At 39.5% G+C, this 59,781-nt stretch overlaps 2 protein-coding genes and 1 non-coding gene across 5 annotated transcripts in view; all 3 read right to left on the bottom strand.

The window, feature by feature from the left end:
• Nucleotides 1-5,451: 5,451 nt before the first annotated feature.
• Nucleotides 5,452-38,422, bottom strand: LOC101858729 (polypyrimidine tract-binding protein 3). 2 transcript variants are annotated; one of them, XM_005105885.3, is made up of 18 exons: nt 38,283-38,422; nt 30,322-30,349; nt 28,942-29,001; nt 28,367-28,510; nt 26,891-27,034; nt 24,655-24,810; nt 23,566-23,617; nt 23,147-23,205; nt 22,606-22,771; nt 21,716-21,817; nt 21,147-21,274; nt 19,897-19,930; nt 18,140-18,232; nt 15,935-16,032; nt 14,392-14,501; nt 11,787-11,861; nt 9,046-9,109; nt 5,452-6,455 (listed from the first exon to the last, which is right to left on the bottom strand). In XM_005105885.3, the coding sequence occupies exons 1-18, from the start codon at nt 38,288-38,290 to the stop codon at nt 6,387-6,389; spliced, it is 1,590 nt and encodes a 529-aa protein (XP_005105942.1). In that variant the 5' UTR covers nt 38,291-38,422; the 3' UTR covers nt 5,452-6,386. The 2 variants fall into 2 exon arrangements, with proteins under 2 accessions (XP_005105942.1, XP_005105943.1); XM_005105886.2 differs by having other exon boundaries at nt 30,322-30,334; nt 38,283-38,372.
• Nucleotides 25,718-25,791, bottom strand: LOC118478326. Its single transcript, XR_004858954.1, has one exon. It is a non-coding gene; the product is annotated as a small nucleolar RNA SNORD34 (small nucleolar RNA).
• An 8,119-nt stretch (nt 38,423-46,541) lies between the features above and the next one.
• The window catches only part of LOC101858508 (cytochrome c-type heme lyase), a 16,983-nt gene continuing 3,743 nt past the window's right edge, over nt 46,542-59,781 (bottom strand). For both annotated transcript variants that reach the window (XM_005105884.3, XM_035971760.1), the window contains exons 2-6: nt 57,489-58,072; nt 56,568-56,715; nt 55,515-55,635; nt 51,275-51,358; nt 46,542-49,086 (exon numbers count right to left, since the gene is read on the bottom strand). In XM_005105884.3, the coding sequence (XP_005105941.1) occupies nt 48,735-49,086; nt 51,275-51,358; nt 55,515-55,635; nt 56,568-56,715; nt 57,489-58,046 (1,263 nt within the window). In that variant the 5' untranslated portion in view covers nt 58,047-58,072 and the 3' untranslated portion in view covers nt 46,542-48,734. The remainder of the gene's footprint in view (nt 49,087-51,274; nt 51,359-55,514; nt 55,636-56,567; nt 56,716-57,488; nt 58,073-59,781) is intronic.

Raw genomic sequence — 59,781 nt, 5'->3', positions numbered from 1 at the left:
CACCACTATCAAATTTTAGATAAGAATAATGGTAGACCTAGATCTAATTCACTGTTTGTATTTCACAACCTTGACGAAAGGCTAGGCTACTAGAGGTTTGTTTTTTTAAACTACATTTTTAAATTTGTTTTAATGTGCCTATTGGCCTATGCATAAATTCTTCTTTTTTTTTTTAAGTACAACATTGCTTGTTGAACTTTGGCCGCTTTTTTTACGTCTTTTCTGTAGTGCCAGTAGGAACGCTCAATTTAGCTGAACAAAATACAATACACTGTACCGTAATGAAGAGGTAATAATAGCAATATAATCAGTTCTCTCTCGAGAACTGGTCCCACACTGCGTAGTTTTGCGGATGATAATTATTGATAATCTACATTTTTGCAAAACATAATCTCTGTTCGAAGAATTCAGAATGATACGAATGGTTGTGATACCGTTTACCTACGCCCCGCCCCTGTCGAAACAATAAGTACGTTCCTGTAGTCTAAAACAACCATATTATGCACTGCTCAAAGCCGAAAGCTCCGTATCCTGAACTCTAGCGTGGAGATCATCAGGAGTGAATGCGTCGCTGTTTCGGGCTCTTCCTCTCCTTAGCTTTTCTGACGCACCGAGCCCCCTTGCCGATGTGAGGTCTCCTTGCAAGTCCGACTGTATTCCTCTGCTGCCAACTCTTAAGATTCATTTCAGCCTGCGTCCTCTCGCTTCAACCAGATCCAGTGACTGCTACTGTCTCCTGAAGGAAATTTATGAGTTCGTCACTTTTCTTTGCAGTAACTCCTGCCACTCTCATCCCCTTTTGGACGCTAAAATTGCTACAAAACCTCTGTATCCAACCTCAATCAGAAAGTGAGTTGCTTTCCAAATCCAACCTGTCTCCTTGCATTTTTCGACAAGCGCCTCATATCGGTTTTCTTTCCGCTCATGTGCAGCATTGCTATTGTCTTCGTGAGGCACCGTGAGCTCCACCAGGCGCACCTGTCCTCTTTCTCTTCTTCCTCCCATAACACCAAGTCTGGCTATTTTTGTTGTTGGGATGGGGAAGAATCTCTGGAAGCCCTGTCAGCAGCTACCCCCCATGTGCCTCCGCTCTGGTCTTTCATGGCTTCGTTTGCTTTCTTTCTGTTGGGAACAGTGCTTCCTTTCGGAACAAACTCAAACTTGGTTAGTCCATGCTTCTGTAGCTTCGGGGCGTATTTTCCTTCTTCCACCTGTTTTGTCGCCATCGTGGTGAGCACTTACTAAGCACCTCGTTGTGTCTCCATGTGTACCTGTCAAGAGCCAGTTTTCAATTTGACAGAAGATGCTTCAAGATTCATAGCTTACCGCATTTACCTTCCATCTGACCAAGTTCCCCGGTGAAGGTAAAACATCATCATACATGAACATGATAGATAGACCGGAGGAGAAAGCTTAGTCTTAGATGTGTTCCACTTCCAGATGTCACTCCAACCAACTTTTTTTTCGACTGCATGCTCTTCCCATCTTGTCATTTGTCCTTGACCATGTGTAAAAACTCTGGCTGAGTGAAACTCATTATCCAGTTTCGCGTGTCGGCTCAAGAGACAGGTGAACTTTGTAATTTTAGATTTTAGATATTTTGCAGTTATTTTTCCTCATAACTGTACAAGTCCCTGAACATCTACACATACTCAGTACTGTCTTCACGTTGGGAGGGGTTTTTTTCTTTCTCTCTAGTTATGTTTCTTCTCCGTTTGTGTACATTGGCGAAGCGCCTACCATAAATGCCATAACAAATAATCACTGCTTCCCTTCCGTAATTTGGGAACATCGTCGCCGTCAATTTATACACCCATAAACAGACGAAGGCCTGATAAATTTTAAGTATATAGCTCTCGGAACTGTTCAATTGCATCAAAATACCCTGTTCATTCTTTTCGGGTCACTCTCATAAGCAGTCACAATGACAAGCACTGATTATGTAAGCTAACAATACATGTACATGTAATTGGGCTGGTAGAGTCTACCTCCAAAAATTTGAGGCGACGAGTCTGGCGCGATCGGCTTGTCCACGATAGCCGCTTTGCGCCCTCAATCTGCTAGCAAACCGCCCCGACCGGACCCCTCCCCCCCCCCCCCCCCCCCTATAATCTCGGGGCTGGTGAGAAAGCCTGGGTTTTTTGTGTTGTTGTTTTTTTTTAATAGCTTTTTTAGGGGGGGGGGTGTCTCGACTTTTTACCGCTCTATACTCTATAGTATAATCTGTTCATTACCTGATTTCCTGGCCACGACAATGACAGCTAATTTTGAAGCCAAATTGCTACATAATATTGGACTTGGGAGTATTGTCATCTCTGCTTCTTTGCCTTCTGTTTGTGCACTCACATCTATTCTTTAGTTAAATTTACTGCTGAAAAATCTTGAGACCATGAATTATTCCCACCGTCAATAATATTAATACGTTTTGCCCAAAGTGGGCAATTATTGAGATATTTTCTCGAGTATTTTGGCGGGTGAACATTCAGCAAAGTATTGTTATAAATTATGATGGTTTTTCAGGATTTGGTTTCATTAGCAACTCATTATATATTACCGCCTCGAATAAGAAGTTTTGTTATGCTCTTATTGTGGGAAGTTTTTCGTGTGTGGCCTCATTTCTACCTGATTCGTTGTCTCACTTTGACTAACCTTCCAAACAAGTCAGCCTTCGCCCATGTGTGTGTGTGTGTGTCTCGGGGTGAAGGTATTCTTTTCCAAAAATATACTCATAGTCATAATCATGATAAAATGTACACGTAGAGATCTTTTTACGACATTGTATTGTACGAAAATCAAAATATGAACAGTAGAAAATACATGTATTAAATTTGTTGTGTCCCTTGATTTTGTGATCTCTGCCGTCAAGTTGAACTTGAGATTTATAATTTATATTTAATGATATTTGATGAGTTGGTATTCTTCCACTCCCCTGACATCACTCAACTCATAATTTATAAAGAATCCGTAGTCGACTGTACCTCTCTAAACTCTCTTTTACTCAGTATGGTACACTACGTAATGTATTGTATAGTGCACGGCACCATTCCAGTCAACTCCGGATGAGTTGATGTCCGGAGAGTGGAAAACGATCACACACACACACCGTTGGGAACGATAAATGAAGAAGAGGTGCTGGGTCACAAATAGACTATGCACTACATTGTACTTGTACACACTGTATTGTGCTGTGTGTCAGGTTAGGACTAGCATGTATAGAAGTAGAAGCAAAGTGAGGAGATCTGAGTGATAGTGATATTGCCTCACGCACTTGCCCCTGTCAGCTAAATGATGAGGCACTGGCAATGAACACTGAAATCGAATGCTCGACTCGATTCTAATATCTATATCTATCTATCTATCTATATATATGTATGTACATGTATCTATCTATCTATCTATCTATATCTACATCTCTCTGCCTTCCTCTCCGCCCGTGTGAGTGTGTGTCCATCACTCGCGTTCTTTGGGTTTCTCTTGACACACTCCACTGCTGCGGTGTAGACTGTTCAAACTTCGATGGGTCATCAAGAAAATATTGACTGTCTTGTAAATGAAGCGTGCTTGAAGCCGAAGTTTCCGTGCTTAAAGGCGTGTAATTTATATAGCAAAAATTCGGTTAGAGCCGTTTAGCGTGCTCGAGTCCGAAACGTGCTTTAAGCCGGCGTGCCAGATTACTTTTTCTGCAGCTCTGGGTCTTCTTACTATCTTATAAACTAAGAAAGCCGAGCTTCAGCGACATCCACGCATTGTGTGTGATGTAAACATAAATGACGTCACGAAACACGCGGTCACTGTAGTGTTTGTGAACTAACTTTGCAGAAACAATAAATCATGACCAACAGAAGGTCGTGATTGATGTGTGTTTCTGTGATTTAAACATAGGCATGCAGTATACAGTACACTGACAATGCCTGTCTGTTTCTTAGGAAGACTCCAGTAAAACTTGATGGTGCGGTTCCTGGTTAAAAGATCTAGTCGACAAATCCCCATAAGTCATTGTGGGTTAGAAATGGCAGCATTTTGGCTCATCTCTATGGGTTTTCACTCAACTCAAAGTCAAAGACAAAATTGGAGATTTTTTTTTTTTTGGTTTCTTGCAGTTTTCAGATTGACCATTGACAATGTTCTCTTTACATGTATTTAAATTTAACTTTACGCAGACTCCACCGTAATTTTAGTCCACCCTACTTTAGATGGTTTACTTCTACTGTACATTACATGGACCCAACTGTACTTGTTCACCGATGTCTGTGCTGTAGCAGTCAGGCGCTTTGCCATTGCCCACAGGAGTTGGTCCGATTCCCAAGCGGGAATAATTCTTTGAGTGCTGGGAAATTTGATTCCCCTTTCAGTCAGCAGAGTTTGGCATGGACAGGCAGGGTCAAAGCAGCCCAACTCCTAAGCGTGCGTATGCCCGAGTCAGCATAAATGATCGCAGTTCAATGAATCAGGAATCACATACACCACACTCTCCTCTTCTTTTACTTTTTGGCCGGCCCTATACGCTCTCTTCATACATGTACAGAGCCTCTAAGCTACGGCACGCACGCCACTTTTGGTGTGGCGGCTCACATAATGCGTATCTACACACCATCTCTCTCTGCCGCCTGCCCCACCTCACTGGACTGGCTATTATGATTCACGCTGCACTGCTGACTGCCTATTTGGAGCCCGCCAACGCCTCCCCAATCCCCTTAAACCCAGCTAAACCTCAATACTTGATCTCTCCCGCTGTATGCTGTATCCGAGTTCGGGCCTTTCCTTGCCCTGCTAAACCCGAGCACAGTTAATTGAGTTTACACAGAGAAAAAGGGGGATTCCGGTAAGGTCCTGCTGTAGTCGTGTTCTACTGCATTTATTTGGTAACAGAGGAAACTCTCCTAGTCTTTTACAGAAACTGAACAAGGGGCAAAAACTTTACCCTCGATTTTCTAAAAACTGTATTTTTGGGGATAGCCCCCTCGTGCTTAAAAAAAAGGACCAAATTTGATCTAAACAGTGTTGATGAGGACGTATAACTTCTAGTTTACAATTGTAGTTTCTGAACAAGTCATTTTTGCTGCACACACAACCAAATAATTTCTCTTTAAGTTTCCCTAAGATCACTTTTAAGTTCCAACAAGTGTTACAAGACTTGCAACATAAGTCACTCAAGTGCCGAAGATTAGAGGTATCACAAAAGAGTAACATGAGGACAAGAGATAAAGATGACAGATGCTTGATAGAAAAAAATACCCACCAACCATACATTCCACCGACATCACCAAGGCCTTATGGCCCAAGTCAGACGGGTCAACATTGAAACTGATCCACCACAGGACTCCTCGGCTGTCAGGAGTCCCTGGATGATCAGTTTCATTTAGGCACATTTCTGACTTGGGCCAAAAAGGAAGAACCTTGATCATGTACTGTACAATTTGTAACTACCCCAAACAATGAATAAACCAGTACTGCAAAGTAAAAATAACTAGTTTTATTTTGATCACGACATGGATGAAACTACACAGACTATAAATTTTAATATCTATGGTTCTTTAAGAAACTCCCCCAAAAAGTCAGCAAATACCCCCTGAAACGTCTTTAGAAAAAACCGATCAACTTTTGAGCATATCTGTACTTCTGTCAGCTTGAACAACACCAACAGAAAAGTACAATGTACTTCATAAAACAGTTGTAAAACCTAGTTTGCCCCAGTCCTGAACAGATCATTACATGTACAGACAGCAAAGCAACTAAATGTTTTAGCAGCGGAGCCTGCAAACACCGACGGGTATGAACAAAGGGTAATACTCCTCATAGCAGCTCTCGAGAGCCAAGGTACCAAGTCTGCCTCCACTTTCCCCATGAATCAGCACGACCATGCAGATGGCCACAGGAGAAAAAATACAAGGAGATCATACACACAATGTCATGAAAATAAAAACAACACACAAAGAGAACCAAAACATGATAGTTCAGCTGCCGCATTAGAGGCGAGTATACAATGTATTTACAAAATTTCTATTGTTCCAAATGTGCACTAAAATCAGAACACAGTACATATGAACAGCTTATTCCTGAGAACATAAGATTCCCTGGGCTGTCCAAAAACGGAACACTACGATCTCGCTGAAAATGAAAGAGAGCATTAAGATGGTCCACTGCATCTCATGCTTTTCAATATTCTTGTAACCCACTATACAAAATAAAAAAAAAAAATAAAAACAAACCCGCCCACAAAATCAACAGTTTCAAAACATGAATGGCCTTACATCAATGTAAATCAATAGTTTTGTGCTAATAACGCACATGGGTTTAAAAAAATAATGGCAAGGTGATCAATGAGATTTGAGTAGACAATTGAACAGATCAACTTATACAATGAGACAGGACGATGAGCGATGATTTTAGATGGTCGATTTGGAGAAGGACACCCTGAGATGGAGGCTGTCGCCGACTTGGTAGTTGTGAAGACCCTGGAACAAAGGAAACATTTCATGAGCAAAATAAGGGATTGAAGGGGGACAGCGCCGCCTTTTTTTGGTTTTAGGGCACCCTAAATATGCCATTTCTGGCTGTTCAAAAGCAGATATCTAAAAAGAAAATGAGTGAGAAAAAAACAAACCTTGCATACATAATATTCTGCTTGGGTTGATCCATATAAATCCAAGCCCATGCTTTCTCACATGCACCGGTACTGTATATCCATAAATAGTAGTATAACAGCTAAAACTAGATCTATAATTGACAGTTAACTTTCTACTTTTTTCTGCTTGTGTTTGATTAGGCATATTGAAATAAACACACAATTTCTAACTAGATCTACACTTACTGAAAGTGGATGAATTTAACGCTCCTAGATCTATATGACTTAGCACCAGATAAACATTTGAACCAGGCGTCCTGCTCTGGACAGCCATTGAGAATTGAGAAGAAAAAGGATAAACAACCAAAGCCGAAGACACTGTCTACACTTTTATATAAAAGAGCACTTCCGGTGCAGGATGGCAATTGTTGACTCTTGGTAATTACGAAAAAAAATTGCATTTTGCATTTTTTTAAAATGTTTGTTGTTGGGTTGGTTTTTTAAATGAATTTCCGCGAAAAATTTTCCTTTTGGATCTCCGCAAATTTGCGAAAGACTGGAAGCACTGGTACGTCACGAAAATGCATAATTTTTAGCGCTATGTTGTACAATGTACGTCACAAAAATTGGAAAAATTTGCCGCTCCTGTTTGCCTGTATGACATTACATGTACATCACGCTAATAACCTGGCTCTAATTCTTCTATATAAGGAGTTTTAGCCACACACACAGCGTAGAATTGTATTCGTGAATAAAAAGACATGTATATCGATACCAAATTTGCTAGCATCTTTTTTATCTAGGCTTGCGGGCAGCCGTGTACTCTCATAAAACGTAAACACCGAAAAGACTTTAAAAAGGCAAATAAATTCACTTCTTTACTGAGTAGTACAGGTTAATTGAAATCCTGAGTAAGATGGGAGGAAATGGGGAATAATGAAAGTGAGAAAAGTGACACAATCGAAGACCGTGTCCGAAATATGTCACAAGTGCGCTAGATCTAGACCGCACGTCCATTAACACTGAGACATTAGGCTACTGTCCAGTGACAGCTCAGCCGAAAATCTGACAAGAGGAACGAAAGGGTTAAATATGAACCCCATCACTAATAGGGCTGGACTTGCGCTGACAACATTAAGCGACTGTAGAAACATCCAACAATTATCATGAGCAGATCAATATTTAGTTGTGCACGTATCATCTTTTTTTTTAACCCCATTGTTCATGAACTACAAGTTCATACCTTTCAACAACAAAAAAAACAACATGGTCCATGGTCAAAAAGTGACCTGATTTTAGTGAGTCTGCAAGATCGTTACAAACCTAGGCTATCTGACAGAAACCTGCTAATCTCTAATGGCAGTAGTATATTTTTTTTACTACTAATCTTGGTGAAGGTCACATACTAAAAAAATAAAAAAATTTTTAGCAAACCCAATGCACACAAAATAGTCGTTGATTCAGACTGCACACTATCATCCGATTAAAACCCCTATTATCATGTGGTGAAATCAGACGCTCGTCAAAATAATGAAATCTGCATTTTTTGGTAAATTTTTCTTCTAAATTTTCTTTTTTTGCTCAACACCTCTTCTGTCCATTTAAAACATTTTGGTGTGGATTTTCTGAAAAACATTTAACGGCAACAAAAAAAAGTACATTTTCAATTTCCAAGGACCGTCAGGCTATGGAAGTTACAGTTACCAAACTTTGGCGGCCATTTTTTCGCTAATGTTAACTCTGAAACCAGGAAACCCTGACCTCTTTCAGCCATAAGCAACCAGACTTCTATTCGGGATGGATATTTTTTTCACCAAAAGGAAGGTCTATGAACAGACTTTTAGATGAAACCAATAACCTCATATACCCAAAAACTGACGAGCGCCTGATCCCACCACACCGTGACACATAAATGGAGACGTAAGTAACGAGCAAAGGATTTTATAATCACAGGACTGCCCACCTACCTACCAGCACATGTTTTAGTAGCCAACAGAAAGAGAACTGGTAAACTGGCTTAAAAATTCGTAATATGGCTAGGGAAAATCTTCTATGGCATGTCAAGGAGAGGGGTTGTAGTCAAGTATAGTACAAATGTAAAGTAAACAAAGGTGTGACGACACAAAAAGGCAGGAATTGTTAATCTAAAATCTGCTTTACTCTTGGCTTTGGGACATCAAGTCTTATGTTTTTCTAAGGGCAAATTGACACTGAGCGACTAAAGGATCAATGCAAAAAGGGTGTTACTACTGTTAAAGTTGGACAGCTGCACGTGACGTACACTGTCTAGGTCTGATAGTTTTTCTATTTTTCTTCTTATACCACGGGAAGGTTGGCAGTGGGTTGGGGTAGCCAACATTTTTTTAAAAATCAGAATCATGGGTAATACGATCGTATTTTCGTAAAATTGGATAAAAATCGTAACCATTTCACAAAATTTGTGTTGGCAGGCAGGCCTGCAATCACACACTGATACTCACAATTAAAGCAAGAGTGGCTTCCTCAATTGTTGACATCTCAATCAAAGCCATCTTTCTGTCGTTGCTGAAAAAGAAAAAAAAAGTCAATTTTAAAGAAACCATCAGTTCTGGTATTTAGTCACAGCATCCCTACAAACTCAGCACATATGCTGTTGATGAATACAAGAGCTGACTTTTGAGTCCAATAATACAGATCACGGCGCACCAGTAGTGGAATTTTAGTTGCCGCGCCGGGCGCCTTATCACATCGGGGTCACGGGGGTCAGCTCCCTGTCGCCGCTCTGTCTGGGCCGACTTAATTTTTGGTACTTTTCAACGTACAATTTTAGGTGTATCCTTGTATTTATGGTAATTCTCATTTAGTGCACCCAAAACATGCATTTCTGCTCTTGAGACTCAAAAAAGAACGGACGTTGTAACTTGTCTAGTTATTTCGTTAGACGCGCTGGAGTTGGCAATGCTAAATTGTAATATTTTATGAAAAAAAAATCAATATTAAAAAAAGGCATACACAAAATCTGTCGACCTTTTGGAACATGAACAACATAGCATTGGTGCAGATGGTATCTGCGCATATAATAGAAAGCTGTAATTCTGCAACTTTATCCATCGGGCACACAATTCGCCTAGAAGTAATTCCTCCAAATACAACTTTATGTGTCTAATATAATCGTGCATATTCGCATATTTTCTCGAAAGTTTATAAAAGTTACCATGAAGTTTCTCTATGAAAAGTACAAATCGATTTTAATGCCAGAATACATCTTCAATGTAATACACGAACAGTATCTGTTACACTCCATAAATTCCTTATTTTTCTTAAAACGTTTAGTCTCGGTTTTGTAAGTTGACTGAATAATAGGGATGACTTCTCATAATTGGGTTACAAGAATAATTTCTAGCTTTCCAGGGACACTGAATCAGCACAAGACTTTTCCAGCTTTATTTTTCACTTCTATGACCATTTGCAATAACTGACAATGTGACTGATTTCTTTTCATTCACAAGTGTCTGCGCAATTTCCGACAAGAATGAATGTCTTCGCTGTCATTATTTTTATTCCATTCAAGAAGTTTATTTCGACCCACGTTTTAACACGGTTTTGTGGGGTTTTATGCAGGCTGCCACTGACACAGCATGATTCATGAACAAACGAAGAGTAACTTTCTCTTGTTTAATAGTAAAATAAGAGCTAACACTGATCGTTCTTTAGTTAAAAAATGCAGATGTGCATCTTTCTTCTCTTATAACTTTATTACTACTCGCCCAGATTTAAGATATTCGTAGTAAGTTTAACACAGATTTTGAAGAGATCTGTCGTGCCTTTTTAAAATTAACAATAATTTATTCATAAGTTTGAAACTAAAATAGGACAAATTGGGTACTCTACAAACACTTGTCTAGAACAATAACTACGGCACAGAAATAAACCATTTTAATGCAGAATAAATCTCAAGACATTGAGCTTTTAGTACATCCGCGAAATGGTTTGCTGTGTGGGATGGGGAAGAAGTTATCTTTTTAAACAGTAAAAAATGCAAACTTCCTAACCGACACCGGCAAAGTCACTTCAGGGCTCATTAACCTCGTGACCCCGAGCCGGAGAGCTCCGGCAGGCTGCCGAGTCGCGCTAACTAAAGGTAACAGAATCGGGCGAAAAGTGACGCCTTGAGATGAACACAGAAAATATGAAAATGGAAAACTTCAAATCAGGGATAGCTTGTACAATTTTCCATTCCCTGCCGGAACTCATTATATTTCATTATATCTGCATCATAATTACCCCCCCCCAAATTCTGAAAATCTAGATGACAATGACAATCTTTATTCATCTCGCAGGGAGAAATTTGTCTTGGTCGTTAACAATGGCAGTAGACGTTACTAAAGTTAGACCTAAAAGTGCACTCACGCAAACACACAACAAGACAGGACATTAGGCCTAGTAAATAAATGTCTCACATGCTGGGACAACCCACTCCGTAAAACATTCTCTCTCTCCGTTTCATTTGTAGCACTGTGTGTTCAGTAACCTCACTGCAGTTGCGACAAATGAATTTGTATATCTGTCTGCTCTTGCTTTTTTGGAAATGTATCATTTACTGGACTTTAAGCAAAACCCATGAAAACAAAATCACTGCAATGTGAAATGAAATTCTGCGAAACCCTTAACATCACTAGACGAGACAGGCAGAGAAATGAAGTAAGAGCAACTATCGGCACCGAGTCCTGCCTGCATTACATAGAAAGACAGGATAAAATTGTTTGGCCACCTGTTACGCATGTCACCTGACCAGCCAGCCTCGAGAGCCTACAACAAGTACTCAGGCTATAAATGAAGAGGAAGGCTACGTAAAAGGTGGCTCGAGGGTGTCAAGGAACCCCTAAGAAAACATCAAAACTGAAAGAGCTGCGGAGCTGGCGTATCATAGAAAACTGCATCTCCCCTCGCACTCAACGGCAACAGAGGATGAAAAAGTAAAAGTAACTTTTACTGTGGGTCGATAGTTGAAATTTCGATGTCAGTACAAAAGTCAGTAATGTGTAAGAAATGTATTTTTTGTCAACACTAGAGGGAAAGACAAGATTGAAGGAAAAGGAATGTAAAAAATTCTTACAAACACATGAACAATAAGAAGATAGCATTATTTAGTTTCCTTGCCATTTGAAGAGGACCCAATAATCGCTAGAAGCAAAGGCATTGGCAAAACAAAGTGAGCCAACTAAAAGTACCAATTCCTTACTTAAAGAACTTGAAAGCTTTGATTGATCCATACTGAGAGAACAAATTACGGATGTCATCTTCCTCCAGAGTGTTGCTGAAAAAGAAACAAAAAGTGAATCATAATCATTTGATGGATATAGGTGGACCTTCTCTTACTTATAATAAGCACCAAAAAAACAAAAAAAAGTAGTCGGGCTGGTGAATATGTATGCTTGGGTATCAAATAGAACTGTACTCTGAGCCAAGGAAGATCACTGTAAAAGCCTCCCAATCGATTCTACAGGAGCATATTACCACCAACCTATCTTGACTTACAGCACCAGGAACCTTCAGATTTTAAAAAAAAAAAAACCTAGCCAAAATAAAAATGAAGACCCACCCCAGACTGAATGACAATTTTAAATTCTATAAAATTCAGCTTACACAGCTTCAGAGATGCCAACCATAGAAAATCGAAATGAGTATTGGGAAATATGAAAATGTGTATTCCCCACCACCGACGGACCAACTAGTAAAATATTCAGGGTATCCAGCAATATTTCCTTTAAAAAATTTACTAGCTCACCAGCTCAAAAAAGGGAGCACACACGTGTACAATATACATGTATCAAGTAAACAACATGTCAGTGTTCAGTGCCGTACTGGGGTCTTGTTTGACTTAAATACTTCAGTCTTTTAAAATATTTTCCTCTCATTATTATATAAAAATTTAATCCTGCTTTGAGCGTTCAGAAGGGCCTAGAACAAGAATTTTGATAATCAAGAACCAGTCTGGGTATCATAATTCATATTATGAACTGACATACTAAAATTATTGCTCAAACTCAGTTTTAGTAGAGGTTTTACGGCGCTCGCAACTGCGCCAGAAGATTAGGTGTCACAAGAGAGTAACAAACATAAAAAAGAAGGGGAGATAAAGACGATAGATGTTTGATAGGAAAGAAGAAGCAAACCACACCAGAGCACCCGCCGGTCACAATGGCAAACCAGACAATCTAAAAATCGAACGACGCTTGTATTTTCTTTTCTGTTTTTCCCACAAGTGACAGCACAGAGACGAGTCCGAGTGTTGAATAAATTTTTTTGGCGCGGCAACAGTTTTTACTTTGCACAACCTGCATTGTCACAAATATTCCGTTATCAGACTACCGCTGGCAAACTTCTCGGTGGTAACGAAAGCGAAAGTTTTGAACTTGATTTTCCCTATCGAGCCTCGGTGTCACATACACTTCCGCCATAGCCGCCTCTTCGCGTGAAAGTTGAAACATATTCTTGACGGTGAAAAGCTGAACGAATATAATATCACAATCGCGACCGGCAAAAATGAACTTACTGACCTTATCGGACTTGGTTTTCAAATATTCCAGTTCCGCGATACTGAAACTATTTTGACAAAAGATGGGACTTGAGATAATTAGGTTTACTCGACCAAGCTGAATCTCCTATTTTTCGCATTCCAAGATGCGTATTTTTTCATGAAAAGTCGTATTCGCGTATTTTCGGCCAAAAATCGTACTAAAATACGTAAAATCGTACTGGTTGGCATCTCTGCAGCTTCAATAGGAAAGGCATAATACACAAAAGACCTAAATCATAAAACCATGTAGCAATGCCCACCGAGCGCGTTTTGTTCTGCCGATTTTTTTAGAGAGAGAGCGAGAGAGAGAATGGGGCGGGGTAAATATGTTACATTTATTGTATGAGTTGTAGCCTACACATGCCAAATATTCCCATGACTTGTAAACTATATTATCTGAACGCATCTTAATCTACCACACAAAAGGACACTGTCCAACTATGGATATACACAGAGACGATCTTATTTTCTATAACAAAGTAAGCATGCTTTTACTAGTACAGAACTGGATTTATTAGACTAATAAATCCAGCTCTCTACTTACATTTTTGTGACAAATTGATCCAGGGCATTGCTTGGCAAGGAGGAACCTTTTATGTTGCCAAGTTTCATTCAAATATCATGACTTTGGGAGAACATATGACTGATAATCTTTGTAAATCTGTAAAGAACGCCACTTTTTTACCTGTTAATGTCTTTACAACTCAAAAAGTATGACAGATATTAAAAATCTGACTGCATGACTAGGTTCTGCATAAAAAAATGTACTAGACTGCCAAGTTTCATTTCCATATTCCAAGAAATAGGCGAGCTATGACAAATATTGTCTCAAAACGCACCGAAAACTGCCACATTTTTACCTATAAACGTCTTCATAACTCAAAAAATAGGATAGCTATGGAAAATCTGAAAGCAGGACTAGATTCTGCACTAGAAAATGTACTGGGTTGCCAAGTTTCTTTTAAATACTCCGAGAAATGAGCGAGTTATGACGAATATTGTCTCAAAACTCACCAAAGAACGTCCCATATTTTGGGGGTTTTTCATTATATAAGTGTACCAGAAATTAATTGATTAAAAAATCTAACTTTTTTGTTTATTGATGGATTTCAAAAATTCAAAAAGTTCCATGCTCGGTGAAGATAAAGCTACAAAATGCACCTATTTGCAAACACTTTCTAGCAAAAAAAAGGATTTTCGTGGTCATTGCTAAACCATGGTCCACTCATTCATGCCCAATATGGTTTATATTGATCCTAAAACTTACACATTGTACAAATGCAGCACGCCTGTAGGAGGGAAAATGTAGTTCTTGGAGCCCATGCGCTTGAATCTGTGATGTGGGGACGTCACAAAATCTTTCGTCAGGCCGGCATCCTGAAAAAAACCAACCCAACAGCAACAATGATTTTTCACTAAAATGACATTCTAAAAAATACTCCTCTTTTTTCCCATATATAACAGAAAGGCACACAACAATCAACTGAAAGCTTAGAAATACAGTCGAACCTGTGTAAGACAGCCACTCATTGTCAAGGAGAAAAGTGGCCTTATAAGACAGGTGGCCATCTTAGGCAGGACTGATCAAGATGAAGAAAACCATTCCTTTCTGAGGCCCTAACCGAAAGGTAGCCCCATTGTTGTTGTTGTGTGTTGTAGTTTTCACTGGGGGTTTTTTTCTTCTGTTGCTGCAAGGGTGACATAAAAACTAAATGTGTCAGACAAGGAGGACGAGTGCTATGGTAAAACAAACACATGGGTCGCCACCACTCGGAGAACGAGCGGCGCTTTTGTCACAAGTTCATGTTGACCTCCATTGTTTCTTTGTTACAGAGTGGGTAAACAGTGACCACTCATCTAACTTAAGATTTGAGTACGAGTTCTGGGCGGGGCTTATGGGTTATGAGGGACCACACCCTTTCCTCACCAGCTGAAAATTTGTTACCTATTGGTCAACAGAGGGAGGGGCCAACACAACATGACCGGTTGGAGTTGGAGGGACTACCTAACAACAACGACAGGTGATTGGATTATGACAGCTCGTCCTCAACGCCAGGGGCCAATGCACAATTTATGACAAAATGTAATAGTCACTAAGGTGGCCGTCTAAGACAGGTGTTATTGCTTGGTGTGATAGGGGTTGTCTGTTAAAATATGACGGCCGCCAGGAAAGGTTCAACTGTACCATCATACATGCCAACAACTCCCTGACCAACAATAGGAGTTGGAATCCTTCCTAAAATCTGAGTTTGAGAGTTATATTTTTAAATCAAAGAGCTGCGATTTCAATGGAGTGCTTGCAAGTCTGTACTATACATTGCAAATAAACATCTCAATGAAAAAAAAAGTAACATGAAAGCACTTTATTCCTCCAAACCATTTTTATGGGAAATACATTTTAGGCATGCGGCATGGCTTTTTTAAAGAATAAAAAAGACTTGGGATTTCAGAAAGTGAAGAATACTGCCAAGAGTATGTTTTCAGTCGAAGTATCTGTGTCAAAATCGACGTGAAACATCCGATGATAAGCAAAACAAATTAAACCACTTGCAGCAGTGGTAAAGAAATTCTTCAACTCAAACATATTTATGTTGGAGTACAAGTCAACATAACAGTTTGACTAACAAATGAAAAGAAGAGGTACTTGTACCCCAGAAAAACATCAGTTCATCCGAAGATCAAGTCAAGTGGCCTGAAAACAAGTGGAGTCAACTGCATTTATATATTTTCTCATCATTTAAGCTTGCGGCTCAAAACACTACATCCCACCCATGATCAGACAATCAATTTTATTTATTAACAAAACTTACAGATTGGCCTTCCTTGGGCATCTGAATAAGTTGATGTTTGGATGGAGCAACTCTCAAGGTTCTCCCCCAGACCTTTGCCTTGTCCAAGTATGTGATAGCTGGGTTGGAGAAAAAGAGCAAATGAAAATGAAATATCCTAAGGTACACCAAAAGGCTTACTTTCCTTCAATTACATGGTTTTAACTCATTCGCTACGTATTATTTTCGGATTGTGGTCGAATTTTTTCATGGGGGCGAAATGAGATGGTGACTAGTGCGCAGTTCACAGGTCTTTGGGGTCACAAATTCAAATAAACATCAACATATATACCAAAATTTTCAGTATGGTTTTTAGAATACACCTGTAATGTTCATTTGTGTATTTTTCAACTTTGGTTCATGTAAGAGGCGATTATGCAAAACAATTTTGCTTGGATGTGGCTAAAACTTGAAAATAAAAAATTAATAATCTTTGCACCTAGTCAAAATAACCATAAATGAATAGAACCGAAAAATATTTAAAATCACCAAAAAAATAGTGATTTTGGGGAGACAAAATATTTTGACAATTTGGATCTATATCTAGCACTGAAAAATATTGATTTCTCAATAACAGAGCACTGGCAAATCTGAGTCCAAAAGTATCAATATTCTAAAGAAGATGCCTTCTTTTCTTTAGTGAGCAAAATAATTATAAATTTTGTAGTGTAAAAGTACTAAGACTGGAGTCTGGGCTATAATTTGGGCATCGCGATAAAACCAAAGTTGCATAAACTTCGAAATCACGTTTCAAAACAATCTAAGCTTCCGATTTTCTGTGGAAACGCCTGACCCGGAAGTAAACTTTATATTATAACTTTAATTTTAACATGGATGGATTTGAACATCTAAGCTAGAATTATAGGCCGGTTCTCGAGTCGTAGCGAAGTCACTTTCGCCGAGCCGCGCGTTTCAAAACAATCTAAGCCTTCAATTTTCAGTGGAAACGCTTGACCCGGAAGTAAACATATTATAACTCTTATTTTAACACGGATATGTGGATTGGAATAATATATAAGCTAGAATTATAGGTCGGTTCTCGAGCCGTAGCGAAGTCGCTTTCGCCGCAGCGAATGAGTTAAAAAAGTATATTTGTTTGTTTGTTTGTGTATGTGTTTTACGGCACTATCGACACAATTTTGGTCATTTAAGCGCCATCAGGTTTCATCGCTACAAAATCAGACGTGTTTTTAGTAAGAGTCTTTCGGAGCTCGCAACCGCAAACGATCACACTATTTCCATTATGCTAAAAAGACGAACAAACATTTATAAAAAATTTTTTTTGTAAATATGGAAAAGGCTTATTTACATTTGTATATACAATATAAATTTCAGTGTATGTATATATACACCGATATCGATAACTATATATTTCATATTCTATTAAATAGTCCAATTTCTTTTATATAACTTAAAATTTTTCTAGGCTCTATGATGTCAAAAAGGGTCTTAATATCTTTACATTTAAAATATTTTTCCCGCACATATTTAAATTCGACACATTCCGTTTGAGGTGGACTAAACAAGAAAGTACTGCAGACTGTTGGCTATTCGAGACAACTTTGCATCAAATTTTATAACAACGTTCAGAAATACTTGCATATGTACTCTTAAACCCGAACAATTAAAATTCAATTTTCTTCAAATTTTGCTTGAATGACATCACATCAAATAACTGCCACCCCCAGAGGTTCATCAAATGGAAAACACTGCCACACCCAGCTCCCACTCCTGATTTGGTACCTTCAGACTTTCACTCCTATGAAAGAAGCATCGAGAGATCAACACTACAGGAAATGAACAGACCTTAGCCTCTGTGAAAAATTTGGTTTGAGACCAAGTTACAATCAAACCAACAAAACTTTTTTTACTTCCCCTCATACATTTGCTGTGGGTCGGCAAAAGGTAGCTTGAAAAATTGCATAGCTGACACTAATGTTCTTGGGCATAGAGTTTTGAAAATTTAAGCACGCTATTTGTACCTCCAAAACAGATGTGGGGAAAGTAAAAAAAAAGATTACTCTCGACTTTTGATCACCGATATAAATCTAGTTGAAAGCCACTGATGGGCTATAAGAAAGACGAACCTTTTGTGCAATACAATCATGGCTGATCTATAAACAACAGCTGGGCAAAGTTTATCACAAAGACAAAAATTAACTATTTGACTACAAACAACCATCTCACCTTGCTGGGCTTGTGTGGGATCAGCCATCTGTACAAGAGCATTGTCCTTCTTGTTGAACAAGATCTTCACGCGGTGCACGTTACCATAAACACCTGGGTGAGGATGGCAAATACGGTTAGTAATACATTAACCTAATATCGAACAGGAGTAGATCATTTGAGATAGAAGTTTTTGGGGGGGTTTTTTTAGTTTCGTTTTCAGCAGGATTTTTCCAACAAAAGGAAAAATTGCCCCATCGAACATTCTCAATCACTACTGAGAGAAGGTAGAGATGGTGAATTGAACCCGTCAGATAAAAAGTATGACTTACCTCAGATCAGCATTTAACATGTGCAAAACATTATACAATAAAAGCTTTACATAACAGAACGCCAAAAAAACTAAAACAATATCACACTGATGACCAATACTTGGCAAATACTACTCTGACTTTACCCCAACAAACATTTCTTGATATACAAGAAGTGCAGATCTAAAAGATTTAACAAATGCGAGTGATATAGTAACTACACATCTAAACAGAAGGGAAATTCAGCCTGCAAAATGCTAACTACCATAATAAAGTCTTTGACACTAGCCATTTATGAGGACTAACGACATTTTTTAAGATTCCAAACAATTCCTGAAAACCAAAAGTAACCATTCTTGAGATTGCTTACTCCTTTTCAACCACGAGTCCCTTTAATAATGTAGATAAGTTGGTGACTAACAAGTTCATCTCACAACATCCAATTAGCCCTCTCTCATAATAATCCAATAAGATTCACAATAACAAAATATTAGGGCAAATGTTCAGTCCAAGGGTCAAGCAAGAGGACTTCCAATTGACCATTTAATTGCTTTTCTTTTTTTTTTAATACAGAGAAATGACCAAAGCAAAGCATCCGCACGCAGGGTGTCAAAATGTCCTAGACAACATTTTGCAGGCTGTCACATGTTTTAAAAGAAAAACAAAAAACCAATAGCATTGTAACTGTTTATGAAGTGTCATCTTAAGGTTCACTCCACATAACCTGAAACTGGAAAGTGTGGCAAAGAAGACAGCATTTTATAAAACAACAAGCAATGAGCTCGGTGCATACGCTGAGACCATGAAAAACAGAAACTATAGTTGTGACTGACAAAAGAATTTGCCTTTCTGCCAAAAGAAAAGAAATGGACATTCTATCTGATAAAGAGCCACTTCAGAAGAAAAAAGAGTTTTCTAATTTTATTTTTTAATTTCAGTTATAAGGAATAATGCTCATGACGCTTGTTGGTTTTATCTTTTTGTTTCCAGTTTCGTGCAAAGAGGTTTACACAAGAAAAACTGTTGCCAATGTATTTTGATAAAGATGAAGGTTAGGTATTAAAGAAAGATGTCAAAAGAATGAGGAAAACAAAAAGTTTCAAAATCTCAGCAGTCTATAATTAAACAGAACACAAGATTATGCATATTTCTAGTAAGGAGGAGAGCGAGCAGCAGCAACTATCTTCTTCGCAAGGGGCAGACCCAGTAGAGGAATAGATCAAAGAAAATAAGTAGTCTTTGCAAAAGTCTTAGTTTTAGTTATAGACTGTAATCAACTATCAGAAAAGGTGGGGGGGCAGAGTATATTGAAAGGCGTAAAAGTTTTGTTGTCCACTAGGAAGTAGAAAGTATTTAGAAAGTTGTTAAAAAAAAAAAAAGAAAGAAAGGAATAAAAATACAACAAAAACATTGGCAACATGACCAAGAAAATTGTGAAGTATAAAAGGAAAGTAAGGTTTGACATACCAAACAGTATAAAAAGAGCCTCTGGTGTAACCTTCTATAAATTTTGAGAACGCAGTTGGCGTTTTTTTTTTATTTATAGCAAGGCAGCGTGAGACGGACAAATGGACCAGAGGCAGTAGTAAATTGACGAGTTTTCAAAGATTGGAGAAATCAGTCGAGGTAGGCAGCAACAGCAATCGTGGCAGCGAGTTCAGCGTAGATCAGATCAGACCAGACCAGACCAGACCAGACATAGGTAGTCCAGCGACACATCAGGATGAGATGAGGGGATGGATTTGTTTGGTTGGGGGCATTGGGGAAGATGAGAAAAGACAAAAAAAAGAAAATGCATGAAAATTGGTGTAATGCTAGCTTCCTTGATATTTGCTGCAACAGAAGAAAGGGAAAGTACTTTCAAACGGTTTGCAATAAGGAGACATAGATTTCCTTCAAATCCAAAATAAGATTTGTTCTCAACACCATACATTAAATCAACATGAAAAGCACATTGAAAACAAAACAAAATACATATATACGACTTAAAAGATGGGGGTTTCTTTTTTCAAAGTTCCGATCACATCGGATTGCACAACTAAATACTTCAACTCCGAAGATCTCACCACCAGAAGTCTCTCCAAAACACTCCTCTACATCCACAACACAGTGCTCGACTTGCCTCACAAGAACAAAAAGCAGTATATGCAGAGTACAAAGACGAACTCTTTCAGGACAGTAACTTTTCAATTTACTTCCAATTAACTACAAAAGCTACCCTTATAAAAATCCTTACTGACAAACATGCAGTGCATGCATAAATTAAACCAAACTCATTGTATTAAGGTTTCACATGATCTTATTTCAAATGAAACAGCAAGAGGAAAAAAAAAAACATGCAGAAAATCCATGCAGAAAATAAATCTAATCAAACAGCGTCGTGTTTTTAAGTATCTATGTTAACTACCTATTCACACCAAGGGAGCGGTCACAAAAACAAACCTAAAAAAAATTTTTAAAAAAGAAAGAAAAAAAAAGTATTGCTTTAGAATACTTATAACATTATCGACAACATCAAGTGGAAGTGCTATGCAACACAACTATCACTTTGCACAAACTGACAAAACTTATGTCCCGTCATACGCGTCAACCATTTCAACAGAGGGTCACATTATTTCTAACCTTAGGAGACCAAAGAGAGAAGATATTTGCAGGTACAAACTGTCAGTGGCATTACACACATCCACAACTTTAACACAATCAACCTCGTCACATACCTCCTCATCCAGGTTAGAAACAAGAATGCATGGAGATCCTTGGTTGGAGTTCACACCCATGTTGCCCATTCGGTTGCCCATGCCATTGCCAAAGTTGAATCCACCACCGAGTCCCATGGCATTGGCACCTTCAAAGAGAACATTATGAAAACTAATGAAATTATCTGCCCTTTTTCATCATCGAAATATTTTTAACAGTTGAGCTTTCTAAAAATAAGATCCAACCTTGCAGTCAAACACAGACCTGTCATTCTATGAAATTTAAAAATCAGGATCTCAAGGGGGAAATCTGGATCTGGGGGGAAAAAATCGGGACCAACGACAAATCGCCAGGGTGACTGCCAAGCCGACTTTAAAATTTACCATGGGTGTCATATCTGACGCAACAGATGGAACAAACAAAAAATCGGGATACATGCAATCGAAATCGGGAGTCTTGAGATTTGGGGCTTAAAAATCGGGATATCCCGATTGTCACTCATTACACATTAATATGATTTATCCATGCAGCCCGACACAACCCACAGTAGTCAACAAACAGATCTTCCCAAACATTTGGTAACACTTACCAGATCCAAGAACACCAGCACCGCCCATTCCACCTCCCATTCCGCCTCCCATGCCACCACCCATTCCTCCTCCCATGCCACCGCCCATTCCTCCCATGCCTCCTGGGGAATTTTAGAAAGGGAGAAATAGTTAAATGGTGAAATCTAAATCATTATACAAACACACCACATCGAAAGACAATTGCACAAGCACAGGGGAAAAAGAACTGACTCAAACAAATTTTAGTAAGAGTTTTACAGCACTTGCAACAGAGAAAGGTCATTAAAATGCTAAATTTTACAAAGTTTTAGTTTTAGTACGAGTTTTATGGCATTTGCAAAACAATAACGTCATATAAGTGCCAAAGAATAGGTGTTACAAGAGAGTAACAAATACAAAAAAGGAGGGGAGGAATGGACGATAGATGTTTGATAGGAAAGAAGAAGCAAACCACATCAGGGCACCTGCCATCCACCCACTAATTTTACAAAGGTTACACCAAGGCAGCAACAAATACAGAGATCAGGACGATATGTTGTTTAGTATGGGGTATTACGGCGCTCGAAACTGCATAAGGTCATAAGAGCGTGCGAAACAAGTTGGGGTTTTTTTCTCAATAGCTCACTGCTCAGCCTGATTCTGGTCAGTATTATTAATTTAAATTTTTAAAGGTTAAAAATCGAGTGTGAATAGATTTTACATAATTTAAAACAACTTTCTAAATAACACTAAAATTTCACACAATAAGCCCCCCTACACAAAACATTACTGCAAATAGTCTCTGACCAGGATGGATTTTTTTTCACGAACTTTCACGGAATTTTTCCATTTGCGAAAATCTGGTAATTTGGGGAAAACTGGAAGCTCTGAGATTAAAGCACACTAAACTAAGGACAATTGCACAACTTACCACCCATTCCCATTCCACCATCAAGCATTCCTTCTCCAGCAGGGAGATCTGGTCGAGTGAAGTCTCTGCTCTTGTCATTGTTGTACTTGACATTCAGGTTGGTCAGACGAGAGTAGTCAATCTTGAGGGTATTGCACCCATTGTAGATGTTCTGACTGTCCAGGGACTAATTTTTTTTTTTCATAAATAAAAATAATGTCAGCATTTGAACAAATCAATAGGGTTAAATACAAACATGGCAATCTAATTGCACCCATTGTAGATGTTCCGACTCTCTAGGGACTTTAAAAATTTTTTTTTAAAATAATAGCATTTGAACACATCAATGGGGTTAAATACAAACATGGCAATCTATTCTTACAATGTACATTTCTTAAGAATGAAATACAAGACACAAAATAGACCAAGAGTGAATCAATTGCATAGTTTGTGCAGCAGGCAAACTAGAAGACAACATTATCAGGCAATATCATTTGTGGACAAAATTTATTTCATTCACAACTTTGGGGGGGGGGAAAACCCACAAACATAAACAACTTACATCCTTAGCAGTTGCAGCAGAAATCGGGTCAGAGAACTGAATGAGAGCCTGGAATGTGTCTGGAAAGAAAAATCCGCACGCCTTAAAATAAATTGATACACAGAACACAGGAAATTATTCAGACCCCCAAAAATTAAATTGAAGCATTGTACTGTATCAAATTGCACCCAACCATTATAATACAAGCATAGCTGACATTATACCCCAACAAAATAGAATATTTATAAATATAACATCTAGCGCAGCTCTGCTGAGCAAGACTTAATTTTTAAGAAATTTTTTAAGTTGTAAGTTTTTGAATGAATGAAGACTAGGTTGAAAACAAAACTGACCCACAATAATATGATAAACTAGCAATCAGTAGTTCTATATAAGCCTGAGTAATAAAATTAACAAAGGTAATATGACATAAAACTTACTGTTCTTTGTAAATGTGATGATCTTCATGATTTTTCCGAACCTGGAGAAGAGCTGAAAATTGAAATAAAATCTATGAAAAACATGGCACATGTGTAAACTTTACAACTCCAAAACAAAAATGTCAGACACGAACACTAAAATTTTCGTTTTCACAATGAGCAAAAGATGAGAAACAGGTATTGTCTAAATTAAGTCCATTCAACAGTTTTTCTTAAACAAGGGCAGTACAGGTTTGCACTAATGTGCCTCTGGAAACAAAAACCACAATAACACTTTTTCTGCCACTATCCCACTTATGGTAAAAGGGACCCGTTTTCCTCAATTGCAGAAAAGTAATTTGACGTCAAAGGATTGTGACCGAGCCGCTCTCACCAGCACAGCCGTCACAGAGATAAGGAATTAACCTCCATAGAATTTTAGAATAGGGTTTTACGGCGCTCGCAACTGCATAAGGTCATATGAGCGCCAAAGAGAATACGTGAAAAAAAGGGGGTGGGTGGGACATTGGGTAGAGGCTGTAAGGGATACGGCAACATTGCTATACAAATGCAAGATGCTACCCCAGCAGCATATTTGTAAATGAAATCCTCCCATTGAAATCAAACTACATTTGGCGCTTGTATGTCTTACAGAATGAGGGTACATGTATTTATTAATGCTTCCAACAGAGAAAATTGAAAATTCTATGCCAGGGGTCTCGGGGTCACACAACCATACTCATCGGGGGAACAGGAAGCCACACCTCTCTAAGAAATTTCAATTTAGTGCTTTTTAAAGGATTGGAAAACATTTTTTCCTCCAAGATTTTGATACATCCAATTTCATCATCATCAGTGTCTAACCGTGCATCCACTGAATTAAATCAAGCACTTTTTGTCTTTCCGTTACGACAATTGATAATACGATACTGCCCAATGGTGACAAACACTTTTCACATAAGAAACCACATTTTTTTTTATTTGCTACATTGATAGCTTGATCAGTCACCCTACTTGTTTAAAAATCAAAGAGAAACTGAGCGTGGCGTTTACTGCAATTCAGAGATTTTAATTTTCAAAATAAAGGAGTTTTTTAACTGCCTTCATTACCTGATGCAGAACCTCCAAAGTGACAGGGTAGAGAACATTGTCAACAATAACTCGCAGAATGGTTGTCTGTTCTCCTCCTGCTGCTCCTCCTCCGGGTGCAGTGCCAGAGCCAAGCAATCCCTGTGCTGCCTGGAGAGCAGCCTGTGCACTCGTGTTCTGAGAGGACAACAAGAAATACATGTAAAGATGCCATTTTAAGAAATCTATTCAACTAAAATCAGTAACAACTTCAGAGAGTCTCTTGCCATCCTTCAATTCTCTGAAGGTACTTTACTTTCCTCACACTACAAAAAACACGTATATTCCTGGTGTCCTTACACAGAAAATACGGTCTCAATTCAATTCACACAGAAAATAAGGTCTCAATTCAATTCATATTACTTTAACATGGAAATACAATCTAGCACACACACAGCATGATCAGAGGAGCAAGGAAATAGTTTCATTCTGTACAAATTTCAGACTATATCCAGAGAAATACACAAAGATTGACAATTAGGTTGAAATTAACATGAATCATGCTCTTTATGCTACATCAACAGGTGTGTTGCATTCAATTCATAGTTGCTTAAACATTTTGCAGATCTTGACAGATATTTCGTTCACCTCTGCAATGACCAGCCATCTATGTTACATAACCGATAAGCCTTTCCACATATTTTTGCTCAACCACGTAGACATAATAAAGAACTCTGGCAGACTGTTGCGAGGTGTGTAATCCCAGTTGAAGAGGAATCACACTGATATACATTGCAACAACACCGGATATGTACCTTCAGAGGATTGTAGACTCCCAATCGCAACTTAAACGTGCAGGCTAAATTTACTGTTGAACACTATTAACTGTGACATATACATAATACATCCTTGGCCTACACTCATACTGTGCCCGTTTCTCTCATCCAGCTACCTCGGCAGGGACGAACTCTGCACTTTTGTTTGATAAGACCTACCTTCACCGGCACTAATTGTTTTTGCTATGCGCACATTTTGCAAAGAAGAAAAAATTCAGGACCAAAAAAGAATCTGTTCATTATGTGCGTGCTAGACTGTACATGAGATATGATGCTTCAGTGTATAGTAATATCATATTATAATCAAATTTAGATGACACAATACAATTCATCATAAGCATCATAGAGGGGAGACCTGCCCACAAAAAAACTCTTCGGAGTAATTGAATGAAATGCAAGCAAGATAACCAAATCTTAAATCTATGGATTTTGGTAGTAAGAGGTTTTACGGCACTTGCCACACAATAAGGTCATATAAGTGCCGGAGAATAGATGTGTTACTTGCCTTTTGCTTTTGTAAAGTGTTTTACGGCGCTCGCAACTGCATAAGGTCATATGAGCGCGCGGGACACACCTAATATTTTCAGTTGGTAGGAAATTTTGAGTTTTGCCCGGGTGGCGGCCGAAGCCTACTCTTATCGATTTTAGACCACCAAGGGATCTTTAACGTGCGCAACTTGCACACGGGCCCTCCGAGATTTTTCGCCCTTGTCCGAGAAGGCTAGGTGTAGATCTTTCCTACCAGAAGATCAGGGGTGTGGCAGAAAGACAGCAGTAAGGAGGAGCCAAGGAGTAACAGTAGAAAGGCTGCAGAAAGAGTCGGGAGCCCAGAGGAGGGGGCAAAGGAGGTGAAGGGGTGGGGGCAGAAAGTGGAAATGAAAGCAGACAACAGAACATTGCTAGAGAGCAGGAAAGGAGGTGAAAGGAGACAATTTTAGAGAATAAATTTTTTGGTCGCTACCCGGATTCGAACCCGGGACCTTTGAATGAGAGGCCAACACCTTAACCTCTAGGCCACGAGAGCCCCCATAGATGTGTTACAAGAGAGTAACAAAAAGGAGGGGAGATAAGGATGATAGATGTTCGATAGGAAAGAAAGAGCAAACCACACCAAAGCACCCGCCAACCACCCAAAAATCTATGTTCAGTTTAGTTTAGTATGGGGTTTTACGGCACTCACAACTGCATAAGATCTATTGTTTACTCAGATTTTCAGAAAAGGCACACTGCAAGAAAAGTATCAATTTTTAAAAGTTGTTTATACACAAATACCAGCTTGTTCCATTTCCGACAATTTCCCCCCCCCCCCACAATAACACAGAACAAAGACAAAATACTAACACTGTGGGTGGTTCAAAAGACATTACAAAAATTAAATGTTCTTGCATCTACAAAAAGTCAACATTCTAGAAGTCAACCTGAAGTTGGTCACTAGAGCTTACCTGAACATTGGCTGCATCTGTTTTCAGCTCTTTGTGGTTTGAGTACTGAACGTAACAAGACTTCAGTCGCACTTGAGCTGGGTTGGTCTTGAAATATGTGACCATATTGACAGCACACGACTCTTCTTCAAACTCCAGAAAAGCCTACAATAATAAAAGGAATCACCATGATATGAGAACCAAGGAGAATAGGGATAAAAATTCTTAACGCTTACTATATGACCAGTGTAAAAATCAAAGACAGTCAACTAAAGCTACTACTGACCAGTCAAAAACAGTATCTCGAGGGATGAAACAAGCATTAACTAGGAGCTAAAAATATGTACAGATAAGATTATAATAAATTCCTTGAGTTTTAACATAGAAAATAGCTGACTTACAGCATACACAGTTTTATTTCAATTCAAGATAGCAGACCTGCCACCCTATGAAATCTAAAAATCAGGATCTCAGGGGGACATAAATCGCGATTTGGTGAAAAGAATCGGATCAAAGACATATCACCAGGGTGACTGCCAAGCTAACATTTTACATAGGTGCCCATAATTATCCACGTATATGCCCTTCGAGTGTGCGCGCTTGTGCGAGCATTTTTTTCTTGAAATCCCGAAGTACCCCGCCAAGGACTCCTAGCCCAAGTGTCTACACCCCCTCCTCTCCACGAAGTCACAAAAGACGTTTCAACCAGTGTGCATGAACTTTAAGTTGACCCCATCAACAGAAGGTTCCCAGCACATGCAAAACTCACACACCAAGGTCATGAGATGCAAACACCAACTGAAGCAGTTTTAATGATGGGTCTTGGGGAGTCCCAACAAACCAGAACTTGGACAAAGCTTGTTTTGAAACTAACAACAGAATTAGGAATAGTATTGATCATTTATATGTATATATATCACAGTTGAAACAGTTATCAGGCCATCATCTGAGAATTCTGAGTGGAAACGAAATCGAAAGTAGGTCTCGAGAATGTCCCAAGTCGGAATGCCAAATTGATCAAAGATCCAACACAACTTGGAGCATGTCAACTACTAAATCCGGCATTCATATTTCGGAAAATAGTGCTCCGAGTTCGTGCTGACAAGTTTTAAATGCGCGCTTTACGGGACAGAGTAAATCTTTAGAAAAATCCAGTGCAACAGGTGGCACCAAAAAATCAGGATGCTTGAGATTTGAGGCAAAAAATCAGGACATCCTGATTGAATCTGGATGAGTGGCAGGTCTGTGATAGTCATATAAGCAAAACGAAGGATAACAAAATTAAACCATTTCTACATCATATTCCTCATTTCAAGGTTCCCACATTTTTGTTTCTTTTAAAGGAAAAAAACTTAGCATGAGTTTACATACAGGGTTAAATGAAGTTATCTTCGGGCTCCCTCAAAAACACTTCAAAATTGTGCTTCTAAGGAAACAAGAACCTATTCCCAGACAATTAGAACAGGACAAACAATCAAGCATACTAAGAAATGATACCTGGTTCTTCTGCTTCAACACAAGTACATTTGTCATTTTGCCAAAAGGCATGCCCAGTTGTACAACATCAGTTTCTGCAGCATCATTCGGCAGGCTTCTGATATGAACGACTCGAGATGGTGGGTTTCCATTGTCAAACTTGGCCTACGTAGACAAAGTATATCTTTTATTAAAAGCAGTCGTAAACACAAGAGTAAACAAATTAATACTGTTTATGTTAAATATTTTCTTTAACTGTCAAAAGATGGTGAAATGTTATAGTTGGGACTATCAACACTATTATTTTCAAAGGTGCTTAATGAAGTCTACACTAGAAGATTAGCATGCTAACTGATGAAAGTACTATTGTAAGTTATTGTTGAAACCATTTCAAGAATTGTGCACCCTGTGTAATGTTTACTTGTGTGAGTAAGGACAACCCATTATCATACTCGCAGGGTACAAGTATCATTCTAATAAAACTGACTTTAACAAAGATCAAAGCCAAGATCAAGGACAGGGACAATTTCTAATTTCCTCTTATCTGACTTCCACAATGAAAGGGGCAATCAAATTCATTTACTCAGTCCACAAACCTTTTTGGCATCATTTGAGTCTCCCATTCCATCAGCAACCTGCATGTCATCAGGACCACGCTGAAAATCAAATATTTACCTTGTTAAAAAGAGGCATAGATCTATCCTTCATAGATTTTTTTTCACTTGATGCAACAAAATGATAATTCAACAAAAGCAACTACACATATCTCCAATAACTGAAAGTTCAAACTCTAGATTTATAACAAATGTCTTTTGTGGAAAAGAAAACCCTACTTTGATACTTAACTAAATGAGGAAAGAAGTAAACCCATAAACATGGAGGAGAGGAAGAATCACTATCAGTTTTAGTAAGCCTATACTATACGTATCACATGTCCACAAATAACCAGGCACTTCACTCACTGCTAGTCTTGGCACAAATCAGTATGCTGTCTGCCCAGTTTTTTGTCTGTTTTTGTTTTTGTGTGGGGGTGGGGGTGGTGGTGGTTGGTAGTGTCAATGCCACCGAGTAAATTGGAGCTCTTTTGCGTTAATGAGTAGATCTAGCCTATGTGTGCTCCATGTTCTGCGTTCATGAACTTCCGCTTACACACGCCTCTCTGTGTGTGTCTCTCCCTCCCTCTCCATAAACCCCGTATTTATGTTCCCCGATATATATAAGCGCATTTCTGCTTGAGTTTGTGTTCGTTTGTGGCCTACTTCTAGAATCGCCCGTGTTGGTTTTACAGGTTGGTAGCTCTAGATGTTCGTCCAATGAAATTAGAGAACAAATTGACCCACTTAGACGTGAGGAGCTCGAAAGGAGAGCCAGGAAACAAGACTTCCATTTTCCTGTTCACAAAGTCTTTCATGAACTTGAATTTGTGCAAAACGATTACCTGATAAAAAAAAGTTTATAGTTTTGAATACCATTTTGTAGTACAAAACATTCAGAAATTGACCTAGAATCTATACTATTTCCTTTCGAACCCAGGAATGTGTGTTACTACTCAAAATGACTTAAGTAGATCTGGATCTAATGAGAGGGGGTTAGATCTAACTTTTTCATGTCATGTGTTCCTGACACATTATGAATAGAAAGCTAAAGATAGAGCATTGTTTTCAGACTTGACACCACTTCACTCAGTAGCAATTGACACTGGTGTCAATATTGCCACTGCGCCACTCGGTGGCAATAGATGCTACCTTTTTTTTTCCTCTACACATAACACATCTTAAAAAATCAATCACGCCCCCACATGACCGAAGCCGGGGAGCTACTGCTGAGTCTTGCTACCTGAAAGTCACAGAAGTAGAGACTTATGAGAAAAAGTAATGCCGTGGTTAATAATAATGATATAGGCTTCCATAATAACAACAATATTTGTTCCAGACTTTTATCGAATCAAAACAACTACTGTGTACAGGAATACTGACCTTCATGCCGGAGCTGTTGTATAGATCTCTGAAATAAAAAAACACCAGAAATTTTAATAGAAAGACCCCCCTTGCAACCAAACATCCCAATCATAAATTATATAAATCAGTGTCTACACAAAGCAGAAGACTAAAGCAATGGGCGAGAAATCAATTTGAAAAAAGTACCAGAGCACAACTTTCTACGCTTGTGGCAAGACTGTAATTCCAAAAATAGCCTGAGTTTCTTGGCAAGATTTTCATTTGCCCTGAACTGAAAATAAAACCCAGAAAATTACACTTAGAAAACTAGGCTACCCCATAACCGTAATAACGATCATCTCTAGCAGTGCTAGAGACACCGATTTGTTATCATAAGATGGTTGCCCGGTTGCCAGGGTGCCTTTCACTCATGGGAAAATAAAGTATGCAATGCTAAAATACTAAAACTAAACCATGTAATATTAAGAAGTAGAAAATAAGGGAAAAGACCTCAGATTGAGAGAGAAGACGTAGAAATGGGACCCTATCTCCCTCTAAAAAAAAATTAACCCGAGTGGCAATTTTAATGAGTGAGCATAAAATATGTAACCTTGTCTAAAATTTTACTGCCACATCGCCATGCATATTTTTTGCTGGAGAAGTACAAACCTACTACATCTAGCCAAGGACATTAAAACCGTCAGATTAACTGTTTCAAGTAGATCTAGACCTAAATCTCAAACTTGACAAAATTATAGAGAAAAAGGCATCTCACAGCCTTGCCCGCGGAACTGCTTGTCAGCGCGTAGAGAACTATGAGTGCGTAGTTACCACAGGCCCCTACGGGTGGTCCGGTAAAGTACAATCCAGCCTTTATGTTTGGTATTTTTTTACTTTTCCATGTGAGTGTACATGTGTCTCGACTGACCAACAAATTTTCCCCATAATTATAACTTGTTGCTTTGTAGATCTAGATCTAGTGGTGAAGCATGCACATTCTGGTTTTGTCCCCAAGAGGAGCTCTGTACAAAGTAGGCCTTAGTATAGCCTATACTTTTCCTTTTACCAATTCAGGCCTGGTTAAAGTTCAATGGTGGGTTTCCTTGGTCTGTGAGTCTATTTTTATTTTTAAATTTTAGGCTCAGGAGAAGAAAAAAAAACCTTCCGGGACCGGGATTCGATGCCGCGCTTGGACGCACTGAACATTAGGCCTAGCGAAACAGCATGTACGTTCTCTAGGCCTAACTTAAAGACAATATTTTTAGGTAGACCTAGAATCTATTGTATGACGACACTGCGGAGAGGAAATACTGCTTATACTTGTTATTGTTATCCAAGCCTCTTTCGACTTACTTGCTCAAACTCAGAGATGCCAACCACAGAAAACCGAAATGAGTATTGGGAAATATGAAAATGTGTATTTTCGGGGGAAAATGTGTATTCCACACGACCGACCGACCAACCAACTAGTAAAGTGTCCAGCAATATTTCCTGGAAAAAATTTACTAGCTCACCAGCTCGAAAAATGGAGCACACACGCATACAATAAACATGTATCCAGTCAACAACATGTCAGTGTTCAGTGTCGTACTGACGTCTTGTTTGACTTAAGTATTTCAGTCTGTTATAATATTTTCCTCTAGTTATTATTATAAAAAATTAATCCTGTTTTGAGCGTTCAGAAGGGCCTAGAACAAGAATTTCGACTATCAAGAACCAGTCTGGGTGTCATGATTCATATGAACTGACAGACTCAGAGAAGAGCAATAACTTGAATGGCTCAAGTAGACCCACGCAGTGTGAGAGTTGTAACACCTGTGGGAGGGCAAGATGCAGTGACACTGAAAATCTGCCAGTCTTGAACAGAAAGCTTCAACATACACTGTAGGTATAATTTACTATCACCCACCCAATGACACGTGAACATTTTATTTCAATAACACAGACTTGCAAAGTATGAAAGGTCCCGATTCCGCACACGGCCTGCACCAACGCGCGCTTTGCAGAAAGCTCTAATCAAAATTCTGAAATTTGCTCCCAAGTCTTTGTCCTCTGGTGTTGCCTTCACACCCCCCCCCCCGGCATACAAAAAAATTAATAATCCCTTCCCGTAGTCCTATACTTGGCAACGCCGTTACTCCCACCAAACACGGTCTTTGATCATACGATGTCGCATTAATACGTGATGCGAATGCGCGCAGGTTCATTGACCGGTCACGATGGTGAGCCCGACAATCTAAAACTCGGACGACGCTTGTATTTTCTTTTCTTTTTTTCCTAGAAGTGACAGCACAGAGACGAGTTCAAGAAATTTTATTTGCACGGCAACACAGCGTTTACACTGCAAAACCTGCATGTCAGAAATAAGTTGCGTTATCAGTCTACCACTGGCAAACTTCTCGGTGGTACCGAAACCGAAAGTAGATCTTGATTTTCCCGATCAAGCCTCGGTGTCACATACACTTCCGTCTGCCGCTATCGCCGCCTGTTCGAGTGAAAGTGAAACGTACTCTCGGAGGAGGAAAGGCTAAACGAATATAATATCACAATTGCGACCGCCAAAAATGAACTTACTGGACTTATCGGACTTGGTTTCAAAAATTCCAGTTCCGCGATACTGATACTATTTTGACAAAAGAGGGGACCTGAGATAATTAGGTTTACTCGCCCAAACGATCTCGTATTTTTCGCATTCCAGGATGCGTATTTTTTCAGGAAAAGTCGTATTCACGTATTTTCGGCAAAAAATCGTACTAAAATACGTAAAATCGTACCGGTTGGCATCTCTGCAAACTCAAAACTCAAATGATTGTGATTATGAGAGATGAACAAGACTACGTCTAGTCTACGTTTGTGCAAACAATGTCAAAACAATTGTTAGATCTAATCTAGATCTACACAATATTGATCGGAATAATACATCATAAAAAAGGAGTTTAAATCCTAGGAGGTTTATATCAAGAAACTGAGAAAGCTTCCACAATTCAATCAGAACTACAATATTATCATGTAGAAACGATGGCTACTAGATCTAAATTTTTGGGAAAGATTGCACTTTACCGGACCACCGCTATGGCGCCCCTGGTGCCTAGTGGCCCGCTATTCTTCCTTTCCGAGCTCCCCTACTCACTTTTATACGTCCTCACCCTTCGACTGCCAACAACCAACTGACTCTTACTGGGTTTTTAGGTCATCACGACCATGCTACAGTGCCCTTTGCATACCTGCCAACATTGCCTGGGCTAAAATCCTAAAAAATCTGTAGTAGACTATATTACCACTTGCCGCATAATTGGGGACCCTTATCACAAAAGAGTTCCCCTCCCGGGTCTGTATACTTCATGACTCTGTTCCCGGTTACTGTATACACTTCGTTTTTAAAATGTATATTAGTAATGAAGAATGCGGGAGGGGGGGTGGGGGGTGAGTAGATCTAGATCTAATCCTCCAGCGTCTTTACGGTAATTTTCATGCGGTTTATTGTCTTTGCGTTTACCGTGTTTCAATTTCAAGCATCAGCGCTCTTAATCTTACTGTTCTGAGCATCAGCGATCTTCGGGATACCCAATCTTCCATCATGTCCAAGTACTAGATCTAGGAAATCCGAAATGTTACCGAAAACACGCCATTCCATGCGGTACCTCCACGGCCTTCTTAAAATAGTCTGTGGGTATCCCTGGAAGTGATGGCATCACATTACTAAAAGTAGCAATGACAATGAAAAATTAAATTTTCATCCAAATTGCTTTAAAATGGGCTGAATGAAAATAGAATAAATTCTAAGAACTAAGGTTTTTAAATTTTAAAAATCCATTGACAAATTTTTTAAAAATTGGGATTTTTGTTTGCAAAATGGAGGACCTTCATATAGGACAAAATCGCCAAAATGTGGGACATGTTTTGATGTACTTTGAGGAAAAACTGTTCATAAGTCAGTAATGAATTGGAGCATATGAATGAAATTTGGCATCTTTATGTGATCTTTAGTGCAGAATCTAGTTCTGCTATCACCTTTTCAATGTCTTTATTACTTTGGATCTTAAAGACTGATATTTGCGTGAAATTTGTTGAATTGCGTGACTTTTTTACCGCGACGCGTCACTCCTAAAACCCAGTAAAGCGCTATCGGAAAAACCTGCGATGTAGTCATTGGTGACCTATTTGGTTATAGGCAGCCAATCACCTCGCGTTTGGAATGCGCGATCTAGTTTCCAGATATAGTGTTTTATCAATGGATGGGTGGTAATTTTGAGTTGGTACGTAAAATCTACTAAACGCAGAGATGTGAAATTTTACAGCAATAAAGAAGACATGGGCGCTTGTGTGGTCGGCGATCAACCCGCAGAGGAAATTCGCACAAACACGGCAATATCTCCGGTTTTAGTAATCGTTCGGGATTCTACGCTGGCATGTCGTTGGTTTAACCTTTCCTCTGGTTGGTTGCCGAGTTTCATTTATTTTCGTCCAAGAGTTTTCCCGTAACTATATCTATACTTAGAAGAGAGTCACTTCTGATTCCGAGCAGCCCAAAAATTACCCCTCGCGCGGAGGCCGATTCCCAGCCCAAGACGCAGCGGCGATTGGCATTGCTAGTAAAATCTACTAAACGCAGAGATCTGAAATTTTACAGCAATAAAGAGGGCATGTGGAGCGTTTGTGTGGTCGCTGATCAACCCGCAGCTCCGCTTAGTTTTCGAACCACACAGGAAATTCGCACTAACACGGCAATATCTCCGGTTCTAGTAATCGTTCGGGATTGTACGTTGGCATGTCGTTAGTTTAACCTTTCCTCTGGTTGGTTGCCGAGTTTCATTTATTTTCGTCCGGGAGTATTCCCGTAACTATACTTAGAAGAGTCACTTCTGATTCCGAGCGGCCCAAAAATTACCCCTCGCGCGGAAGCCGATTTCCGGCCCAAGGCGCAGCGGGCGATTGGCATTGCTACTAAAAGGCTGTCGTTATTCTCACCCGGGGTGAAAATAAAGGGAGTGTATACAGACTCAGTAACCGGGAACAAAGACACAAAGTATACAGACCCAGTAGGGGAACTCGTTTTGTGATTTCGGAAAGGAAGTGGCTATTCTCATCCGGGGTGAGAATAGAAAAACGATCTACCTCTCACCCCGGGTGAGACTTGCCAGCGTAGGCTATTCTCACCCGGTGCGAAACAAGACCTGCTTTTCCTCATTTTGGAATAGTCTATCGGTGTGGATGATCAAACTGATAAAAGCCAAGAAAAAATTACGTTATAGCACAAAAGTAAGCTAATTTGATCGTCTTCAAAGATGCTATGGCTATTTCAATGTTTGAATCGAGCCGAACTACGCGGGTCGTCATTTTGTTTTGCCCGGAAGTTCTCGCAAGATCTACTCCTCCCCCCCTCTCTCTCTCTGTCTCTTTCTGAATACTGTCTATCGGTGTGGATGATCAAATTGACCAAAACAAAGTTAAAAACTGATGTTAAAACACAAAAGTAAATTAATTTGGTTGTCTACAAAGATGCTACGGCTATTTAACTTTTCGAATCGAGCCGAACTACGCGGGTCGCCATTTTGTTTTGACCGGAAGTTCTCGCGCTACTCCTCTCTCTGTCTTTCTCTCTCTCTCCACTGCCCACATACAAAATTGTACGCTTTTAGTAGGCTACAGTTGTAATGGAACGTTTGTTCACGGCACAGAATTCTACAATTTTTCTGTTATCACAGTGTAGAATTCTGTGGTTTAGGGTGAACGCAAAATTTGTTGGCCTAGATCTAGGCTATAACGGTGAACGCGCACCGGGTGAGAATAGCCAAAAGACTAGCCTGCACTATTCTCATCCCGGGTGAGAATAGAGGTGGCCTTTCGGAAATTTTCAGCCCTCTCTCTCAGCTCAGGGTAAACCTAGGCTCTTCTAGATCTATGGCCTGGCCTAGGTCTAGACAGACAGACATAAATCATTGATCTAGTTTCGAGGCTTGCCTAGATCTAAATGAAGATTGCGGATGTCGCCTCCTGCGCTCAGCTCAGTGGAATGAGAGGGGGAGGCGAGTTTTGACACCGGAGCGCTCAGTAACATGGGCCCTATGAAGCCCGAAACGAAAAAACCAGGTGAGAATAGTAGGCTGCCGTTATTCTCACCCAACAGTATCAATTTTATTCTCACCCCAGGTGAGAAAAATATTCAGTTTATCCTAACCCTGGATGAGAATAATCACTCCGTCACTAAAATTAGAAGCCAATCAGAAAGATGCGTCTTCTACGTTTAACGGCATGTTGTGCTAGATATCTAGATCTAGATTTAGATTAGATCTAGAGTGGTGTAGCCCCTGCGCGTGCGCCTTCTCGGTGCGTGCACTTTTGTTTTCCTTTGTTTTTAGCCTCAAATTGCGTTTTTGCGTTTGATTGAATGCGTCAGTGTGTGCAGCAGCCATTTTTGTTTACTTCCATCACTCGTTTGCCGACAAGGGATCATCGAGAGTGTTTTTATCAGCTGTGGCAAGTTGACATTCAACGCTGACCTGTGAACTAGTTTTTATGACCTATTTGCCTCTGATTGGTTCAAATAGACTGTGCGCGCCCCCTAGCTTAAAAAATGTGCCTACTCCTTCCTTGAGTGTTTCACGTGACCTTTTATCGAGTTCTATGCCAAGTTGTATTGCGGGTTTCGGGATCGGGGGGGTGCACGCGTTGTGAAGACTGAAAAAACTCGAGTTTTCTCTGCGCGTGCACAATGAAATATATAGTAGAATACTAAGAAAAAAAGTAGACTCAATTTTAGAGATTATTTGGTTGCAGTTTGAAGAATGTCATGGATGGTGGCATGTGGACTGTGTGAAAGATGAAAAGATCAGAGGAATGAGTGATGAAGAGTAGGAAAATGTGGATTTTAGTTGTGAAAAATTCTGTTTGATTTTTTTTCATTGAACTATTTATACCCCCTAAATTAAATTAGTTTAGATTCTAATTAAAATTGCCTTACTTTGCTTCTAAAGTGACTTGTTATCTTCCTGTGTGGTCATTTAATGCAGTAATGTTATCAGATTCCTCTTCTTTTGGCTTTCAACGTGTATATATGGATGCACGCACAGTGAAGAATCCCATGCACGCACTGAGAAGAAATGCACGCTCAGTGAAGACAACACCCTAGGTTGGAAAAACTGTTCGGCACACAACGTTTAAGAAATCTGGCGACTATGAGCAAGACCATTTTATAGGTCAATAGTTTCTTGAATGGAATAGCTAAAAACGAAAGTACAAAGCCGGAAATGGCGGAAAATACGTTCAACGATCACGAAGTGCACGCGTACCGGCGACACCACTCTAGATCTAGATGCTTGCTGTAGTTTCATGTTGATCTAGATCTAGACGGCATCTCATGATCGCAGACCTCGCTGGCTGGGGAAAATCATAGTGCACAGTGAATCTAAACACACAGTCTGACACAGTAGCCTGTCTACTCAGTCAGCCTACACCACGCCTAAAACCGTGAAGAAACACCACTTTATCATGCTCAACAAGATCTACAAAAAAGGCAAATCAAACATATAATTACATTACATCCTTGCTCTGGACAAACAAGGTAAAACCCAATCCAAAAACACTTCTGTAACCTGGTGGCTTCGCTTCACCCAACCACCCAACGCTAAATTTCAAATGTTGGACACTGCATGGACATGGACCCGGCCGTCCTCCAAAACGGTTCGCAGTAGATCTACCACAGCTAGATTCTTTTATTATCTGATTTGGGACAGACCTGTCTAATGCAAAGGGACAGAAAAGCACAAAAAAGTGACAACATCGATAACGGAACAGGTCCGTTGAATTCATGGACATAGATCTACCCTACAATACAGACAGAAAACACCCTGTGGTGGCTGAAAATGGCTGTAATCGAGATCAGGCGCCCTCCTCGAGGAAACTAAAACGGCGTGGCAGCCTCGCAAAGCAAAACAAAGTAAATCAAATCGTGATAGATCAAAAATTATATCAAACAGATGGTATGTTATGCACTCAATTACCCGTCCATAATAAATTCTGCAAGAAGAAAGATTCTTTGAAATGTTGAGAAATTGCCTGAGCAAAAATGCGGCGGCCACAGCACGCGATACAGGAAGAAAGAAAGATGGCTAACTACGTCATAATAATATGCAAAAACGCGCAAGTACGAGATTCTCGTAGATTCCCAGACCAAAAAGGAGGCCTGGAATCAATTTTCCCAATAATAATATTATTCTAGTAAAATTAAAATATATTGGGGGAAACTATATAGGAATACATTTCAATTCATTACACATTGGATATATTTCAAATCTCAAATTAATGTTCTTTATAATGACTAGATCTATATCTTTGTTTGTTTAGAGAGTAAAATTTAACGGACTAAGGGCTAAAAATAGAAAACCTGCAAAAGCGGTAGCGTCGGGTTGCCACTTGCCAGGTTGGGGTATTTTCGAAGCACAGCACCCGCCACTGATATTATTTACCGCTGTGGGTAGTGGGTGTGTGAGGTTTTTTTTTTTTTTTTGTCTTTTAAGGAGAGGGGGGCGCAGTTTTCGAAATGGTGATAGTCAGTTGTATCTTTTCCACTTTTTATGAAAAGGTCATGTTGATATGGTGATTGCGAAAGAATTTAGACAAGATATCTTGAATCATCGGTATAGAATTTGTTATAAAAATCAAGAATAATGAATTTATCATGTCATGAGCTTCATGGTATAAACATAGAATCATGACGTTATCATATAATTTGTCTTAAAAGATTTTTTTTATCTTTTTTAACTGTTAGCTGTAAATTTTTTAAAAATCAATATTCATAAAATATTCAAGTAGATCTAGAATCTAGATCTAGATCTATCTAGATGTAGATCTAGATCTGGATTTCTAGATGATTTCTAAAGATTTTAAAAGGTTTACAGCAGGAACAAATAAATCGCTTTCAAAATACAGTTTGTCATTTTTCTAATCTTGACACCATCTTTAGAGAACGAATGTTTTGAGAACATTTAGTGCAAAATATGAGTTCATTATAAAATCAGTTTCTTGTCACAAATTAAATTTTGCCTCTAAAAGGTGACATTGGAGAGCTATGTAGGCCATACATTGATTTACCCGTTAAAGAAGACATCAAAGAATAGGCTCTTCTCGAGCCTCAACCGACTTAATCATCAAAGTCAAGGCACTATGTAATAGTTCCACGATATCCTCGCACGCAAATAAAACGTCTACCACACTGGCAGCAAACCACGCGTATGATATTAATGATAATATAATTCTTACGACGTTAGTGTACGGGCTATTGCTTGCGTGCCCATGAGTTAGAACGAAAAAGCGTTAAAATTTATACTTCCAAAGAAAAACATAATGCCAGGATTGTAGTAGTGCAAACTACTTAAAATCATACTCGCAAGAGAAGGGCATCCAGGCTAATGGTAATGGAATTGTCTCAATATCTCCCACATTTAACAATAAGATCACTATGGTGACAATACTAGAAACTTCCAACACCACTCAAGCGAATACGGCTACGGTACATTAATTAAATGGATCTGTGCCCCCCCCCCCCCCCTTTCCCAAATAATATTAAACCAAAAAAAGAAGAAAATTTTTAATTAATAAATAACAAGTAAGCAAACAAAAAAATTTTTAAAGTTGGAAATTCATCCTTATATTACGGCATCCAAAATACCCAAAACAGTCGCCTTTCCAATCGGGAGGAAAAGTAGGCCTGCGTACATACCCGCGGTATATTACCACACCAGTGCCGTTGAAACTTGTACGTCGGCGATCGAGCCTTCCACCAGTTGGCTACGTTGGTCGCAAACAAGTTCTCAAAATGAACAATCCACGACACCAAGCCGAAATGTTATATACACACTGTAGTATTATGTGGAAGATCAAGTCCACACGGAAATGGCCAAAAATAACAAAATTTGATTTAACACAACTCTATCCTAGGGACATTGGCAGCGACCTGCTCTAACGCCAAAAAGAAGGATTCGATATAAAGTGTGAGCTGGGAGTGTGTTCAGCAGATTTTCAAAGTAGATCTAGATCTAATGTCTTTTGGATAAACTCGTATCTATCTACATTGGCTAATGCGGCTATCAACGGGAAAAGCCAGAGAGAGACACTCAAAGGTGAGCTTTACTCTTGCATTAAATACAGATCTTCTCGTGAACATGTTTACTTTGTAGCAGATTATTACGATACATCGTTAAAGTTGAACATATGAAATGAAATGACATGAGGGACTGAGTCTAGACGGTCATATGATCGCCTAGGACTGAGTGCAAGAGTTGTTCTGTTGCAGTTGCCGACAGGCTACCGCGAAGCATTGAGAAAGCGGAGGGGAATGAGGGGGGGCGGGCGCAACACACATTTATACTGTATACACATACTCACACACACACACACACACACACACACACTCAAACACACACAGGGAGAGAGAGAGAGAGAGAGAGAGAGAGAGAGAGAGAGAGAGAGAGAGAGAGAGAGAGAGAGAGAGAGAGAGAGAGAGAGAGAGAAGTACCGTGCGACAATACATGTTGTCTGTAACCGTTCAAGACAGTCGCTGGATGAAAAATGACCAGTCACCACAAAGGTAAAACACGTCTTGTTTTATTTATTTATGATTCATTGTTGAGTATTATTGTGTTGATAGTTTTACTTAACTGATCATCCGGAGCCGAGCACGCTGATGGCTTGACTTTTCTGAGTTAAACGTACCTTATCTGTCTTGGGCGAAAATGATCAAATGTTGTTTCAGTATTTGGAAACGTTCAAACAGACCTAAACTTTCTTTTTTTTTAAGCAGCAAAAATACCCCCCCCCCCCCCCCCCCCCACACACACACACACAGTCAACAACTCAGAATAAACCTGTCCCCGTCGTTTTATGCAAGAAACTTTCTGAAATTATGAAACTGAGCCCAAAAATGTGAAATTATGCGATTCTGTTAATTTTAACAAAGAATGATAAAGGAAAATAAGCAGAAATTATTTTAAAAATGATCAAATTTTTCTAAATTGTGCAGGGTGCATAAAACGGGGACAGATAAACTCGCCACGTGATCGGAGAATAACGCCACCTTTTTTTTTTCATCTGGGTGCTGTAAGCATAAACTGAAGCAACAAAATGCTAATTAATTTATAAAATGCCCTACGGTACTTCTTAAAGTATGGAGCAAAGATTAATAACATCAGGTATGCAGATGACACAGTTTTGATAGCAGGCTCAGAAAAGGACCTTCAATTGCTTCTAGATACTGTTGTAACACAGAAAGTGAACGTAAAGGATTAGTGTTGAATGTAAAGAAAACAAAATGCATGGTGATATCCTAAAAGCAGCAAAGCCTTGTTGTAATCTCATTAGCAAAGGTGAAAAGATCAAACAAGTCTAACAGTTAAAATATCTAGGATATATGATAACATCTGATGCCAAATGTTCCACAGAAATAAGACGGAGAATTACAATGGCTTAGGCTAGTTTCAATTTTTTTAAATGAGCCCAATCCTGAAAAATAGAAACATCTCAGTGAACACCTAAACGAAAGTTCTGAAATACTATGTTTGGTCTACCCTTCTGTGAATGTTGGACAATCACTAAAGACAGTGAAAATAAAATAGAAGCAACAGAAATGTGGTTTCTTAGGAGATTGCTATAAGACTAGCATCTGCGTTTGTTGCCATTTTTTTGTCCAAAAGTTGCCACAAAAAGTGGCAAAAGTTGCCAAAAAGTTGCCATTAATTTTCAAGCTTTCAACTCTCTTTGACGACGTATAAAGCAGTAATTGATAGAGGTAACTTCATCTAAAGCACCAGAATTTCTTGTGCTCTGCATCCAGAATATCATTTGTAGTCACCCAGTGTATACAATCGTGAAAAATAAAGGTTTCACAACAGAATGAAATCAAAATTAGAACAGAATGGATAAATAACCACAAAAATGAACATATTAAGGCGCGTGTCCACCTATCCGAAGATTGGCTGTTTTAACCCTAAACGTGTGTAATTCAAGAAAAAGTAGGCCTACAGGATATGAGGTGTAAACTATGGAATCACACACAATTGGGGCGTGCCAGTGTCAGTATTCGGTTTTGGTGGAGACATGCTCTGACATTTATATTTTAAAAGGGTAGTAACAGCATCAAATTAAATGACATTACGCTGCATAATAAATAAACACACACAAAAAAGAAAAATAACTCATCAGAACAATTTTTAGAAAAATTAACACACCAACAAATTAAAACACAACAAAGAGGGAAAAATAAAAGACGAACAGCAATATAAATATTATGTAACGTAATGTACTTATATTCTCTGCTTGAAAATAGATACACATGGACATCTTAAAACATTTCCAAACACATGTCTAATATGTTATGAAGTGGCTTTGTTCTTTGGTCTTTATTGAAAAATGCGAAAATCACGGCCGCCATTCGCGGACCAAAAAATGCCAAAAATCACGGCCGCGATTCGTGACAAACGCAGATGCTAGATAAGAGTATAGTGGATTCGTGGAAGGAAAAGAAATCAAATGTGGTAGTGCTGGATGAAGCCCACGTGGGACGCTCAATGTTAAAAACAATCAGGAAACGACACATGCAGTTTTTGGGACACATAAATAGACATACGGGTCTTGAACATCTAGCTCTCATACTGGCAAGCGAGGCAGGGGAAGGCCCAGAACAACAAACATGTACGTGAGGAACCTGAAGCAAATGGGTAACAGGGAAAGATCAGGGAAACGTGGCTTTATTGATAGCATCCGAGCAAAGGAATGAATGGAAAACCGTGATCGCCGATGTCTGTCGCAGATCTGGCACTGGATGAAATGACTTCTTAAAGTACAGTCAAACCTCTTCTATCCCCCGCCCCCCCCCCCCCCCCTCACCTCATTTGTCTCCTCCCTGGGCCCCTGACTCTTTCTGCAGCCTTTCTTTTCCTCGGCGCCTTCTTACTGCTGTCTTGCACTTGCAGCCACACCTCTGAACTTATGGTAGGTATTGTAAGACCTAGACCTAGCCTTCTCGGACAAGGTCAAAAAATCTCGGAGGACCTGAGCGCAAGTTGTGCACGTTAAAGATCCCTTGGTGGTCCAAATTCGATAAGAGTAGGCTTCGGTCGCCACCTGGTCAAAATTAAAAATGTTCTACAAACTGAAAATGTTTGGTGAGTCCCGTGCGCTCATAAAATACGACCTTAAACAGGGACGGCTCGTGGGGCTAAAAAGTGGACGTGCAAAATTAAGCTATCGATGCTGAAGATAGGCAATGGCATAGTGAATGAGACGGTGTGTAATTTTAGGTTCTTTGGGTTGGTGAGGGAGGACCTCGTGCTTTTATTTTCATTCTCTTTACTGTCTCATTGATTTCTAGCACTAAATTTGTTTATTGCTAAACATCAATTTCGTTCATCCTGTATTGGAACTGAACACTCAAGTAATAACTTTTACTACTCCACTACAAAACCATTCAAAGGCACAACTCATAGGACGGTCACATTCACCTCCCTCAGGTTCACGGTCACAGAGTCACTTAAAATAGCCTAGTGGCAAGACAAACAATGAACCAATCACAACTCACTTGAGCACTCCGCAGGATTGCTCCGGGGCTCACATAATATTGGCAAAGAATAGCGCACAGTCTATAAGCGTTTATTTTTAAACTGCCTACTGTGGGCTATGTTTCGGCACTGTTCGACAGGAGCACATTTGAGATGTGCCGTCTTATTAATATTAATGTACCGCCAAACTCGCTATGAGTAGTGTCGTCATCGCTTGGGTTATCCCCAAGAGCGATTTATAGGTCAGGTTACACTGCTGAATATCCTGTTATGTTTAGCTAAAGTGCAAGGACTTTGGCATGGCATAGTAGATGTTTTGCAGTTTTGACAGTTATGGCGCCAGCGAGGACCTTGTTTTGATATAATATTTAGCTAGTGCTTGTTTCTGGCTTCTTTAATTTTATTATTGTGGGTATTTTACGTAATAGAACATTAGAAAATTTTAGGCGGCACTGCACGACCGTGCTCTATGGACGAACCGCGCCTGCTTATGCAGTTGCGAGCGCCGTAAAACACCAGGCCTACCAAAAAAACCCACCAACAAAACCTACTCCTACAGGGTCTTTGGCGCGTTGGAACCTAGCCTCTGATCAATGCTTCTTTCGATTTGAATTTCCGTAAAGTTGAGCTGGAGCTGAACATGCTATTGGTTGCTACTCGTTTGTCCCCCCCCCCCCCCCCGCGCAGGGCAGATCTAGATGGGTCAAGACTGGCCACAATTGGTCTGTAGTCTCCCCCTCCCTCGCACATGGTATCCATGCAAGACAGATCTATTTGTTTGTTTGAGTAAAGAGAAGCACATCGACACAATACACGCGTAAGGGTCATGTGGTGCTGGGAAAAGTAAGACAGACAGACAGAAACAACAGGGAAAGTAAAGAAATATGACCTACCAGAGGCGCCCTCCAACCATCCGAAAGACAGCTGAGGCATGACGGCAACAGTTTTCCTTTAGTCTCTATATACCTACTTTACTTTACTTTTTCATCCTGTTGCCGTTAAGCGTCGAGGGGAAGATGCGGTTTTCTATGGTAGGCCAGCTCCGCAGCTCTTTCAGTTGTGATGTTAAATTGTTCTGTTTTCTTAGTGTTTCCTTGACACCCTCGATCCACCTTTTGCGTGGCCTTCCTCTTCCTTTATAATACATAGCCTGAGTGCTTGGTGTTGTAGGCTCTCGAGGCTGGCTGGTCAGGTCTCTACCATAGTTAAATAGTCAAGTTGGCAATCGTTGCTATCCCACCCCGATGTGCCGCCAACTTGTCCCAAGGTAGGCGGTATAACGAGGTTTAGCTTTTAACTGCATTGCTTAGTATTAAAGTATCTCCTCAAGTGATATAATCAGTTTATACACAATCAAGAAGTACCAATAACTATTAAAATTTATTTTTATCGCCGCTTATATTATATTTCATAAAAGAGTTGGTAATACAACAGTATACAAACACTAATAATACAAAGAACGCCCCAAACTCTGCTTCTCAGTATACCAAATACATGTACAGAGCAAGCTTTGCATATCCTGGAAGCAACTTCAGTATCTATCCTGACATTACGCTACCATAAAATTAGAAATTACAAAGTCCTACCTGACATTTTTTGGCTGTTTTGAACCAAATGTTCTACCTGCTCTATAAAACTTGTAATAAGATTACTCAAGAGTCGTTATGTAGATTGTACTCAAGTTCAAGACTTGCTTTCGAAAAAGCTTGACATGTTCGTTAAATTCTTAAATTTTAAGGTAGTGTTAGTACATGTAACCTTCAACTACAATAGAAAGACAGCAAAATGACCAATTTTCAGAGCCACCTAAGCGTAGATTTGTGCTATCAATCAGCACTGCTGACTACCACTGCACTCCTCTTTGGCCGCAGGAATTTCCTCTGGGATTGGAAAGGCAATAAAGAAAGAAAGGAATAGTAGAAGGATGGAAGGTAAAATGAATGTTAAGACTGGTACAAGTACAAGGGGTTTGATATAAAGTGTGAAAGAACTGCGCGTAAATCAGACCTACTCTCTGTTCCAGGAAACAAGACATAAGTCATAAGTAAAGACAGACAGACACCTGAGTGCAGGAGGTTGCTGAAGGGTCAATTGTAATGATTTGCCCGCTTCTAGAGCCTCCGCAGCCTCATACTAAAGAGCACCAAATTATTATAAGTACACACTTGAGCGTGTGGGTGGTTGGCGGGTGCTCTGCTCCTTCTTTCCTATCAAACATCTATTGTCCTTATCACTCCTCCTTTTTGTGTTTGTTACTCTCTTGTAACACCTCTAATCTTTGGCGCTCATCTGACCTTATTGTGTTGCATGTGCCGTAAAACTCTTACTCAAACTTAAAACACTAGGTACTGAGCAGACAGAACTTTGTAATTCTGTGGTAGCGAAGTGTAGCACCATGAACTGTCACTATCTCATCAGATATATGTTTAGTGATCTAGTGATCTACTATCACTGCATTATTAAATTCAACTTCTTTTTGAGAACATCTGAGGAGAGAAATGAGAGGCAAACCCCATAATAAAGGCCCATGTACGTCTATGTAGGCTCAAATGAAAACCACCAAAGTAACAGTAGTAGTGTAGTAGTAGTACAGTCTGTGCTCCAACAATGCTATTAGCCTGAAAATCACCAAACTCTCCACAAAAGCATTGATAATAACAACAGAAACAATGCCGCACCCCCCTCCTCTGAAAATAAAACAAACAATTGAAGTTGACAAGTTTAATTTTAATGGCAACACAAACACAATATTCAACCAGAGAAATGTACATAAGTTATTTTTTTCAACAAACTTCTCCATCACGCTGCTTGTTGTTACAGGGCTAAAACCTAAATTAACCTTTTGAGCTAGTTATTTTTTTATTCCCTGGAAATAAGCTCTACTCTAACTCTCAGGCTGATCATTGCATCACGCCAGTCAAACATAAATAAATATAGAGCAGTACCTAAACTCATTCCTTTTTTGTCCATTTAAATAAATAGGACTGGTGAAAAAAAAAAATTAAACACATGTTATATGGATAAGTAAGCAATGGTCAACAAAGGTTCGACAAAGGCAAGTTTTACACTTCATTGACACATTTGAAAGACATCACATTCTGCAATGCATTGTAAATGGCTAGAGTTTTCGTTCTCGTTTCATTGTTTGAAGTCGAGGTAAAAATTGAGCCATAGAGTACGTCCAGTTGCATTATGACTAATGGCCATAATTATAATGGGTGACCCTATTTTATGCTATTTGAAATATGTAGCCCAAATAAGCACCCCCTTGTTTGGGCTACATAAAGCCCATATAAAGTTACCACCAGCTTATCTGAGCAACAGAGCAAGTTGATTCCAAACAAGAGTCATTTCTTCTCTTTGTTACCTAACTGAATGTGTCCTTGACCAACGATGAAAACTAAACATCCGATGTACTACAGAAAAGTGAAGATGTGCTGCAAAATACACTGAACTCTGCTGAAGTGCATGTGGTGTAAAAAGGCAGGTCATTCAAATGCACACCCATGTCATATGAAACTGTTTGAAGAACAAATTGCACTGCAGTGTGGGGCCTAAGCCAGCTAGCCCATGTGGACGGCTAACGTTCCATGCTGGGAACACTTATGCTCCACTCAGCACTATCAGACAGACATGTCTACAGCTACACATGTATGTGCTGGCCACCCATCCTTCCTCTCTTGATCCCAGCATATGCTAGGTCTAAAATACACAGTGTGGAAGATAGCCTCTGACTGGTCCACATACTATATTATATACACAGGTATACTGTCATTGAGCACAGAGAAAAAACTGCTGAGCGACAAAGATGCTGAACTGAGAAAGTGAAAGTAACTTCAATTTCTAGAGATCAACTATCACTTCGATGAAAGAGTAGCCCAAATAAGGTTTTCTGTGGGAGGGAGACTTGTTTGCTTAGTTGGGAACAGATATGTAGGCCTACTATATGTAGCCACATAAGTACTAATTATAATTTGCCAGGACACAGACTAAAACAATTGTAATACTTCAAAGAAGTTGACCACACCAAAGAACCAGCCAAACACACGATACTACATGCCTGAAAATTTTCAGACTGAACTTAAAATCTCTGACTATGGATATTTCATCACCATACAGCTGTACACGTTTTAATTTTTTTAATATCTAAAAGGACTATGTATCAATGTGTCCTTACAACTGGAATCACATTTTTTACAGGTGCAAGATCTGTTTCTACTGAAATCAAATTTTTTACAGGTGCAAGATCTGTTTCTACGCAGAGTTTAAACTGTTGTCTCGTCTAAGCACACCCAACCCAGAACAACAATTTACACACAAAAGATAGCTGTGAATAAATGTAAAACTAGTAAAAGGGGGTGTAAAACAGTAACACTTAGAATAGACCTTGATCACTGGAATATATAGGACAAAAGGCTTTACCCTCTCCAGATTTCATAAGCGTGCCATCGGATATATGCAAAAAGTGACTGAACCAAGCAAGTGCAAAGTGATACACTAAATGAGGCTCCAGGCCTTGCTGACTTTTCAAACTGGTTTAGGACTATGGTACAGTAGGCATACTTGCATAAAATTAAAATAAAGCCCCGCCATTGAATTAAAAGGAATGAATGCTAAAATTTCATACAAAAAGTGTAAATTTCAATTGACTGAAAGGAATATTCGGGATAAAAAGGGAAGTATAAAAATATGTAGACACTAGATAATACTGAAACAACTAATTGTTTTGTATTGGCCTAGTGAATCAAAAAGCCCTATGAACTGAAGGTTTCAAAAGCATATAACGCAAACTAGTCATAGTATTGAAGTACTGATTTTTTTCCTGCTCATAAAAAAATGATGTTCTAAAGTCGACTCTGATTATGAGGCACAACTCTGCCTTCCCTAATTATCCCACACCTCTCAGCTTACAGAATTTTTTTTATCAGCTTCTTTTTCGACATCGCTTAGACTGCGGGCCATGAAACGAGAGGACCTTTCTTGTTCTGCACTTTTGGTCGTAGTATCAGCAGCACCTGCACCGTTTGCTGTTGGAGTAACAGCATCATCCGAGCCTCCTGAAGTCCATCTCCACATAGCCACTTTCATTCGATCTTTGAAAGCTTCAAAGGAATCTAAGGCAGGCCTCACATCCAAGAGAGCAAACTCATAGTCTTTGTTAACTTTTCCACCATCATAGTAGTCGATGATATAGCGGACCTCTTTCCCATTTCGGTCTACTACCCAATCATGCCTGTCAAATGGAAGCTCATACCTGAAAAAAAAAACAAAACAAAAGAAGATAAACAACAAAAGCAAAACATTAATAAACAAATTTAAAGCAGGGTCGGCACCCCATGGACTTAAAGGCTGGTTCCAGCGTGATGTAAAACAGAGGATGACACAACCTGCATGACTTTCTTTTGCCGATTTTTGCCATCTTTCTAGACTCAGTTGTGGTTCCTTACAGATGTAGGCCTACGCACTGACAACTATATGCAAGGTTGGCATAAGACATTCACAAGGGGCACCAGGGTTGGGCATGATGAAATGACACACACACATAGAAGTAGAAGTGATCTGATTTTATTTCAGCTGTGTGCATACAGTTTGGTTTTTGTACAGTGAGAACTGATTCTGTTGTTGATGTTAAGCTAAAGTTTATGATGAATCACATATTTTCTTGCTGTTGAGCCAGATCTAATGAAATTCACAATGTTGAGCAGGAGAAGTAAAATGACAGACACTGCATCATGTCTGACCTGTTACATAATTTTGTTCTTGAGCACAAACAAAAGACACAAGTCAGCATATTTTAATACGATGATACAGTGGAATCCTGTTATAACGAGAGGGAGGGACTGGTGCGAAATGTCTGTTATAGCAGGATTTTCGTTATAAGGGATCCAGTAATAAATTCAATGGTAATTATAAAGTAGGCCTAATCTATGAGTTTGGTATTCTGTTTATTTCTTTTTGTTATCTCCCCTAATGATGGTTTTGTTTCAACATGACCTCTAGGTCATACTTGATCGAAAATTGAATCAGGTTTCTTTCTCTTGCGCTAATGATGTTGACAGCTCTGCGTTGGCGATAAAAAAGAAAGGGCTCCAGGCTAACTAGCCCGCTGTGTTGACCCCCAACTCAACCACACCCTGTGGTCCGTTCCGTCTGCTTGCACACGTCACACATTCGCTCCATCCTAGGCCTTCTCTGAGAAGGCATAAGCTCCATCCCATCACAGCACTGTGACCTCTCCATCCCCGCATCGGAGAAGTGAGAGGCATAGTAGGCCTAGATAATCTAGACTAGGCTGGCTCTCACATGATGCGTTCTGCATGTCTGTGCATGCCACACCCTCCCTTCTCATTCGCCCCGGCCTTCATTGTTGACACACGTGGGTTTTCCCATTCTTTGTTTCCCTAGATCACCAACAATTTCCTCAACTGGTGAGGTTTACATTATGTATAATTGCCCTATGCACTGTGCACAGCAGCAGCAATATTCCGCTATAACCGACTCGCGTGTTTGTCTCATTGCGCTGCAGCAGTATTTTATTTACAAAGATAAAGAAGAGAAAAAAATGGGGTTATAGAATAGTGTCTTTATAACAGAATTCTCGTTATTTCAGGACTCCACTGTATAATTTAATAATCAAGAATTTCTTTCTTAGTCCAGTTCATAGCCACTCTATTTTACCCAGACTGAAAAAAAAAGGGTATTCATATATCCATGTAGTATTATTTTACAGTTGGAAAATGAAACAATATTTGATGATTACTGCATGATTTTACAAGAGCGTTGTAAAATAGGTCGATTTTAAGCACAAGGGGGCTATCCCGAAAAATGCTGTTTAGAAAATCAAAGTTAAAATTTTTGCCTCCTGTTCAGTTTCTTTAAAAGACTCTATAACCAAACAAATATTAACATCAATGAAACCAAACTCCTCCTATACGTAGAGCAAAGCCCACTTTTGGTGTAGATCAAGAGTTCTGGAAACCCCCGAAATCTGGGTTAGCCTGCTTGTCCTTAAAAGAGACCAATTATACCTTGATGTTCCACATGTAACTTTAGAAACAAAAGAGTTTTAAGAGGAAAGAAAAAAACCCAACAAAAACAACTAGAAATTGTGCACACCGGTAAGTTTTTTCCTTACAATGCATAATAATAAATGTGTTGCTGATAGTCCAGCTTTTAAGAATGGCATAAATATACAAAGAATACAGCATAGGCACATAACATTCCTCACACACTATTGACATACTTGCAGTTTTTAGCTCACAAAAAATGAAAGCTTCCGAGTGTAAGAATAATACACTGTTAATGCCATACTGTCGCCGAGCACTGAGATAAAACTAAATTGAATTACAAAGATGCCGAACTGGATATGAAAAACTAACTCGCCAATTCGGGCTTATTTGGGCGATTTCACTATTTATTGAGTAACAAACAAAATTGCTTACCCAAGCCAGGATCTTATTCTTGCTCTTGGAGAGAATTTTGTTGCAAAGCCAGAGAATCTCTTCAGTTTTGGTTCCATGCATTCACTGGAGATAAACCAAAAAAAAAAAAAGAAGAAAAGAAAAGAAAATGTAAAAAAAAAAAAATGCAAACAGAAGATATCGGGACCAAGAAAGAAAGAAAAGAAAAGGCACTCAGGAAAAACACAAAACAATGCATGAGCAAGATGACAAATAATCTGATCAGACTCCTTTAAATTTTCTTGTTACCAGATTGGTATCCAATGAAACTCAGATTCAACGAAAGTAGGATTCCCCCATTTCTTAAAATCCGTTTAAATTTAAACAAACAAAATACCTTGTGTGTGTGTGTATATAAAGATAGGATGACGTAAATCTGTATTGTCCAAATCCTGGCTCATTTGTTAGGTGTTTCACCACATACACACTCTCTCACACATCCTCTCCTCAACATACATCTGTGCACATAACCATAATAAAACAATAGTATGCTGGCACTCACAAACAGGTTCACAGTCACGAGCATAATATTATACATGAACAATAATTGTTAACATTAACAGTGTCTAGCTAGATATGTAATCAGTATTCGAGTGTAATCCAATGGTACTCTGATATTGCACGTTTTAAAGGTCAGAGGAATACTTACATTACATGATGATTAAGATGATAGGAGTTTAATGGATGATAGGGGGGGGGCTCAAGTGGCCAAGTGAGTAGTGAGCTCAGACTCAAAAGTAATGAGTAATGTCAAGCATATTTCGGTGAAATGGGGTTTAGGTGGGTGGTTACTAGGGTGTGTCCTGCAGCAAGACACGACGACCCTGGCTAAAAAAATAAACCAGGGGGCTGCACAGAGGTGACCAGCAATTACATGTTTGTGAAATTGTTCTGTATTGGTGTAATAATGTGTATCTAGGTATGGATTTAGTATTTATGTATGTATAGTCAAACCTCGTTATACCGCCACCTCCGCCTGCTGCCAGGTTTTGCCAAGGTACAAAAAGAAACGTTTATATATAAACATAGCATTTGCGAATTTTCAATACCATCCGCCAACTGTCCAGGTTATATAGAGTAAAGTAGGGTGTCGCGTCCACCTGGTCTATGCGTCCACTCGCTGTATTTCGTTATTCGTCGGTGTTTGATCGATTCCGGTCATGTAATTAAAAAGTATAAGCAGTTACCGTTTCATTTCGCATGTTACTTTCGTTTTTTACACTCTGTAAGTCACTATTTTCTGGTTATTAAAAATTTGTCTTCTTCATTAGCGAGTTACACTAGCGGAGACGCTTATTTGCTAGTCGACTGCTTGGCAACTAATGAACCCAAAGCACCCTCACTTGCTTTTATTAGCCTTTGCAAAGGTTCTAAAACATAATTTTGCCCATTGTGCCATTCAACAATGGAAATTTGAGCCACGAGGGGGGTCGACGCGCTCACCATACCAAGTTCTAGTATAGTCTGGTCATGTGTCCATGGGTGGTGGCACTCACCGACTAAGTAGATTCAGTATGGTGAATGAGTTCACATCCTGTACAAATGCATACGTCATTCACTCAGTCACTTGTAGACATCTATTACCAATCAAAGGTTTATTGTTGTGAAAATTTTGGTTTTTTAAATCCCATTAGATCTAGATGTAGAGATCTAGATTCATATCGTCTACATTATTTTTGTTTTGTTTTTGTAACATTTAAAAAACCCAAACAAAAGTCTTTCATGTCCAGGTGGCCCTTAGTGGCAATGAATATGTGAAGTGTGCTGACAAAAGATCTTACTGGCTAAAACCCGAGAAGTGCATGCCCACTATTTCATAACCCCCTTGTACACTTACCATCCATCCACGTATTTTGAATACATAAATTTACTTGCATTTAAATTACTGAACATTACAAAACTAAAATTTTAAATAAATCCACATAAGTATAAAGATATTTGGTTGTAAATTAATAAATAGAGTCTACATGTAAATTTTTTTGTCACTTTACCTAATGTCAATGTTAATAAATAAAATATCTTAACATAGGTCTAAAGGTTTTATTCATTTTTATTTCATACATAATGAAGAATGAATGAGTGGATAATAATAAGATGAAGAATGACAGACTGGTTGAACATAGATCTAGATTCTATGTTTGTTGTTGTTGTTGTTAGCGATCCAGTAGCATCTGAGCGTTAACTCTTCTGCATGATGCCATTCGGTAATAGTTGCATGTTTGTTCTAATTGTTTTCTTGAGGAGTAGAGGCAATTAGATGTGTGGGGTAGCTTGGGAAGAAAACATCCCCTTAAATCAGTTAGTTTTCTACAGAAGAACAGATGATGTTCCACTGTCTCTGAGGGGTAGTCCATAGTGGGAAGGCAGCAGACTGCTTTACTCCAATTCGGTTGAGATGTTGGTTGAGGGGTACATGTTGTGTTCTAAGTTGGAAGATTATGGATTGATCTCCCCTCCTCAACTCATTGATTGGATCTTTGACCAGTGGTTTATTCATGTGGCCATACATCCTCCTTCCTGTCATACCTGTGGCCCAATCATTCATCCACTCTTCCTTGAGGTTTGACTTGATTCAGGCTGAGGGAGGCTAGCTCCTTTCTTTGCCAGAACATCAGCTCTTTCATTTCCCGGTACAGTCCATGCCGGCTTTAAGCACGGTCATCGGGAGAAAGCTTAAGCGTGCTTAAAGCCGAAGCGTGCTTAAGTGCGAAGTAGACATAATCCAGAGATTTTCATGTAGAAAATTCCCCGTGCTATTTCCCTCTGTTTGTAAGTAGGTCTATAGCGGTCCCGCAAAAGTGTGCACTGTTATTTAGACACCCGCCATGGTAGTTTTTGTTCGCTTGTTTGTTTTTGTTTTGTGGTCGAATGGGAAATGAAAACTTAATTTAGACGGCCAGTCACGATACAGCACACTAGGCCTACTGTAATACACTGCCTGTGCGTACCACTGCCCGCTGTGCCACTCTGCACTCATACCACTGCCTTCATCCCACCTAGCGCGTGATACACAATCAGGATTAATGGATAGCGAGGGTCAAAGGTGAAATCACAGCCAGCCTCCCTTTCTCGTCTCCCCGACTCTCTTTGTATTATTTTTTTGGTCGTGTGTAGCTTTGCCCTAGGCCTAGGCTAGATCCTATGTCCGTGCGCACGGCTGTGTGCATCTCTCTGCCTTCCTCTCCGCCCGTGTGAGTTCTTTGTGTTTCTCTTGACACACTCCACTGCTGCGGTGTAAACTGATGGGTCATCATGAAAATATTGACTGTCTTGTAAATGAAGAGTGCTTGAAAACGAAGTTACCATGCTTATAGGCGTGTAATTTATATAGCAAAAATTCGGTAAGAGCCGTTTAGTGTGCTTGAGTCCGAAACGTGCTTAAGGCCGGCGTGCTTAAAGCCGGCACGGACTGTATCCCAATGTGGGCAGGAATCCATTGAAGGACTACTCTGACGTGGTGCCTACTTATCAAGTTATGTAGACTCCAAATCAAATGCAATATATCTTTGTTCACATCAGTCCCACTCTCAAGTGTCTCTAGCGTTGAAAGGCTGTCTGTAAATATAACGATGTCTGTGGTAGCAAGTGGGTTAGTGTCAAACAAGTAGTTGATGTAGTTTGCTGTGTTGGTGATAGCCTGTTGTTCGGCAATGAAATTGGAGCAGAAGGACCCGCTGGAGTTGAAGACTTCTTTTTTTTATCCCACTGGGCAAGTTGATCACTGACCCATATCCAGCGTTGATTGTTGTCTTAAATGCAGATCCATCAGTGTATGAGTGGATCCATGTTGGTGGATAGGAATCAAGATTCTATGTTTAAACATCATTTATTTCTTATATTATAAAGAATTAGGGGGTGGTGGCACTGACCAGACCTAGTGGACGCATTCACCAGCAAAGTGGATGCGTCACCAGACCAAAGTGGACGCATTAAAATGCAACGTAGAATGAAGTCTATTAAGCATACAGAGATGATAACTAAGTCTGGTGATGCGTCCAATTCTGCCGGTCACGCAGATACTTTCAAAATTTGGATCGATACGAAAATAGCCAAATTATGGCTTTCTAAAGGCCTTAAGGTGGACGCACACCTGACTTTACTCTATATTATAAAGATTAAAAGCATCTTCACTGCTTCCTGTCAAGTAAAATCTGACTGTATAATTATATAATAGGTTTTACATTTTTGTTACAAAAGGGAGACAAAGGACAGGAGAACTTACTCAGAATGGAGTGCTTCCCATTTCAACACTTCTCGCCATGCCAACTCATTGTTAGCATTGTGAATATTTATTATATGGTCCATGTCCTTCTGTTCGATTTCGGCATCCTTCCAGCGCCATCCTGCAAGAAAGTCACAGAAATGTGTAAGTCTCAGTCTGTTGACACAATTACAGGAAAATCTTCACCAAAGCAGTTCCAGCCAACTACATCTAAATTGTGTTGGCAGGGGCATAAAAAATTCATAGTCATATACCTAAAATAGAACCTTTTCAAGATTAATAAAACTTAAAACCACTGAAAATGAGAGAAAACTCCTTTGAATTTTACGAATCTAAAATTCAGTCTGGTCATAACAAACGCACAACATTATGCTCTTCAGAATATTTGATGGTGGCTCTAAAACTAGGCTCACTCACTCTTTTATGTTTATAATAGTTTTTTTGCCAGCACAAGTTGGCTGTTTAGAATAAGCACTCTTGTCATCTCCTGGTACAATATAAGGATTTAAGCAGAACATTTTTGGTACACTATATTATGTACAACATTAATGGCGATACATCTTGGCTTTCAGCTCTCGCCTCCTGAGCTTATGAAAACTTAGTACTCAGGGACGGCAGTCAGATTAATACTACTACATACAGAGGAAAGAGCACTCAGAGTTGTGCCCTCAGACCCCTATGGTTTAGGCATGCGTCACAATGTGGTGGAATCAGGCACTCGTCAATTTTTGGGCATGTGGAGTTACTGTTGTTGCCTGTTCTATCTTTCAAAGGAAAAAATGTCCATCTATCTTGAAAAGAAGTTGAGATATTTGTGATTGAAGGAGGCGGGGGCAGCATGGTTTCAGAGGCAAAATTAGTGAGAAAGTGCCTGCTAAAGTTTAGTGAATTTCATATCCTGAGATTCCTTGGAAACTATAAATTTACATTTTTTGTGCCTAAAAACAAATGTTAGACTAGTGGAAAAATGCTGGTATTTTTTATTTTGTTGTTTTGACAAGCGCCTAATTTAACAATGATGTCTCACAAATATGAGGGAGAAAGTTGCCACACCTTTCCGAAGCATTGCATTCCAAAACATCTGAGGTGACGGGTAGACCCAAGTTTCATCAGAGTTCGCTTTCGGTATGGAAGACTTGATCCTGTCCGTGGACAATGAAAACGGCTGGTCTGGTGAGGGCCTTTGATTTGGTGCTGGCATCTGAAGAACAAACAGATGTGTATTGGTGTAAGAATCAAGGGAAGCAACCAGCTTTAAAAAATAGTGTTGTATTTTTACCACTAACCTCCCCTTGTTTTTTCCTCTTTGGCTTTATATTTTCACTTATCGACATCAAATCCACCTCCCAAAACATGTCGATATAAGCGGATTATACTGTATTAGTATTTGCTTTTTTAACTCCCTATCTCTAGCAACCTGCCCTCAGCAGCTCTTGGTCAGAACTGCTGTGCCACTGGCAACAGCTCAGGCACATTCCTATACGACAATGTTCACATTATATAGGTCTACTTGTATTAGTTTTTAGCAATTGCCAAAAATAAGTCTCTTTTACTGAGAGACTTTTCATTAGGCGAAGAACTAACATTTCTTTTGATTTAATGACCAATTTAGTGATACATATGTCACTTTTAGGTTTCGTATCAAAACAGAGCCCTGGCAATGAAGGAAAACCCCCTCCGAAGAAAAAAAGTTAAACTGTCTTCTGCTAACTGCCAGAGTTGAACGGTCCTTATAAAACTAATGTAAATTTGCCTAGCAACACTGTCAGTGACTAACCAGCCACAAGACCATCGTACTAAACATTGGACATGGCACCCATTCCGCAGCTGCACAGTAATTATCCCCCTTTCTCCCACAAACAACTCTGCAACATAAATTACACATGTTCACAAGCCGGCCCCAGCACCGTATCTTTACGTGGAGACTACTGCCTTCAAAATGAAAAGTACATAATAAGCATTGTAAAAAAATACCATATTGTCCGCATTGAATTCTTCAGCCATCGGTGCAGCTCCTTCTCCTTGACTCATAGGACACTCACTGGCAAAAACTTTTGGTCTTTCAGGAGTGTTCTGAGAAGCCTGATGCATGGGACATTCACTTGGGTACGATGAAGGCTTCTGGTGTGTCTCCATGGGAGCCTGCTTTTGAGGGGACTGATGCATGGGGCATTCACTTGGAAATTTTCTGGGATCAGAAGCTTGGTTTAATGGCTTTGCTATGGGTTCTGTTATGACCTGAGCTTTCTGGGGTGAGCTGCCAGGAAATACTGTTGACTGGTTGGCTAGATGTGGCACAGCACCAGAGTCGACAATCCTCAGCTGTCCAGCGACACCTTTCCCATCACCAACTTGATGGACAGGGCACTCTCGAGGAGGAGCAAAGGCTCCGCCGGGCATCAGCTTGACACCTTCATCTGTGACCTTTTGAGATGCTTTATTGTTCAAATCAAATTGAAACTGAGACGGAAACTGTCCTTTTTTCTGCTCAAACATGTCTGAAGCAATTTCTGTAGATGCAGACGCTCCCATGATTTCATGAGCTGTGGGTTTGACACCTGAAGGAGAAAAACAAAAAACAACTAAGTTACCCTCAACATTCACTTCTGATTTTTAAGTACAGTGGAACTCGGATTCAACGAGGTTGCCTGGCCTGCCCTAAAATCTTGTTGAATCTGAGTGTTCGTTATGGCAAACACAAGGTTTTGTGTAGATAATTACAGGCACTGAGCAAGTAATGTATAAAGAGAAGTCACAAGTAGTGCCTGAAATGCCTGCATATTATGAGCTGTGTAAAAAAAAAAAAGACAGATTCGTTCAAATGCTCACGCCTGAGTCATCTCGATTGTTTACCAAAAAGTTGTGTTGCTCTGCAGAGCCTAGCATATGGCAACTTTTGATTCCATAGACCAGCCCACAATTCATTACGTAGATCTACGTCAAGACTAGCTTATCATTGTAATAATGATCAGTTGCCTTGGAAGGAAAAAAGACTGTGACGCGTTTGTATCTGCGACGTTCAACGCCGGACCACTAGTGCCCCCCCTCCCCGACATGCACACACAGTCACACGTGTGCAGGCCGCCTATCTGACCCCGACATACGCCATAGTAGACACGTGTGCGTGCCAACAACGCATATATTAGTATGAAAAAAGGCCGCAACCCTGGAAGCGCCCTCGTTGAATCCGAGCTCGCTGATTTAAGTGGTCGTTGAATCCGGGTTATTTCTATTGATTTTAAAGAAGAAAAAAAAAGGGGAATCTATCTCATCTCGTTGAATCCAAGTTCCACTGTATTATTGCAACAGGTAAGTTTAGGTACCTGTCAACAAGACAAAAGAAAGGAAGCATGAGATAAACTGTCCAGACAGAAGGAGAGAATATTATAACTTCAAGATCATGTGTTGTTGTGCATTACACCCAAAGAAAAAAAAAGACCTTGCAAGAAACAGCTTTTCACATTCAAGAATAGATTTTACAAAAACTCAAACATGTTGTAAAATTCTAGATTGAGAGTGTGATCAAGAAGAGTGAGTACAATCCTACTGATTTGGGTAAGTTCTTTTAAAATTCCCTAAACTACTTATAGGCCAGGCCACAACTAAATCTTCGCTAGCACCCCTTATGTAACATAAATCGTCAAGACTTAGTGCTTTAAGACAGCAAAACACTCAGGTGTATGTCGATTGCGGGTCAGAGAGAAACATTGCCAGTTCACACTGTACTGTATGTGCGTGTAAGCCTACATTTATCACACCCAATAATGGGTGTACCCCATGTGCATAAAAGTCAAGTAAATCAAAGACAGCCAGTGTGCTTCTATTGTGTGACCTTCAGTTGGCCATGGCCTAGCCCTCTTCAATTGTCTCTGCGAAGTTAGTTCACATAGATCTAGATAAGGTTCTAGAGTTGATAGTTAATGATAGAGCCCTACACATGGGTAGGCCTATTATGTGACGTTTCATTATAGCACAGAGCACAGTAGGCTAGAGTGTGCTGACCTTACTCTTACTCTTTCATCTGTTCCGTGCAGCTGTTTGACAGATTTTAAGCAAGCCAACAGAGTCAAAAGAGAAAGAGCACTCATGTTTTAAACTGTTTAAAACCTACAGAGATAAAAAGAAGGCCAGCTCTATTCAGACTCGAGTCCGAATATGGGTTTTATCTATTCGGACTCTGGTCCGAAAAAAGGTCTATTTATTCGGACTCAGCTTCTAAGTGAGTTATGTGAGTGTAAGGAGGTGACCTATTTAAAAGTCGGGGGGG

This window comes from Aplysia californica, unplaced genomic scaffold (genome assembly GCF_000002075.1).
Source record: "Aplysia californica isolate F4 #8 unplaced genomic scaffold, AplCal3.0 scaffold00499, whole genome shotgun sequence".
In the NCBI taxonomy this organism is placed as follows: domain Eukaryota; kingdom Metazoa; phylum Mollusca; class Gastropoda; order Aplysiida; family Aplysiidae; genus Aplysia; species Aplysia californica.
Note: the sequence above shows the minus strand (reverse complement) of the source record. Positions and strands in the feature narration are given on the sequence as shown.

What these genes read in the sequence shown, in the direction of transcription:
- LOC101858729 (XM_005105885.3), bottom strand. An exon ending in CTGCTGCAACTGCTAAGGAT is followed by an intron (nt 22,772 to 23,146) that starts GTAAGTTGTTTA and finishes AAAAAAAATTAG; the next exon opens with TCCCTGGACAGTCAGAACAT. An exon ending in TGCTGGTGTTCTTGGATCTG is followed by an intron (nt 21,275 to 21,715) that starts GTAAGTGTTACC and finishes TTCTCTTTGAAG; the next exon opens with GTGCCAATGCCATGGGACTC.